The 72,089-nt window shown below is 45.3% G+C and overlaps 3 protein-coding genes and 1 pseudogene across 5 annotated transcripts in view; 3 read left to right on the forward strand and 1 right to left on the reverse strand.

The window, feature by feature from the left end:
* Positions 1–4,420, reverse strand: part of LOC308173833 (Golgi reassembly-stacking protein 2-like) — a 5,262-nt gene extending 842 nt beyond the window's left edge. Inside the window, exons 1-9 of one of the 2 annotated variants that reach the window (XM_080548894.1) lie at positions 4,275–4,420; positions 3,500–3,580; positions 2,884–3,087; positions 2,663–2,749; positions 2,355–2,485; positions 2,122–2,266; positions 1,864–1,981; positions 1,433–1,561; positions 1–982 (exon numbers count right to left, since the gene is read on the reverse strand). The exon at positions 1–982 is cut by the window's left edge and continues 842 nt beyond it. In XM_080548894.1, the coding sequence (XP_080405020.1) occupies positions 708–982; positions 1,433–1,561; positions 1,864–1,981; positions 2,122–2,266; positions 2,355–2,485; positions 2,663–2,749; positions 2,884–3,087; positions 3,500–3,580; positions 4,275–4,337 (1,233 nt within the window). In that variant the 5' untranslated portion in view covers positions 4,338–4,420 and the 3' untranslated portion in view covers positions 1–707. Of the gene's footprint in view, positions 986–1,432; positions 1,562–1,863; positions 1,982–2,121; positions 2,267–2,354; positions 2,486–2,662; positions 2,750–2,883; positions 3,088–3,499; positions 3,581–4,274 lie in introns of both variants that reach the window. The other variant, XM_080548893.1, reaches the window with a different exon arrangement.
* Positions 4,421–6,200: 1,780 nt separating this feature from the next.
* On the forward strand, positions 6,201–35,947 carry LOC308173868 (tetratricopeptide repeat protein 21A-like; annotated as a pseudogene). Its single transcript has 12 exons — positions 6,201–6,219; positions 6,483–6,640; positions 7,483–7,641; positions 8,377–8,615; positions 30,192–30,264; positions 30,365–30,475; positions 30,576–30,714; positions 30,850–30,950; positions 34,017–34,241; positions 34,424–34,544; positions 35,676–35,762; positions 35,870–35,947. The product of its transcript is annotated as a tetratricopeptide repeat protein 21A-like (transcript).
* Positions 31,087–32,865, forward strand: LOC308173818 (tetratricopeptide repeat protein 21A-like). The gene is made up of 3 exons (XM_080548877.1): positions 31,087–31,546; positions 32,227–32,337; positions 32,754–32,865. Exons 1-3 carry the CDS (start codon positions 31,415–31,417, stop codon positions 32,769–32,771), a joined length of 261 nt encoding a protein of 86 aa, XP_080405003.1. The 5' UTR covers positions 31,087–31,414; the 3' UTR covers positions 32,772–32,865.
* A 21,148-nt stretch (positions 35,948–57,095) lies between the features above and the next one.
* LOC308174096 (elastase-1-like) lies at positions 57,096–62,612 on the forward strand. Its single transcript, XM_080549150.1, has 8 exons — positions 57,096–57,132; positions 57,242–57,351; positions 57,897–58,003; positions 61,007–61,135; positions 61,303–61,439; positions 61,648–61,793; positions 61,994–62,143; positions 62,559–62,612. The coding sequence occupies exons 1-8, from the start codon at positions 57,099–57,101 to the stop codon at positions 62,574–62,576; spliced, it is 831 nt and encodes a 276-aa protein (XP_080405276.1). The 5' UTR covers positions 57,096–57,098; the 3' UTR covers positions 62,577–62,612.
* The last annotated feature ends 9,477 nt before the right edge of the window (positions 62,613–72,089 follow it).

The raw sequence follows: 72,089 nt of genomic DNA on the forward strand, positions 1-72,089 counted from the left end.
ACACATATCGTGGGAACACAAACCACTCAGTACACATTTTCCTCACCATTGGTAGATCAGAAAGAATTTGTAATCACAAAAAAATAAGCAATACAAGACCTTCATATTCAAACTACACATCCACATTAAATGGTTTGATATCCTCTCACAATACTTAATAAAAAAATAGAAAAAAGAGTGAACACCAATTGAAAATCAGCACAACATTTTCCTGGTAAGAATATCCATTAATGCTGTTAATAATGTTAAGATACCTAGCCTAAATTAACTAGAATGATGGCAACTGATAGACGATCATATGTGTTTTTTTGTGGGCATATATTAAATGCCTATTTTGCAGCAATCTGGTATGAGTGTGAAAGTAAATGCTACTGTTGGGCAATAGGTTGGTACTGTGTAGGTATACACATAACATTCATAACATTCATATTGCATTACCCCATATATCCACAATCAAACCAAACAATCGAATAATGGATCATCACCCTGTGGAGGGGTCTTACCCTGTTGCAAAGACGTGAAACATAGCATGAATCAATGTTAAGACTAATACCAGATTAAAATAATACCAGATACAACTACTCTACTAATAAAATAACATTTCTATAGCTCTAAACCTAAGACTTCAGCCTGCCTCCTCTCTAACAAGCTAAATCTCAATGTTTCTGAGAAGGAGAGAGACTGGTAGAGACACAACCAGCAGGCTCTCATTCCTCTGGTGCAGATTGTTCCAAGGCCTTCCCTTCCTTGTGCTCTGGGCTGGGAGGCGCCAGGTCCATACCTTGCTCATGGAAGGAAACAGTGTCAGACAGGCCCTCCTTGGTGATATCTGGACTGGCCATGCCATCTGTGGGTACACCACTGCAGGGAAGGGTGGCAGGGTCCACAAGGCCACCCATCTCAAGCTCCTGGACGCCTGACTCCACCTCGCTCTGTGGTAACGAGGCCGTCACCTGACTCACCGGCGACTCCTCAGGCGATTCTTCTGGAAGAATATTAATATGTACATGAAATGATATTCTAGGCAAGGCAAGGCAAGTTTATTTGTATAGCACATTTCATACAACAGGGGCAATTCAAAGGGCTTTACATACATTATTTAAAAATACAGCAAGAGGAGCATAGTAAGAAAATAACAATTACAATTAATAAAAGCAAATATAAGGAGTGAATAGATAAAACGTTTAATAAGACAATAGTTAATGGAAAAAAGGCCGATTGAAGTGTTTGTGTTTAATCACAACTGCTGCAAAACATGAAGGTTTTTAGCTTAGATTTAAATATTTTAAGGGTTTGGGCCTATTTGATTTCTTCAGGGAGTTTGTTCCAGGAGCATGCGGCAGCGTGACTGAACGCTGCTGCACCGTGTTTTGCTTGAAAGGGCTAGCGACACATTAAAAGTTCTGCTCTGACCATTTACTGAACCACTTACCCATGGTGAGCTGGTCTTCCCGGCAGGACATATCGCCATCATTAGCGAACGTGGACATGTAGGTCACATCAACGGAGGAGAGCTTCTCTGAGAGGTCTAGGGTCATAGCCTCAGAGGTACTGGAGATATCTGACATTCAAACACAGATATCGCCCTTGAGTGGATAAAAAAAGCTCTCCCTCCTCTATGAAACAGTAATGATCTCACAACAGATCTCTTTAGGCTGGCTGCATGGACCCAGCTTAAGAACACTATAGAAATAGGCTTAATCTGAGCACCCTCAACTACTATACAGTACAGTATGTATTCCGTTTTTTTGAGGAATAGCACAAGGGCAGATACATTGGAAAACACCACAAACAGTTCCCATAGTTAAGCAGTTCCCAAAGATTGCACACTATGACCATGATCACACCAAGGTAATACATTACCTGGGTCCATAGTTCTCTGGATAGAAGAGAGTAGAGACGGGTCTTGGCTGGGCTGCCCACTGTGATCCATGCTCCCCTCGCCTTGGACACGCTGACCAGAAGTAGCCATTAAAGGCACCTACAGTAATGAAAAGTACATTTGTATGTACCTGTACACATCCAAATCCTCAGATTCTGTGATATACTCATATATTCAATGATATACTTGGAATCTAGTCAAACTACTAAACAAACAACCACGCTGCCTTAATCAAGTACCTCAGTGTAGTCACTTGAAGGCATCTCTTGGGTACCATAGTCTTCAGGCACACTTGAGGTAGGTGCACTTTCCACTTGGGTATCAAAGACGACTGGCCGAGTTGGTATTCGGTGCAAGTAGCCGTATCCTATGCCACAGCCTAAGCTGGAAAGAAAATAGACAAGAACCATTCAAGCGAAAGGGATGTTTATTATTGCAGAGGGCCTTCCCCTGCAACCGCAAGCCCCTTTACCTTCCCTCTCCTCCCCAGGCTCCATTGGGTGTGACCACCACCTCTCTGCACTGGTCGTTCTTGGTGTTATATACCAGGAGCTTCAGAGGCTTGCCCTCATTGGTCTCAATCAGGGAAAAGAAGTCCTCAGACTGCAGGGGTGACACAATCTTGACAATCAGGAGCATGTTAACAATCAGTGTTAGCTCTGAAAAACAGGTTTCGTTCAGCAACCCTCTTACGGTGAATGTGTATCCGAAAAAAAGGTTTCAATTCGGTCAACGGCATTTATCGTGCAATCCTCTACACAACACTAAAAGCGATCTTACATCTTGCAACACTTGGTCTGCTCCGACAATGAAGTCTTGGTGTGCCTGCAAGCCTGCCAACGCCGCTGGTGAATTAGATTCGACATCCTAAAAATTATGAAAAGGAGTGTTATTGATCAACAATAACAAACCAGGTGAATGAATAGAATATTAGGCCTATGATCAGTAAAAAAAAGCCGCTACAAAGCAACACCGAAGTCCTCAGCGAGTGCTTGACTCACCAGAACATGCCAAACGTTTTCGTTAGCACCTTGGAAACTGCAGAAGCGGACACTGGCACCTAACAGGCCCTGGCCCCCCCACATGTTGCTGGGGACCACCTCCAACTCTCTGACCCGTTGGGCTTTGGTGCTGTACACCTCCAGCTTCACCGGCTTCTCCACGTTGGCCTTCAGTAGGTCTTTCAGCAAGTCATTTTCTTTGTTCTGCAGAGACAAAGAGTCAATACACCTGTCGATACTGTAGGAGTAAATAAATACACCTGTTCATACAACCTTAGAGAGGCTATCATAATTACTCCTGTTTTAGACCAAGTTGATTTTGTCCAATGTCCAATGTTCCTTCAATTATGAGGAAATAAATTTCATAAATGACATCATTTTCCTGGAAGCACAGTGTACAGAATTTTTACCCTTGCCTGCTTGTGTGTTCTGTCATCATGTGAAGCGCATTGAATCACATTTTGTGAGAAATGCGCTATACAAATAAAACTTGATTTGATTTGATTTGATCATCATGTAGATCTACTTCATGACAGTGGATGGAATAAGTTAAAAGTCCAATAAAAAAAACTATAAACCTTATCCTGGCCCCTCCCCCTAGAAATAGTTTACTCACCAGTCTGGTGTTTCCTATAGATAGGATGAAATCAAAAAAGGGCTCCAAACCAGCAGCATGCGCAGGTGAGTTGTCTTGAATCTGAAATTAAAACACACCTATTATTATTATTATTATTATTATTCCACCTTACAAACACATTTGATCAGTTCTATTTTCTGTTGCCTGCTGGTCAGTCAGTGTTGTGGTCGCCATCATGTGATGAGATGGGGGATGGCACTGTGCAGATGTCAGTCTGATAACAAGCTATCTATCTGTCTCATAAAGGTTCTTTCTGAAAGACACTGATCCTGTGTGTTAAGGCACAGACTGAGTAACAATGGCAACTGCATGGACAATGCTGCTGTCAGCTCACCCGTAACCCTGGTTACTTTATTCCAGTTACTTACTATCTTCTTGCAGCCAGAGTAGCCTAGCTACTAAAAGCACTGCATTGTTTGGTGAACAAGCAGAACAAACTAAACAAGTAGACGGCTGACAGCTACTACTAGACACGCTAGCTAGAGATCTGTCTGCCAGCTGTCATATGGACATGGTGAGGTCTGTCTGTCTATCTGTCTGTCTGCCAGCTGCCACATCATCATCATCACAGATCAGAAAGCAGAAACCCATGTTACGACACATATGACACACATATGAACAAACTGACAAACTAGTTAGCTAACAAGTACAGACAGCTTGCTAGCTGGCTCCCCGTCATAGAGGCTATTGGACATGTAGATCTATCCAACCTTCAGCTATGCTAGCTAGCTAGCTTCCCCCGGTGACCACCTACCCCATGGACGTGATATCCACTGGTTCCCCCGTCTGATAAAATGGAGCTTTGCGTTAAACCCATCGCAACCCACAGCTAACGTGAACTAACCAGCTATGTTATGTTACAGTAATAGTACAGCTGTCAGTAAAGCGCTGTCATGTTCAGCTAGCCGGCCACGTCGCACGGGACTACACCTCTGGACAGGCAAAAGTAATAAATAGAGATGCCAGAGTAAAATCGAGTGATGTTTCACGTGTTCTCTCTCTCTCTCTCTCTCTCTCTCTCTCTCTCTCTCTCTCTCTCTCTCTCTCTCTCTCTCTCTCTCTCTCTCTCTCTCTCTCTCTCTCTCTCTCTCTCTCTCATGCGCGCGCGCGCGCACGCACACACACACACACACACACACACACACACACGCACACAAAACCACTGATAACATAAATAATACAGACACTAAAGTAATAATAATAATAATTCATTATATTTATATAGCGCTTTTCTGAGGCTCAAAGACGCTGAAAAAGTATGATGACAACGAATACAGTAAACTGTGTTCGATTAGCTATCCTTAAACGGTAGTCTCATCGGTTGTTTAGCAACAGTGGACGCCCCAACCGACAACCAACCGACGCCCAACCGCCACCAGTGCGCTGCTGGGCGTGTTCTTTGAATCTGGATCCATACTTTGCTCCCATAGTGAATGAGAAACATTACTACAAAGAAAACCAGCACAGTATAAACTGAGCATATTCTCAAGAAGTTAATCATTGGAACGAAAACATGTCTGAAACAGATCCAACTTGTTTAGTAAGTTTGTTTATACAAGAAGTAGCTAACTCGAATGTGATTGCTTTTTCAAAGCTGATGATGTGATAAAATGGTGTGATGAAATTGTAATCTATTGGCGCTTTTCCACTACCGGGCTTTTCCACTACCTAGGCTTGTATCCTAACCGTGCCGTACTTTCAGAAACGCTTCTCCATTATACACAACAGACCCGGAGCGACCCGGGACTGTAGGAGGAGTTACGTGTCATAAGAGCACTTCACTGTCATAAGTACAATAAATATAAGTAAATATACAGCTGAACAGGGGGAAATGTGATAAGAATTATGTCAAAATGCAGTACTATCATGCACAGATCAGCATTAAAACACGTTAAGTGCCTGTTACTTGCCGCTTTCAGTTCGTCACATCAACGGGGGAAATGCAAGATGAACTCTGCGCGTAGCTAGGTAGCTTTTTACCTAGAAAGTAGAAGCATAGCAAGTCAGTTTCTCTGTTCTGTTCAGCTAGCTAGATCAACTGCTCTGGAAAATAAATGTTCACTATCTATGTACAGTAGACACTGGAACTATTACTAAAGAGTATATATAATATATACTAATATAAATCTATAATAAGGGACTTTCAAAAAAATGCTGGTCGCGAGAGGACGCTCGCGCTGCTTGTCTTCGCCGCTTCTCTGCCCTAAATCTAGATATACTTGATATATTGGTTAGATACTTGCAGTAGATATGCAGAGTAGATTTTCCAACAATATTAGACACTTAGATTTAGATTTAGTAATCAAAAAATGTATTAGACCCTATACTACTAGCTAGTCGGTCGAGAGAGGAGGTTGGCGTATGAAGATAGATATGGGACTATATGACCTCAATATTGATTGTGTGTATGAGGGTGTGTGTACATCATGATGTACAGTCTCCAGTTGACTGGGATTTTGCGCTGCTGTGTCTAGAGACAGACGACAGTTAGGCGACAAATCCAGTTGGTTAAAATACTGTGATCTGACGCTACCAGATTGACGAGAAAGAGGTGATTGTACGTTGTCAGAAGGTTTGAGTAAGTGCAAAAGAAAGAAACTGTGATGTTGATAGTGGCTTTTTGGTGCAAGGTCAGCCATGTTTGAACTTGAAGTACAGAAAGACTGTGTAAGGTAGGGAGATGAAATGGATAGGGAAAGGTATTCTGCTGATGAGAAGATGGATAGCGGCTACTAAGCGTTAAGGCAGTTGTACATTGTTTCCCTTTTTAAAAAATTGTTTTATTGTATTTTATCTTGACCTTTTCTTTTTACTGTTTTCCCCTGCTTTTATATTCATTCTATGCTTGTATATGTTTTTACTATTCACTTTATGTTCTTATTCCTGTTGTAAAGCACTTTGAGCATTCTTGTATGAAAGGTGCTGTATAAATAAAGCTTTACTTCCTGACTTCCATTGGAAGGTGACAGCCCGTCGGCTCAGAGGTTCCTAGAGGCATGTTTGGAGAGGCAGCCTACCCTAGCGGAGATTCACCTGCTGCAGGCCAAGCTGCTCCTGCATGAAAAGGACTATAAGAAATGCTTACAGTCCTTGGAGACCGGTTTCAGTCACAACTTTCAGGTAAAGATTATTTTTCCTTTAAAGGGATGTACCACCTTTTTAAAACAAAACACACGTTCCTGGTCTGGCCCTGACCGTGGTTGTAGTTGATTAGCCCAGACAGGTTTTCCTTACATGTTTTGCTTCCTTAGATGCTGAGTAGTCATATTTTGATTTTATTCATTTTGAAAATATGACCAAAATACCTTCGGACACTCCATACCAACTAATATTATGACAGAATCCCCCTCTGCATTACATTTCTGAAAAGTCGGCTTACTTCAGGCCGAAGGTAGTGGCAAAAAAGGGAGTCCACACATGTATTTAAATTATACAACTTAAGTTTTATTAGAGTAAATAAGCAAAATAAACTAACTGACATATGTATATGAATATGGATAAGAATCAGTGGTGTATGCCATGAGTGAATGGGTGTAGAATGTATGTTGTATGTGTAAGGGATGTATGTATGTAGGGTCAAACTAAGAGGCCCCAAAACTAAGGTACCCCGAGACCTCACCAAGAACCCTAAATGAACCCAAGACCTCACCAAGAACCCTAAATGAACCCAAGACCTCACCAAGAACCCTAAATGAACCCAAGCCCGTGGAAGAGAGAGTGAGCTGAGGACACACCCACACTATATATCCTCAGCTCAACCCAGGTGACACTGTTTAGCCTGACGACCTTCCCACTCTGCCAAGGTTCCCAAAGGAACCAGCAACAACCAATAGGCAGGCAGAGTGGGAGGCGTCACATACTATATTGTAATTCACGTAAGCATTTTTGTCACCATGACAACGATGACCATCTCACTCTATCAGGTGCGGGAGCTTCCCCAGTACCACCTGATCAAGGCGTAGGCGCTGAAGCGTACAGGGAACCTGACAGGGGCCGTCCAAGCTCTCAAGATGGCGATGGCTCTGCCAGGGGTGAAGGGGAGGGCGTCCACCGCCAGCAACAGCCAACGCGTGACTGTGTATCTGGAGCTGGCTGAGGCTCTACGGCTCAATGGAGAACAGGTATCCCTGTCACTCTAGCCTTCCAGCCTATCACAGTCACTCTAGCCTTCCAGCCTATCACAGTCACTCTAGCCTTCCACCCTATCACAGTCACTCTAGCCTTCCAGCCTATCACAGTCACTCTAGCCTTCCAGCCTATCACAGTCACTCTAGCCTTCCACCCTATCACAGTCACTCTAGCCTTCCAGCCTATCACAGTCACTCTAGCCTTCCAGCCTATCACAGTGTTTTGGATGTGTGTCACTAGCTTTCATCTGCTTCCTTTGTGATATGTACAGTGCATGCTGGGTTCCCACGGGTCCTTGAAATCCTTGAAAGTTAATGAATTAGAGAAAAAAAATCAAGGTCTTAAAAGTTTATGAAAAAAGACACGAGTTATTGAAAGTGCTTGAATTCTCCTCTCTCTCTCTCTCTCTCTCTCTCTCTCTCTCTCTCTCTAAATAAGTAAATAAGTCTCTGTATTGCTTAACTTTACACATATTTCACAATATATTGTTTTGCTGTGCTGTGGTAGAGAAGGCAAGAGACCATCTAGTGTTCACACATTCAAGCCTCTCTTTTTAATTGTTGTCTGTGAGGAGATAGTTCCTATTATATAAATTCTCATCTAGATCTGTCTCAAACTATGGGTCCTTGAATTTGAGGGAATTGAGTCTTTAAAGTCCTTGAAAGGTGCTTGAATTGGATGTTTCAGAAAGTGTGGGAATGTAATGATGTAATTTCCCTTGTCATTAGCACGAGGCCACCATGGTGATGCAGGAGGCCGTCCTGAACATCAGCGACACCTCAGAAGAGATCCGTGTCACCCTGGCCAACATGGACCTGGCCCTGGCTAAAGACCAGGTGGACACAGCCCTCAGTGTCCTGCGAGGCGTCACACCTGACCAGCCACACTACACCGCCGCCAGGGAGAAGATGGCCCGCATCTACCTGCAGAGACACAGAGACAAGAGACTTTATATGGCATGCTATAGGTCAGAAAGGAATCTATGACTGGAGGTTATTGAAACATTCGACCAATTCACTGGTGACGTTGGCGGCATATCCTACGCCTTGAGCGAAAACCGTTCATTCCAGCTGTCAGATCTCTCCAGTATGTTCAGTACTGTTCAGTACTGTTCAGTTTAGTTCAGTATGCTATATCTGGATGACTGATACCTTGTATCCAGCACTCGAGTTCAGGGGGGATGAAGGGGGATGGCATCCCCCCTGAACTAAAATCTGTCAAAATCGTCCCCCTTCTAAAACTGCCATCCCCCCCTTTCCATCCCTTATGTCATTTTGAATGAATGAATGAATGAATGAATGAATGGACTTTATTGTCATTGCTACAGTACAGGTACCAAACAACGAAATTTAGGAGGGGTGGCTCCCCTGGTGTTAGGAAAGGAAAAAAAAAAACTTTTAGAAAAATAAAAAATCACAATAAGGTAAGGAGCTGGTTTACATAAATAAAGGCTATGTACACAATCCACTGTACTATACTGCACAGATAGTCAACTAGGGTTATCATATTGCACAATAGTATTTTTTCACGTTATTTAAAGTGTCACAGTTTGCAGGCTTGAAATGTACATGTTTGTGCCTCAGCACTACACCTGATTTTTTCAGTCCAGCAGCTGCCATACAATCCGTCCAGACTGTCCAGGGCCCAGAACTTAGGTCTTTGCTGTGTTCAGGGCCTGGATGGCCCTGTGGTAGAAGCAGTTCTTCAGTCTGTTTGTCAATCTTATCAATGAACGTGGTATTACTGCTATTTCAACATTTAGTTTTGCGCATATTGAGTAAAATACTGAGGGCGAGGGAGGGGGCACGCACACGCATGTATAACAACTCCCCCTCCTACTTATGGGAAACGGCTGTGTTATCACAAAAAAGGTATAAACAGAACAACCACAAAGGGTCTTCAAGTACTGTTAATGTATGTACAATATACAAAAAGGCAAGACAGACCCCGTAACTTCAATGTAAATAATATCTGTATTAGACCATCTTTAGGGTTTCAACCACACAATAAACAACAAATGAAATTCAGAGGAATAATAAATTCACTTCACTCCTTAAGCAATAATAATAAACTGAATTTCTCAATACGTATAAAGTAGGGCCTTCAAAATGATTACAGGTTTTGATAATGTTTCTTTTTTCTTTCCACAGCCAATTAATTAAACACAAAAAATGTCCCAACCAAAGTCCAAAGAACACTCATAAATTGTTCAAGTCCGTATCTTGAATCTCCCGAGGCAAAAATTATAATCCTTCAAGTCATAGTAAATTGATTGAGAAATACGCTCGTCAGCGCTCTCAAACAAACACCCAAAGGATTCTCTCACCCGTTGGACGTGGTCTCTCCTCAGCGGCGCGGTAGGTTCGAACAAAAATATATTCCTTAGGCAAAAGTAGGCTATGCTGCTCTCTTCTCCAACGCAAAATCCCCAAACACATAAGTTTTACCGACATTTGTATCTGGCTGTTTAGAACAACAACCTCCCAAAAAAACCTCCTCCCTCATCAGTGGCGTAGCGGACGGGCCCGCAAGCGACGCACCGCGGGGGGGCCCCAGCCACTAGGGGGCCCCCTAACATTGGATACAAACTTTTTTTTTGGGGGGGGGGGGGGGGGGGAACTTCGAAAAATGTAATCTTTTCTTTTACCCAATGCAGCTTATAATGCTATAATAAAATATAATTTAACACTTCATTGTTAGACGTTAGACGCATGCGCACAATTGCTATATCCATGTCAGAGTTGACTTGTCTCCTCTCGTTTCTTGGGCTGCGTTCGTAATTTTGCTCTGAGAGTGCCGGAACGCACACTAGGTGCAACGTCATAAAGGGACCAAGTAATTTGATTGGATAAGAGGCATTCCATGAGTGGTGATCAGATTTCCAGAGCGTTTTTTACGAACACAGCCTCGATTATCGCTGTTTTGAAATGATCGCTGGTAGCTTTGCGCCGCTCTTTTCCCATTGACATCATGGTGTCAAGTAATGTATAAATAAATGTGCTGAATTTAGATGCCCTTTTGTGTTTTCATGCAGGGATGTTCAAAGTATTTTACTTTCAACCAGGTATCTGATTCTGACCACTTGTAGTCACTTACTTAATGTAGAAACTACTTAATTATTGTTGCACTGAAGCAGGTGGTTGATTGACAGTGTATAGCTTTGTCTAAATTTAAGGGGTATCCTATGGTTGTCTAGTGGTGATGTTAGGATTGACTGTGTGTACAGTCTAAATGTAAGGGGTCTCCTATGGTTGTCTAGTGGTGATGTTAGGATTGACTGTGTGTACAGTCTAAATGTAAGAGGTCTCCTATGGTTGTCTAGTGGTGATGTTAGGATTGACTGTGTGTACAGTCTAAATTTAAGGGGTATCCTTTTTTTTCCCCAAGTATTTTTATTCAAAGATAACACAATACAATATGATTAAACATGTTGATTTTCATTTTTTTTTTACACAGTCCTGCCCACCCCCCCACCCAACCCCAAACATTTCCTGCAGGGCCCTAAAGTTACATTGGCATAGTAATAACATTAAAAAAGGAAAAAGAAACTAGATTAAACTAAATGTTCACACTGGACAATAATAATGTTGTTGTATCACAGCTGCAACCAGGTAACTACCAAGACAGTACATATAGGATCTACAGAGACATAGACAGGTCATCGCAACATTACATGGACCAACACTAGAGAGGTGACAGAAGCCTGCATCCCTCAGGTTGGAACTTCAGGGAGAGTCTTAAGACCATCAAAATATGCCAACACACTTTATGTAGAATAAAATGTGCTTGTGGAACCTCTAATTGTGTATTTAATTTTTTCTAATTTAAGATATAGCATTAGGTCTCTCAGCCATGCTGAGACTGTGGGCGGTTTCGGTGATTTCCAATCAAGCAGTATTCTCCTCCGAGCCAATAGGGAAGCAAAAGACACGCTATTCTTTTGGATGTTAGTCAGTCGGTCGCTCTCTGAAACCCCGAAGATGGCAGTCAAGGCATTCGGTCGTACATCAATACCCAGTGCCTCGGACATAATTTTAAAGAAATTTGACCAATATCCAGTCAGTTGAGGACAGGTCCAAAACATATGGGTAAGGTCTGCTGGGGCATTGTGACACCGATCACAAATATCGTTAAGCTCAGGGAATATTTTGGACAGTCTGTGTTTACTGAAATGGACACGATGAAGAACTTTAAATTGTATAAGTCCAAGTCTGGCACAAGAGGTGCTCCTATTCACTCTGTCTAATGCATTGTTCCATGTTTCATCCGCTATTTGTTGACCAAGTTCTTCCTCCCAGCTTGTTCTAATCTTATGAATTGACTCTCCTTTAAGGGACATTATGATGTCGTAGAGTCTCGATATATGACCTTTTTGACCGGTGGGAGTATCGAGGATTGTGTCAAGTACAGATAATGGAGGCATGTTAGGGAAGGACGGGCATTGACTTTGGATGAAATGACGGATCTGGAAATAGCGAAAGAGGTTCGAGTTAGGTAGATGGACTTTATTTGAGAGGTCACGAAAATTAGCAAATATGCCATCTATGTATAGGTCTCCAAATTTTACAAGGCCCACCTGTTGCCAAAGAGAAAAAGTTACATCTTGCTTTGCTGGAATAAAGAGGTGGTTGTGACATATTGGACTCTGGATTGAAAAGCCTTGAAGTTTGAAATGTGCTCTAAACTGGGACCATATTCGGAGAGTAGAGACAACAACTGCACTGTTGGTGTATTTAGAGGGAGATAATGGCATCTTAGATGTGACCAGGGCGTGAAGAGAGGACGAGGAACAAGACTTTGCCTCCATCAGGCACCAGCCCGCGTCTGAAGAGTGAGTCCAGTGGACGACTTTCTGTATGTTAGCGGCCCAATAATAGAAAAGAAGGTTTGGAAGAGCTAGGCCCCCCATCTGTCTATGCCTCTGAAGTAGTTCTTTGCGGACCCTCGGAGATTTACCACCCCAAATAAAAGATGATATAAGCCTGTCTATAGAATTAAAGAAGGATTTTGGAAGGAACACGGGTAGACATTGGAATAAATATAAGAATCTGGGTAGGGCAATCATTTTGACCGAATTTACTCTGCCTGCCAAGGACAAGTGGAGAGCATCCCATCTCTGAAGGTCAGATTTAAGTTTGTTTACGAGAGGTTCGAAATTATGTTTGTAGAGGCCTGTGAAGTCACAGGTAATATTAACTCCTAAGTATTTAAAACCAACTTTGGATGTTTGAAAGGGCAAGCTACTCTGGGGAATCTGAAGCGCCAAGGCGTTTAACAGGAAGCATTCGCTTTTAGAGAAGTTCAGCTTATATCAAGAGAAGAGGCCAAAACTGGAGAGTAGCTTCGTGATGTCAGGCATACATGACACAGGGTCAGACACATATAATAACAGGTCATCCGCATATAAAGATAGCTTGTGTTCCGAACCCCATCTCTGTATCCCAGGCATAAAGGCTGCAGATTTGAGTGCTATTGAGAGGGGTTCAAGTGCCAAGACAAATAACAAAGGGCTCAACGGACAACCTTGCCGTGTTCCCCTTGACAAGGGAAAGTACTGAGAGCGGGTCCCATTTGTGACCACCGATGCCCTAGGGGAGGAGTAAAGCAACTTAATCCAGGAGATATATTTGGGCCCAAAACCAAATCTTTGTAAAACTTCAAACAGATATGTCCACTCGACCCTGTCGAATGCCTTCTCAGCATCCAGTGAGACAACTACTTCTGGAACTACAAAAAAGTAGTATCCCAGGTGAAAGCACAGGTGGGTATACCTGCTGGGCATTGCTGCCTGTCGCACCTCCGACGGTGCCAGTGGGCTGACTGCAGGGTCGTCAGCCGGGAGCCACCCTTCACTGATGTTTCGCTCCTTTAATCCCGGAACATCTCAAGGTGGTGGAGCAGTGACAGGGACGTCTCCCTGCCACTCCCTGCAGCCAGCCCTAGGATCCTCCTTTCCCCCACGCCTTGTCCTTTCTTCTGAGCCAGAGCCAGAAGCTCCCTTGTTCAGCCTCCTCCGCCAGGTCTTTGAGCGCCTTTCTCAGCTTGGATCCTGTGATCCCCAGCGACCTCAGGAGCCGCTGTGTAGATGTTCCTGTATAGCCTCTGCACCCAACTTCCACAGGATAGGTGACTGCCCTCCACCCTGCTTGCGAGCACGCAGCTGCCAAGTCTGTGTACTTTTCCTTCTTTCTCTCGAAGGCAGCCTCCATCCCCTCTTCCCATGGAACGGTCAGCTCCACCATGATGACTGTCCTCATCGGGGTAGACCAGAGTACGACATCTGGCCGAAGGGAGGTTGATGTGATCTCGTGTGGGAACTTCAGCTGTTGAGGCTGGCATAAAGGCTGCAGATTTGAGTGCTATTGAGAGGGGTTCAAGTGCCAAGACAAATAACAAAGGGCTCAACGGACAACCTTGCCGTGTTCCCCTTGACAAGGGAAAGTACTGAGAGCGGGTCCCATTTGTGACCACCGATGCCCTAGGGGAGGAGTAAAGCAACTTAATCCAGGAGATATATTTGGGCCCAAAACCAAATCTTTGTAAAACTTCAAACAGATATGTCCACTCGACCCTGTCGAATGCCTTCTCAGCATCCAGTGAGACAACTACTTCTGGTATAGTATCAGACGCAGGGGAGTGTATCACGCCTAAGAGGCGACGAATATTCGAATAGGAGTGGCGGCCTTTGATAAAACCAGATTGGTCTGTCGATATTATATCAGGTAGGATGGGGTCTAAGCGGGTAGCCAGAGCCTTCGCTAGTATCTTGGCATCCACATTCAAAAGTGAGATAGGCCTGTAGGAACCACAGTTAGAAGCAACCTTTCCTGGTTTAAGCAGAAGTGTAATAGATGCCTCTGTAAGTGTTTGTGGTAAGGTTCCTCTGTCCATGGAGTCCTTGTACATGTCTAGAAGCAAAGGGGCCAATTTAGTGGTGAATTTTTTGTAGAATTCGATTGGATAGCCATCCGGGCCTGGAGCTTTCCCACTCTGCATTCCCCTAATTGATTCAATTATTTCCTGCATTTCCACGGGTCTATCTGAAATTTCTTTTTGAGAGCGATTCATTTGGGGAATATTTAATTTATCAAAAAACTTTAGCATAGGTGAACTGTCAGAAGGTGTTTCAGAGGTATATAACTTTGAGTAAAAAGTTTTGAAAGTGTCATTAATTGCAGTTGGATTAACTATGTGTTCGTTTGAAGTATTTATAATCTCTGATATAAATTGAGTGGCAGACCTGCATTTGAGTTGATGAGCCAGAAGTCGTCCTGCCTTTTCTCCATGTTCGAATACTAAACCTCGTGAACGAAGTAATAGTCTCTCAGCCTGATCAGTAGAAGACAAATTATACTGTGTTTGAAGACCCAATCTTTCTTTGTATATCTCTGGTGAAGGGGATATAGAATATTGTCTGTCCAGTTCAGATATGGAGTTCAGGAGGTTAATCTGTTCATTTTGTTTTGCCTTCTTTAACTGGGCCGAGTATGCTATGATCTCACCTCTAATGACAGCTTTTAGTGTTTCCCATAATAAAGATGGGGAAGTTGAATCATTTTTGTTTGTTTCAAGAAAATTGTCAATTGTCACAGACACTGTCGAACAGAAATATTTGTCTGCAAGTAAGGCTGTATTTAATCTCCATGGTGGGCGTTCTCTTCGGTTAAGAGAGAAGGAGAGATCCATCAAGACAGGAGAGTGATCGGATTCAACTATGGTTGAATATTTAATTTTCCTTATTGAGGGGAGAAGTGATTTGTCTATAAAAAAATAATCGATCCTAGAGTATGTGTGGTGTACATGTGAGAAAAATGAAAACTCTTTGCTTTGAGGAAAGCTGTATCGCCAGGGGTCCACACATCCTATCTGGGATATAAAAGTGTTCAAAGCTGCAGCCATTTTTGAAGGGGACCTAGATTTAGGGTGGGACCTGTCTAAGCTTGGGTTGATGGCACAATTAAAGTCACCTCCCAGGATTAATGTTTGTGACTGTACATTAGGCATGGACGAAATAAGCCTTTTGATAAAATGTTCATCATCCCAATTTGGAGCATATACATTCGCAAGCAAAACTCGTGTGTGAAAGAGGGAGCCAGAAACCATAATAAATCGACCTTGTGGATCAGAAATGATATCTGTTGGAGTGAATTGTATTTTTTTGTTAATTAAGATTGCTACTCCTCTCGCCTTAGCACTAAAATTAGAATGAAATACTTGCCCCACCCAATATTTCCTAAGTCTATTGTGATCCTTGACTACCAGGTGTGTTTCTTGCAAAAAAGCTATATCAATTTTATGATGCTTAAGATGATTGAAAATTCTAGCTCTTTTAACTGGTCCATTAAGGCCTTTTACGTTCCAGGAAGTAAAGCTCACTGGTGATCCAATATCCTTCACTGTGCTATTTGGTATATTAGCCATTTAGAATACTTGGTACCGTATACAGGACTTGGAAGGATATAGGCTGTATACCGCATTGAAGGTAAAAGTGCAAAAGTTATGAGAAATAATAAACGTTAACCAATGATAACCCCAGAGGACCCTGCACCCCCTACCCACTGAACTAAATCCCGATGACCCCCCTCCCACCCCCACCCCTCCCATCCCGAAAAACACCCATGTTCCTATGCTCGCCTTCTGAACACTGACGAGCTGCAGGACCTTAAACTTCTCTCGCCTCTCCCGGTAGGACATCCTACCTACAAAAACCTCCCTCTTCTAAGAGGTTCCCGACATTAGTATATCAATTAAAACATGTAGGCTAGTAACTTATATGAAGTGTAACAATACACAGCAATTAAACACACAGTTTAACCTAAACAAAGCATAAACATAATTGTGTATTATTAACAAGACCAACTTGGCAAAGAGCATTGTTAACTATGGTTACATAGTAAGACCGTGGACAATAAAACAAAAAACAAATCAAATCACATCACCGTACTCCTCCGTGTGTGCTTTGCTGCCCTCTGGTGTTGAGCAGCTGAACGTCAGTACAAAGTCTGTAATTCGACTCCTCCGTGTGTGCTTTGCTGCCCTCTGGTGTTGAGCAGCTGAACGTCAGTACAAAGTCTGTAATTCGACTCCTCCGTGTGTGCTTTGCTGCCCTCTGGTGTTGAGCAGCTGAACGTCAGTACAAAGTCTGTAATTCGACTCCTCCGTGTATGCTTTGCTGCCTTCTGGTGTTGCGCAACTGAATGTCAGTACACATTCTAATTAGTGCTTAATACGTACCAGCTTGTAACAACAGTTCTTGACATTAAACTTTAAACTAGTCTTCTGCAGCTGTTGCAGTGTTGATGCGACGATCATAGAACTCTTTAGCCTCTTCGGGTGTCTGGAACTCGAATGTCTTGTTCTGAAATGTGACGCGGAGTCTGGCCGGGTGGAGCAGACTGAACTGGATCTTCTTGTGGTAGAGAGCTGATTTGATGTCGTTAAATGCTGCTCGTTTCTGCGCTCAAGTCTGGGTAACATCTGATGACCCTGTTGTGGTAGCGCAATTCATGCTGCCTGGCCCAACGCAGCGCGCGTTCCTTCTCCTGATAGCGAAGAAAGCACACCACGAACGGCCGTGGGGGAGCGCCCTCCCTGGGCTTGGGACGCAGGGAGCGGTGTGCCCTCTCCAGCTCCGGTGGTCTCTCAAACACTTCCCTGCCCATGACGTCCACCAACATCTCAGATATGAATTGGATCGGGTCCTGGCCATGTTCGCTGCCCTCAGGTATGTTAACAATGCGTAGATTAACCCGGCGAGATCTATTCTCAAGGTCCTCAATTTTATCCAAAAGGGACGCGTTGGCTGCAGGCCCGTCACTATGGGCGGGCCTCAGGGGGCCAGGCCCCCCCACAGACGTGCTGGTGCCCCCCCAACTGGCAGCCAGATATTTAAAAAAAAAAAAAAAAAAAAAATAATATATTATTCATATTTTATGTTAAATGAAGACATTAAAATTGAGAAACAATAGAGTGTTTTTCATTTTGTTGGACGGGATTCTAGTGACAACCAATCATTTGAAAGTTGAAAGTTGAAAGTTGCACGTTACGCACGCTGCTGCTCCCGCCATTTCAGTTGTGTGAGGCGAGCACTGAGCAGTTGAGTGAAATCTGCGCTTTTTGATGGATAAAGCTTTTTGAATAAAGATGGATATAAGAAAGTGGATTACCGGTAAATCCTCGAAAGGTGCAGCTGCACCCAACCCCGATGGACATACGTAGCACCAGCATTAGCGACTGTGGGCAGCCTGACACTAGCACCCCGACGGCTACCACTAGTGATGTAACCAGGGAGTAGCTGAAAAGGACTGTATAATTTAGGAAGGGGCTGGTTATCTAACTAATGGAGCTAAATAGGCAGTATAGGAGGATACAGGCAGGGGGCGCCAGCAAACCGTTAGACTAGCAGTTAATGTCGTTAGCATTAGCAAGGGAACTAGCATTAGCATTAGCCTTCAACAACTAGCATTAGCATTGGAGCTACAAACAACTAGCATTAGCATTGGAGCTACAAACAACTAGCATTAGCATTGGAGCTACAAACAACTAACACACGGTATTACATATGAACAACACATTTATTACACAAATGATGTATCCATCCCCCAAATACACATTCCCTCCCGGCCGGCCACACACACTCTCAATCACTCACTGATAGTCTCTGGCCTGAACAGGCTTATAGTCCAGTGGCGTGGTGCGCGTTGAGGCCTGGTCGAATGGCATGTGCGTCGATGAAGTGGTCCGCGTCGAAGCTCCGCGGGAGTCTGTGTTCGCTCGTGGAGACGACGATTAATGTCCAGCTGGCGTCCCGCTTGGTCCAACGTTGAACAGCCGGCTGCTGGCAAGGCGGTCCAACGGGAACACAACTAAACAGGCTACCGTGGTACACTCGATAATCGCTTTCCTGGCGTCTTCAGTTGCTGCACGGTGTGCGCGCTGCTGAATCCGCCATCTTAGCTCGGCTTTTCGTTACTATCTCTCGTTCTGCTTCTCTCTCGTTCTGCTGCTCACCACACACTCTCCTCGCGGACTACTTCCGTCTCTTATATAGGCACCACCGAACGTAACATCCGGGTCACAGACACACCCCGGATATACTACGTCATCAACATATACATAAACAGTACAATAATAATACATACACTTCACAAACGTATATGAATTGTATAGAAAATAATAAAGAAATACCAGGGGCAAAATCGGGCTGGTTTGGGGAAACTAAACTGGCTCTAAAACTGTGGGCCTTCACAACAGCCGCCCCATGAAACCCTCGGTTTCAGTTAACTAAGAAGGCACACTGGCTAGGCTGCTCTAGCAGCGTGAGGTAGGAGGTGATAGTGTCGACCACTCTGCCTGTCTGCCAGGCGGCGCGCGGAAGGGACTGGTCCATCCCCAGTACCACGGCACCTTCGGACATCTTGTCTCTCTCCCTCAGCAGAATCTTCTGCTTCTCCTCCTTCTCCAGGGCGCGGATGTGCTCCTCGAAGCAGATCAGAGCGTCTTCCTGGTCCATGTTCTCCAGCGCCTCGTACTCAACGAAGGTGGGGTTGTCCAGCAGGTACTGCTGGGCCTCGGACCAGGTGGTGCAGTGGGTGACGTTGGCCATGTTGTCCAGAATGCTCGTCAGCGCCTCACAGTTCCTCTTCCTGAGCTGCTTGGCTTGTTCCTTCTCCTTCTTAGCCTGGTAGGCCTTAAACGCTTGCTTCTTCTCACTCAGCTTGGGCAGGGCGCTGTAGCGTGGGTCGTTGATGATCATTCTCATGGTTTGCTCCCATGACGCGTCGGATGAACCACCATCCTCCTCCAGAAGCTCTTTGAAGGCCTGCTTGGCCTCCTCTTTTGGGTTCCACTTTACTCTCTTCTTCGCCAACTCCGGCCTTTCCTCCTTGGAGGCGTCTACAATACTGGCTGAGACTTTCATGGCTGACGTGTACTCGACGGAGTTGACGGGTGCGTCAATGCTGACCTCGGCCACGTAAGGGTGCATGGCCACCTGCAGGTGTTCCTCGGCAACAGCTGTTGCCGCCATGGCACGGTAGCGCCACCACCGGGACTCCTTAGTCTGGGAGTTGTAGTAGTAAGGCTTTCCCGTGTCAGACTTATGCTCTGTCCACAGAGACTTCTTCTTTGGTTGGTCATCCTGTGGTGAACCATTTGTGGTACTAACTGTTCCAGGTGCACTGGCAGCAATAGATTCCACTCCAGGCGGTCCGGTTGGTTGGTTTGCTTCTTCGGTTCGGACATGGAGGGATGACGTAGCTCTCCCGTCCCTCTCTCTCCACTCGGTAGCGCCTTGGAGGGCCCACCCAAGCGCAGTCTTAACAGCCATCGGGCAGCCTCGTGGTCCTCTCAGCGGAGGACGGAGCGACACGATCAGTTCAGCGTTGTCCGAGCCGATGAGAAGGGTTGGCTCCGCTCCTTCTATCGGATGTAGGTCTACTCCCCGTAGGTGGGGATATCTTGCGCGTAACCTCTCCAGGGGGTAGTCGTAGCGGGAGAGCGCTAGCTGGTCGGCGGTGAAGACATTCTGAAGCCGATGTCTATCCGACGGCCGCCCCGCCGGGGAGATAGAGAAGTTGATTCTCGCCCCGGTGACCTCTTTAAGGTCGCGACGTATCGTGCGCAGAGTCAGCTTCTCCGCAGTCCCTTGGAGCCCCAACTGGCGCACTGCCCCCTGGAGAAGGATGGTCCGTTCCGACCCGTCGTCTAGAACGGCGTACGTGTCGTACACAGCGTTGTTGTGGTGAAGTCGGACCTTCACCACCTTCAGTAGAACCTTGGAGCCGCTGCTCTGTGGCGAGTCTAGGTAGTAGACAGGGGTTTCCTCTTCCGGTGCGCGACCGGACCTAGGGCTTCTGTTGCCCTCCGTGGACCTGGCGAGGGAGACCTCGTGTAGGATGTGGAGGTGGACCTCCTCACAGCGGTTGCACTTCCTCTTCAAGGTGCAGTTCTTCGCCAGATGGTCGCGCCCACAGTTCCAGCACCTCTTGTGCTCCTCGAGCCACCTCTGCTTGGCCTCGGTACTCAGGTTGTTGAAGTCACTGCACTCATTGAACCAGTGCTCGCTGGGGCAGTACGGACATGGCGGTGGACCTCTCCGTCCCTTTGGAGGGGGTTGAGAGGAATCCTTTCCCTCAGGTCGGGTGGTCCTCTCTCTCCGAGGCTCCTCCTCCGTGTGCAGCACTCCTACTGGGCGTCCTCTGTTCGAGCTCGGCCCGTCCCAGCGGTCTCCCTTCTCCCTCTCCTTCTTCGGCTCAGCGTAACCCATGGCGTCTACGTTGGTGTCATGCACCTCCTCCAGTAGGAACTCCGCGAAGGCAGCCATGCTCAGACCCAACTTCCCGGGGTTACGAACGCGCTGTTGTCGCCGGAACCTCTCCTGCCGGAAGCGTGGGATCTTGCGGAGCAGCCGCTCTACGTTGGAGGTGCTGTTGATCTCGCTGGCGCCAGCTGGGCCCTGCGTCTTCAGCATTCCAACCAAGGTGTGCACGCGGAGCGCGAAGTCATCCAGCGCCCGGTCATCCTTGATGGGGGCCTGCTGTTCGAGGGCTTGCAGTTCAGCAAGGGCGTGGTTCCAGGGACGACCGTAGCGGGCATCCAAGTCAGCGAGCGCTCTGGTGTAAGGTGTCGGTGCGGAGGCATGGGCCAGTACCATGTTGTGGGCTCTGGGGTTCCTCACATGCTGAAGGAGAATCGCATATTTGTAGGACTCTGAGCAGGAGTTGTCCAAGAGCGTGTCTAGGCAGATGCGTAGCTCCACATACTGGCTCCTGTCCTCGTCCTTGAAGAAGGGGAACTTGGGTCCCTCCACCTGGGGGAACATCCTGTAGTGGATCATCGGTGCTGGAGTGACGGTCTGGGTGTCCGGCCTGCATGCATTTTGGTGCACTGGAGGACCTAGGGGTGTGCTACGCTCTTGGGGGATGGCTCCCCTCCCGGGCAGCGACGCTGGCTCCCTCTGGGCCGCATAGCGGTCGGGTCCCTGTTCCTCTTCCTTCCAGGTGGTCAGCTGGGCCTGCAGTTGGACAGTCATGGCGGGGGTCATGGAGCCATCGGCGGGGGGTTCAGGAGATGGCACTCGAGAGGGCCGTGCGGATGATGCTCTGGAGCTACAGGCCGACGGAGTTCTGCTGATGCACACGTCGCGCATGGTCTGCATCATTTCCTCCATCTTCTCTGCGTGCAGTTGCTCTCTCGCCATCTGCCTCTCCGCCGCGCGTTCCGCCCCCTCCATCTGGAGGCGCTCGCGCTCGTACTGGATGCGTTCCCTCTCTGACGCCTCCTGGCGCTGTCTCTCCGCCGCACGTTCCGCTCCGTTCATCTGGAGGCGTTCGCGTTCGCGTTCACGCTCGTACTGGAGTCGTTCCCGCTCTAACGCCGTCTCGGCCTGTTGGCGCTCCCGCTCTAACGCCATCTCGGCCTGTTGGCGCATACATTCGGACAGCGCGGCACTACTCCCTCTGGAGTGCAGGCTATCCGCCCCAGAGGCAGAACTGCCCACGGAAGCCCTGGACCGGTAGGAAGCCACTGAGCGGCAGGAGCTAGGTCTCGAGCGCGCCGTACTGGGAGGCAGATCGTTAAGGCTGAGGCCCTCCCTCTTCCGCCCGCAGGCGCTGTCGGACCGGGCCTCTCCTTCCTGTTCTTCCGTTTCCACGGCAAAACCCTGCGGTTCTGCCATCTCATCCTCAGGCTGGTGCTCTTTGAGGGCTGTCTCAGTGCTAGCCACCCGCGCGCCGGCGGACACCTCGGCCTCTCCGACCACTGTATCCCGTGGAGTGCGCTCCTCGCTACCACTCAGTGAGCTTTCGAGCTCAAGCTCATACTCCTGTAACCTCGGAGGCAACCGCGGGACTCTCTGTGGTCGTGGCTCTGGCTCAGGGGGCGGAGAAGGGGGGGTAACTGTCTGGTCTGGTTGGCTGCGCTCAGCCATGCTATCACTACACTACCAATCCGGCTCGAAGGACCAATTGTAACCAGGGAGTAGCTGAAAAGGACTGTATAATTTAGGAAGGGGCTGGTTATCTAACTAATGGAGCTAAATAGGCAGTATAGGAGGATACAGGCAGGGGGCGCCAGCAAACCGTTAGACTAGCAGTTAATGTCGTTAGCATTAGCAAGGGAACTAGCATTAGCATTAGCCTTCAACAACTAGCATTAGCATTGGAGCTACAAACAACTAGCATTAGCATTGGAGCTACAAACAACTAGCATTAGCATTGGAGCTACAAACAACTAACACACGGTATTACATATGAACAACACATTTATTACACAAATGATGTATCCATCCCCCAAATACACATTCCCTCCCGGCCGGCCACACACACTCTCAATCACTCACTGATAGTCTCTGGCCTGAACAGGCTTATAGTCCAGTGGCGTGGTGCGCGTTGAGGCCTGGTCGAATGGCATGTGCGTCGATGAAGTGGTCCGCGTCGAAGCTCCGCGGGAGTCTGTGTTCGCTCGTGGAGACGACGATTAATGTCCAGCTGGCGTCCCGCTTGGTCCAACGTTGAACAGCCGGCTGCTGGCAAGGCGGTCCAACGGGAACACAACTAAACAGGCTACCGTGGTACACTCGATAATCGCTTTCCTGGCGTCTTCAGTTGCTGCACGGTGTGCGCGCTGCTGAATCCGCCATCTTAGCTCGGCTTTTCGTTACTATCTCTCGTTCTGCTTCTCTCTCGTTCTGCTGCTCACCACACACTCTCCTCGCGGACTACTTCCGTCTCTTATATAGGCACCACCGAACGTAACATCCGGGTCACAGACACACCCCGGATATACTACGTCATCAACATATACATAAACAGTACAATAATAATACATACACTTCACAAACGTATATGAATTGTATAGAAAATAATAAAGAAATACCAGGGGCAAAATCGGGCTGGTTTGGGGAAACTAAACTGGCTCTAAAACTGTGGGCCTTCACAACAAGTGAGGTAAGTCCTACTAGCCCAACTGTTAGGGCTAGGGCTACTACTAGCCTTGCTAGCCCCCTGATGAAAGTTTTGTTACTTTTCGAGCCACCAAACAGACTGCTACAAAGCGAGAACATGGACCTGTTCACTGCGGTTACTCTTGTGAACAGTGCATCTGAATGCATAAAATCACTGCGCACAGAGGATGAGTTTACTGCGCTCTGGGACCTCTGCTCTCCTCCAGCCTCAGCCACTGACGAGGCTGGTCCCAGCTGTCCAACTAAGAGAAGACGCACAATTAACAAGAGCTTTGGTGCATTTGTAGTTGAAGGAACGGTTGGACAGTCACAGAGGGACACTGGCGAAAAGACAGAGTTCCTGAGAGTGTTTTACAGTGTTATTGATGCTGTGCAAGGAGAGATGGATGCGCGTTTTGGAGAGCGCAGCTGCAAGCTCATTGGTGCGCTGGCTGCTTTAAACCCAGAGGCCGAGGATTTCATGGATCCATCGAAGGTCACTCCTCTCCTAAGATTAGCTCGAACTGAAGTGGTTGAATCTGAATATGCTGTGGCTCGTGGTGGGTTCCTGGTAAAGAAGATGGAGGACACCTCGTTTCCCCCCAAAGATGGACAATGGACAATAGCCAATATTCTCAGTATACATTCCACTCAGCACTCCAGGCCATGCCAACTGTCATCCAAGCTTATACACTCGCCCTAACTTTGGGAGCGTCTACCGCGACTTGTGAAAACTATTTTTCAACACTTAAAAATGTTTTCTCTGAGCATCGGCGCAGCATGTTGCACAAGCGCAAGGCTCAACTGATTCAGCTTGCCTTCGAAAAGGACCTCACCCACAAGTTCAAGGATGAGTGGAAGGACTTACTGATGAGGAGATTCAGCACTGAAAAACGCCGCCTCCTTCTTTTCTGAGCCGGGTGTGTGTGTGTGTGTGTCCGTGTGAGCACACGCCGTGGTGATGTTTTGCTAGTTGTATTCTCGACAGCTTTTTCAACTGGAGAGATGAGCTGTTTGCACGGTTATGCTATATTTAATGTGCTTTGTGTATAACGTGTTCAATGATGAGGATCTGGCTGATCCTATTTGCTGTAGATGGGTGGTTTTAATGTGATGATCACACGATCGGTCGGTCATACTGTATCCCTTTTGGAAGTGCACTGATTGCGTGCCAGTCTCCTAATTTTAGTTACGTAGGCTATCCCTGGCATTTATTTAATTCTTGTTCTTGTAAGTGTGCCGGGTTGGTGCCAATTATTGACCTGTGCGCATTGTAATGCACAACTTGGCCTCTCCACGCTATAAAGTAACTTGCATTCAAATAATTTTAGCTTAGGCCTACTCGGGTCGACAAGGCCTTGTAATAAACCAGCTTCGCCTGTGTTTATTGTTATGTTATTTGCTGCATTCTGATAATTTTAGGTCTAGTCTTCATCGGTAGGCTACGTGTCCAATTTAGCCTCTGCAACCTACTATGCATGTCAGTGTTGCATGACGAATACCATAGCATATCGGATTATATAAAATAGTTAATAATAATTGTGCCCCCCCATGCAGTTAATTGGCCCACCCTAAGACTGGGCCCTGGTGACGGGTCTGGTTGGCTGTTTGTAGTGACTCCACTGTTTTCTCCGTGGCATTGACTCGTTCGAAGTTTTCACCTGTTATGGTTTCCATCGAGACCAAGCGGCTTTGGAATGAGTTGACAGTGGTTCGCAGGGAATCGACAGAGTCTTGTAATGGTTTCACAGAGTCTCTGATCAGAGTGGACATATCTTCTTTGAGGCTGACACGTTGTTTTGCCAATTCCGAAATTAACTTTGTCATAGAGAGCGTGTCTTCACCATTGTCATCCTCCGACGGGCTAGCATTGGTGGTGGAGGCTGCGGCCATTGATGCTAGCTTGCTGCTCAGAGATCTAGTTTTTGTCGCTGTATCTGGTTGTTTTCCTTTATAGATCGGCATTTCTTGTTTAAAACTGAACTATATCTTTATGCCCACAATTTGGGAGTGCTTCGTAAGATATTAGCTACATGTAAAAGGTAGAATATAAGTGAAATGTCGGGAGCTCCTCTTTTAGCCGTCTTCCTCCTACATAGCCAAACCGGAACATTTAAGGGGTATCCTATGGTTGTCTAGTGGTGTTGTTAGGATTGACTGTGTGTCCCCTTGTCTAAATGTAAGGGGTATCCTATGGTTGTCTAGTGGTGATGTTAGGATTGACTGTGTGTACAGTCTAAATGTAAGGGGTATGGTTTGTGGATGGTGGGGGGGGGGGGGGGGAGAGGATGACCCGGGGGTGCGCAGGAGGGATATCCCTTATTTTCCCTTATTTTTGGGAAAATATCCCTTATTTTCAAATCCCAATGTTGACAGGTATGTTGTCTGTCCCTGTGTCATTCACTTTCAACATGGATACAAGTACAATAAGCATTCTTTAGGTGGTGGTAGATTCTCTATTCGGACATTATAGCCGCTATATGTGGGACTGTCGGTCCGATATTGTAAAAAAAAAAAAGTTTACGGAAGTAAACATGTGTCTCAAGTATTATCTCGGCGGTTAGTCGAGTGAAAGAAAAACAACATACAGATGATAATTCACACAATATAATACCACGAAAGCGTACAGCACTAAACAATAACATTTATTTGGGCAGCATCATACTCAAACTCAGGCAGAAGGGCAGGGTCCGGCCAGGTTCACAGTCACAGACTGCCAGTCAGTGCAGCATACAGGTACATCATTCAGCATGGTTATAGCTGTTTCTTTTTCTATTCTACTATTCTATTCTACTTCTGCTGTCTGCGTCTCCCTGGGTATTCCTAGACCAGATGGCAAACAGTAAAGAAATGCCACAATATACCAGGACTTAAGAAACGAGATGTCCAACAAAGGATTTGACAAACCCTGGCCAATTTTGCGCAACAAGTACACTCTGATGCAGCGGAGACAGGGTTGCCAGATGGGCTGGTTTTTGGTGGATTTAGACGTTTTTAGATTGGTTAGGTTGGAAATTCTCAATCCCATCTGGCAACCCTTAGCGGAGAGTCTACAGATTGTATGTTTACAGATATCGCACTGCTGTGCACACACCACACTTTGTTAAAAGAAATAAAGCTTGTACTTTTCTACTTATAATACTACTTATATTCTACTGATGTGGTCTACCATTTGGTTTTAGTCATAGGCTATTGCTCTCACTTGTTTGTACCTTTTGTTAAGTCAAGCATTTAGAATGTAGAGTGCATATTGCGAAATTTCACAACGTCAATAACGCATCGGACTCTAAAAAACTCACTTTTTTTTAACCTCCGTTGCGAAAAAGGCCCCCGCCGCCACCTTGCGGGGGGGCCTCGGGATTTTGCGGTACGCCACTGTCCCTCATTAACCCCCAAGTCTCTTCACCCCGTGCCAGAGCCCTTTGACAGGTCATTTAAAGAGACAGTCCCCCAAAACAAGAAGACATTATTGTCTAGTGCTGCTAGGATCCTGATGAGGGTGCGCAAATATGATCACATCACCCCCATCCTCAAATCACTTCACTGGCTCCCCGTCTCCCTCAGAATCGAATTCAAGGTCTCCCTCCTCACCCACCAGTGCATCCATGGAACTGCCCCCCCCTACCTCAAGGAACTCCTCCATGCCCTTCAGACCTCCTCACGCACCCTCCGTTCTACTGCCACCAACCTCCTCAAGACCCCCAGGACCAAGCTCCGCACCATGGGAGATCGGGCCTTCTGCTCGGCTGCTCCCAGGCTGTGGAATGCTCTCCCTGACCACCTAAGGGCACCACAGTCTGCGGATGCTTTTAAACTAGGCCTTAAAACCCACCTTTTTAATAGAGCCTTTTTTTAGCCTTTTAATTGAAAATGTTTATTGCTTTATCTTCCTGTGTTTAATTGTAGCACTCTGAGATTTCCTATGTAAAGTGCTTTTTATAAATAAAATGTATTATTATTATTATTACCCCAACACTAGGAAAATAATAACAGAAAAACACTTCATGGCTTATATTCGCAGCATACTATTACTGATATACTAATAAACATTTAGGGTAGAAGGCTATTAGTGTACAACACAGTGGTCACCTCCACCTCCCTGCTGTCCCCTGGAGGCTATTAGTGTACATCAATGTGGCTTTGTCACACATGCAATGACATTTTTACCACCAAGAAGTCACTGACACTGAAGTCGCTGACACTGAAGTCACTGACACTGAAGTCACTGACACTGAAGTCACTGACACTGAAGTCACTGACGCTGAAGTCACTGACGCTGAAGTCACTGACACTGAAGTCACTGACACTGAAGTCACTGACACTGAAGTCACTGACACTGAAGTCACTGACACTGAAGTCACTGACACTGAAGTCACTGACACTGAAGTCACTGACACTGAAGTCACTGACACTGAAGTCACTGACACTGAAGTCACTGACACTGAAGTCACTGACACTGAAGTCACTGACGCTGAAGTCACTGACGCTGAAGTCACTGACACTGAAGTCACTGACACTGAAGTCACTGACACTGAAGTCACTGACACTGAAGTCACTGACGCTGAAGTCACTGACACTGAAGTCACTGACACTGAAGTCACTGAAGTCACTGACGCTGAAGTCACTGACACTGAAGTCACTGACACTGAAGTCACTGACGCTGAAGTCACTGACACTGAAGTCACTGACACTGAAGTCACTGACACTGAAGTCACTGACACTGAAGTCACTGACACTGAAGTCACTGACACTGAAGTCACTGACGCTGAAGTCACTGACGCTGAAGTCACTGACGCTGAAGTCACTGACGCTGAAGTCACTGACGCTGAAGTCACTGACGCTGAAGTCACTGACGCTGAAGTCACTGACACTGAAGTCACTGACACTGAAGTCACTGACACTGAAGTCACTGACACTGAAGTCACTGACACTGAAGTCACTGACGCTGAAGTCACTGACAATGAAGTCACTGACACTGAAGTCACTGACGCTGAAGTCACTGACGCTGAAGTCACTGACGCTGAAGTCGCTGACACTGAAGTCGCTGACGCTGAAGTCGCTGACGCTGAAGTCGCTGACGCTGAAGTCGCTGACGCTGAAGTCGCTGACGCTGAAGTCGCTGACGCTGAAGTCACTGACGCTGAAGTCACTGACGCTGAAGTCACTGACGCTGAAGTCACTGACGCTGAAGTCACTGACACTGAAGTCACTGACACTGAAGTCACTGACACTGAAGTCACTGACACTGAAGTCACTGACACTGAAGCACTGACGCTGAAGTCACTGACGCTGAAGTCACTGACGCTGAAGTCACTGACGCTGAAGTCACTGACGCTGAAGTCACTGACGCTGAAGTCACTGACGCTGAAGTCACTGACGCTGAAGTCACTGACGCTGAAGTCACTGACGCTGAAGTCACTGACGCTGAAGTCACTGACCCTGAAGTCACTGACACTGAAGTCACTGACGCTGAAGTCACTGACGCTGAAGTCACTGACGCTGAAGTCACTGACGCTGAAGTCACTGACGCTGAAGTCACTGACGCTGAAGTCACTGACGCTGAAGTCACTGACGCTGAAGTCACTGACGCTGAAGTCACTGACGCTGAAGTCACTGACCCTGAAGTCACTGACGCTGAAGTCACTGACGCTGAAGTCACTGACGCTGAAGTCACTGACGCTGAAGTCACTGACGCTGAAGTCACTGACGCTGAAGTCACTGACGCTGAAGTCACTGACACTGAAGTCACTGACACTGAAGTCACTGACACTGAAGTCACTGACGCTGAAGTCACTGACGCTGAAGTCACTGACGCTGAAGTCACTGACGCTGAAGTCACTGACGCTGAAGTCACTGACGCTGAAGTCACTGACGCTGAAGTCACTGACGCTGAAGTCACTGACACTGAAGTCACTGACACTGAAGTCACTGACACTGAAGTCACTGACACTGAAGTCACTGACACTGAAGTCACTGACACTGAAGTCACTGACACTGAAGTCACTGACGCTGAAGTCACTGACGCTGAAGTCACTGACACTGAAGTCACTGACGCTGAAGTCACTGACGCTGAAGTCACTGACGCTGAAGTCACTGACGCTGAAGTCACTGACGCTGAAGTCACTGACGCTGAAGTCACTGACACTGAAGTCACTGACACTGAAGTCACTGACACTGAAGTCACTGACACTGAAGTCACTGACGCTGAAGTCACTGACGCTGAAGTCACTGACGCTGAAGTCACTGACGCTGAAGTCACTGACGCTGAAGTCACTGACGCTGAAGTCACTGACACTGAAGTCACTGACACTGAAGTCACTGACGCTGAAGTCACTGACGCTGAAGTCACTGACGCTGAAGTCACTGACGCTGAAGTCACTGACGCTGAAGTCACTGACGCTGAAGTCACTGACGCTGAAGTCACTGACGCTGAAGTCACTGACGCTGAAGTCACTGACACTGAAGTCACTGACACTGAAGTCACTGACGCTGTGGGGATGAAGTCACTGACGCTGTGGGGATGCTACAACTGTCCCCATATGATCAAATCCACCATCCCCCTGATTTTCTTTTACAACTTGAGTACTGCTTGTATCACAGGGAGATCAGAGATGAAATGCCTGGGCCTCAGTCGTGTGTCCTCCTTGGGGACGCCTACATGAACATACAAGAGGTATTACTGTCAAAACACTGAGATATTGTATTCATATGCCTGTCAAATGGATTGATGGATTGAAACAGTAGTAGGACATGTCACATTATGTATCCTAAAGCCAGAGAGAGCCATTGAGGTCTATCAAGAGGCCATGAGCAAGACAGTCAAGGATGCAACCTTGTCCAAAAAGATGGGGCAGGCTTATGTGAAGACCCATCAGTACGACCAGGTACAGCTATTTTCGTTGGACATGGATTGCTCCTCTCATCGCTATGCTTTCCTTCCTCGTTCCGTGCTCGTCTCTAACATGATTGGTTGATGTCTGCCAGGCTGTCAGCCACTATGAGAGTGCTCTGAAGCAGGGTGGGCAAGAGTCGCTGGTCATGGACCTGGCTGAGCTCCTCCTCAGGCTGGGGCGGGATGAGAAGGCCGAGAGGATCCTACTCTCAGCTCTGCAGAGTGAAGATGGTAAACTGTCATTACATCCTACCTGACCTATGATATCAGTGATTTGGGTAAATAGTGGATGTAGTTTCACTGGTCTCAATAGAATTGTGTCTCTGACTGCTGAATAACATGTGTTCTTTTTTTTTCTTCTGTCAGGAGCAAGTTTATCAGCCCTAATCAGCAATGTCAAGTGCCTGATGATGTTGGTGAAAGCTTACCACACTGATGGAGGAGCAGTCCAGGACACACTGTATAAAGTAGGGTCCAAAACCAACATTCTGTGACCACTCTCTGGCTAACATGTTTTGATGACTTATTTGACTTCTAGGGACCTTTTAAGAGGTATTTACAGGTATTTTTGGATTTGGCCCTCTGGCAAAAAAAAACGGGAGAGTGGTCACAGAATTCTGGTTTTGGACCCTACTAATAAGGTCTCACAATGACTGCTTTTCACTGTGGACATCAGGCCGATATTTGGCAGTGATTTGTGTGTCATCAACAAGCTTAGAACTGTCTCTTTATGAACGATGAACATGTCCTTGACTATGTCTGGTGTATCCATTATGACTGAGCTGTAGGGAGAGCAGAGGCTATAGCAGTTTATATCCAGTAGGTCTATCTTCTTTGTGAGGCCTTACGTAGTGATTTTAGTATACTGTGTTGAGATGTTACTTCCTCTCAGGCTCACGGTGTCCAGGAGAAGATCCTGAAGCGTGTCCAAATGGAGCAACCTGAGATCTCCAACCAGCAGAGAGAGGTTATGGCCTCCATCTGCTGTGACCTGGCCCGAGTCTACCGCCGCGGGAAGGACTTTGAGAAGGCAAAGAAGTACTACAACACGGGGAATGACCAGGTTAGTCTCATCAGCATCATGCTCAGGTGGAAGGGTTCCAGTCAATGGTGGAAGAGATCAAACTGTTTAGATTAGATTAGATTAGATTAGATTAGATTAGATTCACTTTATTGTCATTACATCGTACAAGACAATGCAACGAAATGATTGTGCGTCTAACCAGAAGTGCAACAAATAGCAATTATATTGCAGTGATAAGTAGCAGTATTTACAGCATCTGTACAGTAAAGTGCAAAAGGTAGCGTGATGTGCAATGTCATACCATGTCATACCATGTCATACAATGGTGACTGGATGTGCAGTGGTTATATATGTTGAGATTAAATACAATGTGCAATTATACAGGTTATGATACATATGATAAATATATCATATATAGTGATAGTATACCAAAAAAAATAATACAGGCTGTGGGCTATGATACACAGGGACTGTTGTGACAGTCAGGGAGGATTAACATCAGTAGCTCCACTCATAGAGCTGGATACAGGTAGTGATCAAACCAATATACTGGCAAAATATTATGTTGGATGAGTTTCTCCATCAGGTATTACTCACTAGGCTGAGTGTGAGCCTATCACCTCAATAGAACATGACACACCCTAACAGTGGGATTTCAGGGGGGGGCAGAGAGCTGGGAGTTTGTCTTTGACATGCCTCTAAGATCTTGTTGTTATCAGATCAGAGTGGAGTTATCACAGCTTTACCTGGAGAAGGGGAAGATTGACGATGCTGAACGGCAGTGTCACGAAGTGCTACGAGAGGACATCAACCATCCTGAGGCCACACTGGTACCAGTCTCACTCCTCTATACACTCACTAGGTCACACCATGGTAACACTATGGTCACATTCAACTATCACCTTCTCTTAGCCTGATATAGAAATGGTGAAGGTGTTGAATACACTTGATAATTGGTATTCATCTGTTGATGAGTGTTCGTTTCGTTGTTTTTTGGACACCTATAGGTGTTTACCGAAGTTTTATTCATGAAAGAAGACTTTAGTTTTGCCTCTGACGTGTTCTTTACTTTAGTGGATGACCACCCAGGTACTGCCTTGTGGGGCATTTTCTTTTCATTAACAGACTTATTTTGATCAACTTCCTGATACCAACCTGTTTGTTTATATACCATCCCCTTACTACTAACACAATATGAAATAAACCAGCACATTGTCCTCATTGAAGTTGTTTTTCTGTTTCCCAGATAACTATGTTTACCTAGCTAAGTATATCCAGTGTCTCAGACGAACGGGGAAGATCAGTGAAGCCCTAGAGTTCATTGAGGAAGCTGGGCATCACCACCCCAACCAGACCACTGACCCTGGATACAACTATTGCAAAGGTCTTTACTACTGGTGAGAGGCAATCACAAGGGTTGCATTCAAGTAGCCTAACATTCAAGTAACATGCTGCCCTGTCACAATGTCCTCCAACTCTAACATAGGAGAGTTAGTTGATGCTGGGCCTTTTTGTGTCTTCCCATTTACAAGCGGCCAACTAGTGGTCGTTGTGTGTAAATAGCAGCTTGAGCATTGTAAAGAAGCGAGGCGGCTCTTTTAGTAGGTTAAAAAGGCACGGCTGTTCTAGTATTAAATACTCCTTTTTTGAGTTTCTAACTAGTAAGACACCCCTGTACAATAAATGTACTGTACATTATATACTGTACTGTTGAGAGGGTTTTACCTCACAGCATTTTTGTATATTCATATTAAATGCGATCAGGAGAGGTGAGAGAAAGTAGCTGAATGACAGATGAATGCACCGCCAAACAGTATAGAAACCACCTGGATATTAGCACTAGCCAGCTAGTAAACTAAAAGTTTGATGTCATACCTAGGATTGACCAAATTGGATGTTGTTCATCATCCTCACATACAAAGCCCTCCATAACCTGGCCCCCCCCTTACCTGACTGACCTCCTTCTCCCCCACCGCCATACCCGCATCCTCCAATCCTCGAGTGTTCCCCTCACTGTCCCACCCTCAAAACTCAAAGGCTTCGGAAACCGTGCCTTTTCACGAGCTGCACCCCGCCTCTGGAACTCTCTCCCCCAGCCACTCAGAGACTCACCCTCACTCTCCACTTTTAAATCCCACCTCAAAACCTACCTGTTCTCCCATGCGTACAACCTCCCCTACCCCTAACCATCTACCCTAACCCTGCCACCCCCACTCCCCCCCTGGACATTGCTTCGTTACTGTGTTCCCTGTTTGTTAACTCTGTGTTCTATGTGCTCATGTTATCTGTTGCTTGTTGTTTCTGTGTTTTCTGTTTTTCGCACATTGTCAGCGTCTTTGAGCCTCGGAAAAGCGCTATATAAATTCAATTAATTATTATTATTATTATTATTATTATCCTTACCCATTTGTCTCCAGAATCCATGAACCTAGAAATACTTCCTAGAAAGGTCATAGAGATCTTCAAAGATCCCCTCCCTCTGAGTTGGTGTTGCTAACCTGCCTCTCAGGTGGACAACGTGGCCTACCTTCTGGCCCTGGGCCAGGCCTTCATGCAGCTGAAGCAAATCCCACGGGCCAGGAACCAGCTGAAGAGGCTGAGCAAGGTGCAGTGGAGCTTGGTGCTGGCCGACGACCTGGAGACGGCCTGGCTGCTCCTCTCTGACATCTACATCAAGTCTGGCAAATACGACATTGCCTCTGAGTTGCTCCGCCGCTGCATCAAACACAACAAGGTCAGCTGGGCTGCGGTTAGATGAATACCTAGAGATGAACGCTACCCGTGGAATGTTCTCATCATGCACCTAATGATTTGGAGTCAAATGAATCAAAGTTATCAAAGTGAATTTCAAATCTTACTTGATATACGAAACATCAACTGTCTACATTTTGATCTGAGTTTGGGTCTTGTTTTCAGTCGTGCAGTAAAGCATACGAGTACCTGGGCTTCATAAGTGAGAACGAGAGGAGTTGTCAAGACGCCTCAGAGTTATACGAGCAGGCCTGGACACACAGCAACAGGCTCAGCCCCAGCATGGGTGAGTGTCTATGGCAAATAAAGGATGGACAACACTTGGGGAGAAAATTCCGTAAATGAGGACATGTACAAATCTAATAACAATGATTAATAATATGTTTAATACAAGCTTGCAGGAGTGCATTAGTGTCTTTCTCTCAGAGATAACCAGAGTAAGTCCAAAAACTAAAGGGCACAGTACTTATAGCAGAGACACATTCCATTCCATGGCCAGACGACTCTTTCTTGGACTGTTCTCCAGTTCCTCAACATTCTGACCGCATGACTTAACTGGGGGTACCCACTACCCAGAGGTCCCCTTACCCCTCCCAGCACCCAACCACTCAGGAATGACTCCCAGACTACCCTTGATTGTACATACATATTGCTCTGCGTTGTGTTCTTTAATATATGCAACTGTGGTTATGCAAAATGATTAATACATGCAATTATAGTTTTACAAAATGATTTGCCTTACACACACACTCCATTAAGTTTTAAATCATACTTTTAATGCACATTTCTTGATTTGAAGATTATGGACAGCACTGCAATTGATAAGCTTTAAATTATAATTTTAATGCACATTTCATGATTTCAATTGGAGTGCTGTCCATACTCTCTACTTGCTATCATGATTCAGCACCCGAACAGTAACAGTACTTTTGAATAGTACTTTTGAACAAGATTTGTGTGAGCACATTGTTTCTATTGTTGTCAGACTGAGATACTTAAGCAATATCACACGAGAGGGAGTGCTGTTATACTGAATATCAGCACGGCTGTGATTCGGTCGTAGGTACGAGGCCGCAGGCAACTGAACTTCAACTGGACTGTTGCCTAGTAACCTGAACACAAGCATGTAGTCTAATTCACAGTCATTTAGTAGAACACCTGTGCGGCGGAGTGATACATAGTTAAAAGTCCCAGTGCTGTTTTACTGTATATCGGCACTCATGGAATGCCTCTTGTCCAATCAGATTACTTAGTCAGAACTAACTGTTGTATAAAATCCAGTAGGGGCTGTACTACTGAGGATGTAGTTGAAGTTAATGAGGTATTGGGCCATTATGGCTCCTGGGACCTGGATGGCACAAGGCTTCCAGTACTTAATGATTGGTGTTGTTGTTTTTCTTCCTTTTTTCATTTGAAGGCTTCAGGCTTGCTTTCAACTTCCTGATACACAGAGATACTCAGAGATACTCAGAGATACACAGAGGCCATTGATGTCGCAAGGTTTGTGCTGAGTGTACCATCACTATGCTACAGTACAGTTTGAAAAAGATGAGCTGAAATGTTTTGTGAGAATATCAGTGTAGTTGGAGGTGCTGCTGTCTGCTCCCCCAGGTCCTGGCAGAGCACCCTGCCTACCCCCTGATCCAGACACAGATCCTGGAGCGCGCTCAGGCCGCCCTGAGACCCTAAACCATCAGGCTGCAGGTCAGCTGACTACCTGGCAGTCCAAACATACCACAAGGTTCACTGCTCATGCACAATAAGTTCCAAAACAACATAACAAGTGCTTTGTTTTTGCACTATTTATACAATTTGTTATATATTAACTGTTACATTGATGAAGATTGTTTTTTGTTTCCTTTCTATATTGCTCTGTTAACATTTGTCTAATATTGAGATATTCATACACTTGTCTTCCACTTAACATACACTGTATATTCATTGTGTTGTAGACAGAGGACTACTTTGCATTAATATCAAAATAGGATTTGAAATAAAGAAATAATACAATTTTAAAACTCTCTGGGTGTTGTCTGTGAAACATTTGTATGCTCACTTTTATCTCCTGCTTATCTGTACTTTTGAATGTCAGACACCTGTAAACATCCACACAAAAGCTCTTGAATGCTTCCCCCCACCACTGTGATGTTTGCTTAGCCAGAAATACAGTGTTCTTTGATATTAACATTTGTATTGGCACATCAAAGGTGTTGCATCATACCTTTTCTGATGACCATCACACGTACATCGGTATAAATGGGAACTGGCAGCTGCTTCTGATCACTTTACTGGTGAACATGTTTCAGCTTGTGGCTCTCTTGTCTTGTGTTGGTAAGAAACCCCCAGTTAGTTAAACCCCCAAAATAGCTACTTCCTTTCCATAATATCTTTACTCTTGATAATACCATTTTCTTACAGATCACCAGGCCCCAGTGGAACACCCAATTGATATGACAAAACATGGTTGTCAGTTCTTTCTAACCCTAACTTCATATCTCATTATCAGAAGACCTGGGGGGTATTCCATCAACGTTGCTAAAGGAAAATCCAGCCTTATTCTGATAAGTCTCACTTTTCTTTATAAATCTCGTGGGATTTATCAAAATAAGCCTGGATTGTCCTTTTAGCCACATTGATGGAATACCCCCCTGATATGAAAACTAAGATGTGTCTCTGTGTATGTTAATAATAATAATACATTTTATTTATATGGCGCCTTTCATGGCACTCAAGGTCGCCGTACAACAACAAATCTAAAAACAGCCACAAAATTCAAAACACAAAATACATAGAAACATACAGTATAAAACATAGCCAGCAGCAGAGCAGCACGGGAAAAGCAAATCAACAGGGATACGCCTGCGTAAACAGGTGGGTTTTGAGGTGGGTTTTAAATGAGATGATAGAGTCAATGTTCCTGATGTCGGGGGGGAGGGAGTTCCAGAGGCGAGGGGCGGAGCGGCTGAAGGCTCTAAACCCCATGGTGGACAGACGGGCTGGGGGGACAGTCAGGTTGATGGAGGAGGCAGACCTGAGGGACCGGGTGGGAATGTTGATGTGGAGGAGGTCGGACAGGTATGGAGGGGCGAGGTTATGGATGGCCTTGAAAGTGTGGAGAAGGATTTTGTAGTCGATGCGGTGTTTGATGGGGAGCCAGTGGAGTTGGTGTAGAATGGGGGTGATGTGACTGATGACAGGGGTTCTGGTGACAATACGGGCAGCAGCGTTCTGGACCAGTTGGATCTTGTGGGGGAGACCAAAGAGAAGGGAGTTACAGTAATCTAGGCGGGAAGTGACGAGGGAGTGGACCAGGATTGCGGCGCTGTTGGGAGTGAGTGAAGGGCGGAGGCGGTTGATATTACGTAGATGGAAGTAAGCAGACCGGATGGTGTTGTTAACGTGGGAGTGGAATGAAAGGGTGCTGTCGAGGACGACACCCAGACTCTTAACCTGGGGGGAGGGGGAAACCAAGGAGTTGTCTATGTTGAGGGTGAAACTGGGGTGCTTGGTGAGTGTGAATTTGGAGCCAATGAGAATTACCTCTGTTTTATTGCTGTTTAGTTTGAGGAGATTTGAAGTGAACCAGGATTTAAGTTCCTGTAGGCAGGCACAGAGGGAGGAGGGAGGGAGGGTGGAAGTGGGTTTGGAGGAAACGTAGAGCTGGGTGTCGTCCGCATAACAGTGGAAATGAATGTTGTATTTACGGAAAATCAGACCAAGTGGGAGGAGGTAGATGATGAAGAGGATAGGGCCAAGGACAGAGCCCTGGGGAACACCAGAGGAGAGGGGGGTCGGATGGGATGTGAATGATTTTAACTGTATAAACTGAGTGCGGCCAGAGAGATAGGAATGGAACCAGTGTAGAGGGGTGTCAGATATACCAATGGAGGCTAAACGGTTAAGGAGGGTGGAGTGCGATATAGTGTCGAAAGCGGCGCTCAGATCGAGTAGGATGAGGATGGATAAGAGTCCGGAGTCAGCTGCCATCAGGAGGTCATTTGTGATTTTGAGGAGGGCTGTTTCTGTGCTATGAAGGGGGCGGAAGCCAGACTGGAACTGTTCGTAGAGGTTATTGTTAGAGAGATGAGTATGAATCTGTAAAGCCACCACTTTTTCCAAGATTTTTGAAAGAAATGGCAGGTTGGAGATGGGACGGAGGTTATTGAAGATGTTGGGGTCTGAACCAGGTTTCTTCAGAATTGGTGTTACAGCTGCGGATTTGAGAGATGATGGGACAGAACCAGAGGTGAGGGAGGAATGGATGATTGTAGTTATCAGGGGCAGGAGAGAGGGGAGGGAGGCTATGACCAGGGAGGAGGGCAGGGGGTCAAGTTGGCAGGTGGATGGCTTGGATTTCCGGATGAGTTTAGATAAATCGGCAGCAGAGGGGAGATGGAAGCAGGAGAGGTACAGAGAGGGGGGGATGGGGAGATAGGGGAGATGGACAACAGGAGGGGTCAGTTGCTGGTGGATGTTGGCTATTTTGAAAAATGACATCAGGGAGTTAGTTATGTTATGGGTATGATTATTGTTGCACTTCTTTTTACAACCAAACGGTGGAGGCATTTCCAAAATGTTTGAAATCTAGAACATGCACTCTTCACAGTCGACTTGTCTCCTAAAGACACTGGAAACATTCCTGGCATTCTCTACCTCCTTCTAGAATCCCAGTCATTCTCTACCTCCTTCTAGAATCCCAGTCATTCTCTGTCTCCTTCTAGAATCCCAGTCATTTCACACTGAATCTGTTGAGTGTTTGTGCCTCTATCACATCCTCCTCGTGTCAACAAAGGCAGGTCTCAGCCAAAGGAGCCGGCAGAGAGAAACAGAGTGCTTAGCCCTTAGGGGTTGTACAGACACAAGCCCAGCCCCCTGCCCTTCTGACCTCTCAGGCTCCACTCTGAAAATGTTGTTGAAATGCTGGGCTCAGATCATCGTCATAGTAACCATGCCTGTTTGACACTACATGAGTTGAGCTACAAGGGAAGGGCCGTATTAATGTTTTCCAATGTGGAGATTCTACAGATATTCTTGCCACAACTACCAATACAAATGGCACACAATATGTGCTTTTCAAAAGTTCTACAGTAACTGAGAGTAAGAGGAAAGAGTGTTCCAAGATGCTGAGCCAAATGCCAGGGCCATAGATCCAGACGTTTCTTATGTTTGTTGTGGTTGCCAAGTGACTACAGGATGACATCACCTTAAGTGAATCTTTAGGTTTTTCACTCCCACCTACCATAATAATAATAATAATAATAATAATAATAATAATAATAATAATAATAATAATAATACATTAGACTTATATAGCGCTTTTCTAGACACTCAAAGACACTTTACAAACTGAAAAGATCGAGTAGTAATAATAAAAAGACACAAAAAGGTTAAGGTGGTGCTGGGGACACATAGGAAGGGGAGGGGGAGAGGGTTAACTGGTGAAGGCAAGCTTGAAGAGGTGGGTTTTGAGGGCCTGTTTAAATGTTGGGAGGGTGTTGGCCTGTCTGATGTGGTTGGGGAGGGCGTTCCAGAGGGACGGGGCTGCGGCTGAAAAGCCCCTATCACCCCAGGTCCGGAGCTTGGACCTGGTGGTCTTAAGGGTGGTTTGGTCGTCAGACCTGTGGCAATGGGAGGGGGTGTGGAGGGGGACGAGGTCGGCAAGGTAGGAGGGGGCCAGATTGTTGATGGCTTTGTAAGTGGTGAGTAGGATTTTGAATTGGATCCTGAATTTGATCGGGAGCCAGTGTAGGTTTTGGAGGACAGGGGTGATGTGGTCACGGCGGCGAGTAGAGGTGAGCAGACGGGCAGCAGAGTTCTGGACATATTGGAATTTGTTTAGGATGTTATTAGGCAAACCGTAGAGGATGCTGTTGCAGTAGTCGAGTCGGGAAGTTATGCATCAGCACCGGAAAAGGACAAGGAGGGTCGGATGCGGGCAATGTTCCAAAGGTCATTTCAACATGGATGTCAGACCACCATCTCAAGCTCAACCTTAACAAGACTTCTTCATCCCCGGGAAAGCTTGCCCTCTCCAAGACTTCTCTATCACAGTGGAGAACTCCACTGTAACCCCCTCCCTGACAGTGGAGAACTCTACTGTAACCCCCTCCCTGACTGCCAAGAACCTTGGAGTGATCCTGGACAGCCGACTATCCTGAACATTGCAGTGACAGCACGCTCCTGCAGATTCTTTCTCTACAACATCAGAAGGATACGACCATTCCTCACCAAAGATGCAGCGCAACTCTTGATTCAGTCACTGGTCATCTCCCGCCTTGATTACTGCAATATACTGCAATCAGTCCCTGTCCCAGGCCACCATCCCACCCTGCCTGAAAACCTCAACTATCATCCCAGTCCCGAAGAAAAGCACGGTGAGCTGCCTAAACGACTACCGCCCGGTGGCACTCACACCAATCATCATGAAGTGCTTTGAGAAACTAGTCCGGGCCCACATAGTCACACGCCTCCCGCCCAACCTGGATCCATACCAGTTCGCCTACAGAGCCCACAGGTCCACAGAGGACGCCATCGCGACGACTCTCCACCCCACTCTATCCCACCTGGAGAGGGGAAACAGCTACGCGAGACTGCTCTTTGTGGACTTCAGCTCTGCCTTCAACACCATCCTTCCAGACAGGCTAGTGACCAAACTACTAGACCTGGGACTATCACACTCTATATGTGCATGGATCAAGGACTTCCTGTCCGACCGCCCCCAGAGGGTGCGGGTGGGCTCCCACACCTCCACAGCCCTCAGACTCAGCACTAGGTCCCCCCAGGGCTGCGTGCTAGGCCCCATCCTCTACAACCTCTACACCTACGACTTCACCCCCGTCCACCCCAGCAACTCCATCGTAAAGTTTGCAGACGACACCACCGTGATGGGCTGCATCTCGGGGGGGGGCGAGGCGGCGTACAGGGATGAGGTAGAGCAGCTGAGCAAGCTGTGCAAGGTTAACAACCTGCTGCTGAACCAGTCAAAGACCCAGGAAATCATCGTGGACTTCAGGAGGAAAAAATCTGAGGTCCAGCCCCTGCTCATCGACGGAGGGAGCGTGGAGAGAGTCTCAACCCTCCGATTCCTGGGGGTGCACATACAGGATGACCTGTCCTGGAAGAACAACACAGCAGCCATCATCAAGAAGGCACAACAGCGGCTCTTCTTCCTGAGAGTCCTCAGGAAAGACCACATCGGACAGGAGATGCTGGTGGCCTTCTACCGCTGCGCAGTGGAGAGCATCCTCACCTACTGCATCTGCAACTGGTTCTCCGGCTGCACAGACGCAGAGAGGAATGCGCTACAGAGAGTCGTGAGAACGGCCCAGAAGATCACCGGCGCCCCCCTCCCCTCTCTGGAAGAGCTGTACAACACACGCTGCCTCAGGAAGGCCTCCAAGATCTCCAGAGACCCATCCCACCCTGGGTACGAACACTTTGCTCGGCTGCCCTCGAACAGGCGGTACAGGACCATGTTCGCAAGGACAAACAGACTGAAGCTCAGCTTCTACCCCAGGGCCATCCAGGCCCTGAACACAGCAAAGACCTAGGTTCTGGGCCCTGGACAGTCTGGACGGATAGATGGCAGCTGCTGGATTGAAAATCAGGTGTAGTGCTGAGGCACAAATGTGTACATTTCAAGCCTGCAAACTGCGACACTTTAAATGAATGTGCAATAACACTATGTGCAATATGACAACCCTAGGGTACATAAGGTTGCAGAGAATAGGAAATGTTAGAATAGGTATAGCATAGCATAGAGTACAGCACAGTGTTTTATTTGTACAGTATAGTATAGTGGATAGTGTACATAGCCTTTATTTATGTAAACCAGCTCCTTTCCCTTGTTTTTTTTTCTTGTTTTTTCTTTCCTAGCACCAGGGGAGCCCCCCCTCCCAAATGTCGTTGTTTGGTACCTGTACTATATCAATGACAATAAAGACCATTCATTCATTCATTCACTTCTGGCTGGGCTCCCCGCCTCCGCCATCAGACCTCTGCAGCTCATTCAGAACGCTGCTGCCCGTCTGGTGTTCAACCTCCCCAAATTCTCCCATGTCACCCCTCTCCTTCGCACCCTGCACTGGCTCCCGATAGCAGCTCGCATCAGATTCAAGACCCTGGTGCTTGCATACCAGGCAGCTAAAGGGACAGCCCCTGCCTACCTGCAGGAAATGGTCACCCCCCAAACTCCAGCCCGTTCACTCCGCTCCTCCACCTCTGCTGGTCGACTGGCCCCACCACCTCTACACCAACACGGCAGTCATGCTGCCCGATCACGTCTCTTCACGACACTGGCTCAGGGGGGATGCCATCCCCCGTCAACTTGAGTGCTGATGACAACTAACCAGGCAAATGAATAACGAAATCCTCTCAGATGCAAATTGATTTGATGTTTACAAACAGACCTGAGAGAATAACTAAGTCCTATAACCTGCTAACTGGCTTGTCCGACCATAATGTTACTCTATTGGTACGGAAACTCACCAGAAACCGTTTTAAAAATACAATAAAAACAAAACTTTACCACGAGAGAATTCCTAAAAATTAAACAAATAACCGGTTGGACTAATCTCTTGTCTAGTGATGCCATTGAGAATAGCTGCAAAACCTTCTTGACAACTATCAATACAATAATATCCTCCTTCACAAGGAAGGTGCTAAACAAACCTAGACAGAAGAAGAACTTACCATGGCTCAATGACGCCCTTTGGCCACAAATGAAAGAGCGAGATTTTGCGCTCAAAAGAGCACTCAAATCTGGTCCCAGCAGTGATAGGGACACTTTCACATCCCTTCCAAATAAGGTAATAAGGAATATAAGGAAGGCTAAAGCAAAACATTTTATTAAAGTAATTAATGATGCAAAGGGAAACGGGAAACTGATATGGGAAAATCGTAATAAATTAGCTGGAAAAAATACCAATCAGAGAATGTTGATGTGATAGCAAGCACCTTTAACAATTTTTTTATAAACTCAGTCAAGGAGCTGGCCCAAAGCTTCTCCTCCAGAACCATAGTGTGCACCCCCATTAATCATGACAAACCCATTTTTAGAATAAGAGAAATCTCTGAGTCAGTAGTGGTAGACATCATTAGTTCACTAAGAAACTCAAAAGCAAAGGATATTTATGATTTAGATACTACCTTTTTGAGTCTTATAAGGAGGCCTTTGTCTGCCCCATCCCCCACTTAATTAATTTATCAATCCAACAACAGATTTTCCCAAGCTCCTGGAAGTCGGCTTCTGTGACACCCATTTTTAAGTTTGGCGACCAAACAACTGTGGGAAACTACAGACCCATCAGTATTTTACCGGTGGTTTCAAAGGTGGCCGAGAAATGGGTGGCAAAGCAGCTGACTGAACACCTAAACATTTCCATATACAAAGTAGCTGACTGAACACCTATCCATTTCCCTCTGCACCCAATGCAGTTTGGCTTTCGGAATAACCACTCTACCGAAACAGCCAACTGCTATTTTCTTGAAGGTGTAAAAGCAAAACTTGATGGAGGTGGTGTGGTAGGTGCAGTCTTCCTGGACTTAAAAAAGGCTTTTGATACTGTAAATCATGATCTACTTCTGTCAAAACTATCACTTTAAATTTTTCTACTAATGCTATTAAATTGATAAATTCCTATTTAACAAACAGGCAGCAATGTGTGCGCATTGGAAACACTCAGTCATCTTACCTTACCTGTAACACCGGTGTCCCTCAAGGATCAATACTGGGCCCTATTTTTTTTGCCTGTATATCAATGACCTGCCCTCGATCTGTCCATCGGTCAGCATAACACAGTCCTTTATATACATGCTAAAAACAAACAACAAGCTGCACACAAATTAACTGCAGCCATGGTCCATGTATCCCACTGGTTAGAAAATTCATGCCTACACCTCAATACAAGTAAAACTGTCTGTATGTTTTTATCATGTAAACCTATAGTGACTCACCAACCCGATGTTTTTGTTAAGGGAGTAAAGCTCAATGTGGTCTCAGAGTTCAAATACCTCGGAATCATTCAACATTCAAAAAGCACATTAAAAAAGTGATAAATACTGTCAAATGTAACCTGGTTAATTTCAGACACATACGACCATATTTAACAATAGAGGCAGCCAAGCTCTTCATGCATGCCATGATCTTCTCGCATATATCATACTGTTTTACAAGCTGGTCACAAGCGAATGCAGTAACTCTGAGGCCACTTGAATCCCTTTACAAAAAAACGTTAAAGACACTCGACCGAAAGGCCAATAGCTACCACCATTGCCATATAGTACAAAAGTACAATTTATTTAATTTTGTTAGTTTTAAACGTTTTGCAGATGCTTGCCTAATTTTTAAGGTTCTACATGGGCTTGCACCTCCTCCACTGAGTCAGTTTATAACTCAGAAGGATAGTAATAGCAGGGCAACAAGGGCAACTACTAGAGGAGACTGTGATGTACCATTTAGACGTAGTAAGTTTGGGCAAACAGTCTTCTCAGTCAGAGCCATCCATTACTGGAATACCCTTCCTACTGATCTAAGACAGTGCAATAGCTTTCTAACGTTTAAACTTAAACTTAAGGGGTGGCTTAAACTAAACCAAATTTGTGATCATGAGTAATCATACTCATTTCAGGCACTCCTCGTAAACACTGTTTTTAATTATATTTGTCACTTTGTAACCCCCGGAGAATCAAAGTTATTGACCTGCAAAGGGTGCCTCCTTGACCGGCTTTTCCCGTGAATAACACCGGTTATGGAGGTGGTACAAACATAAGACTATTCTTGCTAAATTCACCATCAGTATACGGTCATTTTGAGCCCTTAACCACCGCGCTGACACCCCGAGAAGATATACTTTTAATATGAAACTCGATCAACCGGGCGTTCACCGGCTGCTGGACGAAACTCCCAACTCCCGCTGTCGGCGAGGGAATATTTATATCCGGGAATTCGCTCCTTGCTGTGTCCACGGTGATAGGAGTGGAGGATCGACTCCATTCAAATAGTGTTGGGTTCCCTGTCTTCTACTCTATCCGGACACGTTGGAATTATTTTCCTAACCCCCGGAGAATCAAAGTTATTGACCTGCAAAGGGTGCCTCCTTGACCGGCTTTTCCCGTGAATAACACCGGTTATGGAGGTGGTACAAACATAAGACTATTATTGCTAAATTCACCATCAGTATACGGTCATTTTGAGCCCTTAACCACCGCGCTGACACCCCGAGAAGATATACTTTTAATATGAAACTCGATCAACCGGGCGTTCACCGGCTGCTGGACGAAACTCCCAACTCCCGCTGTCAGCGAGGCGAGGGAATATTTATATCCGGGAATTCGCTCCTTGCTGTGTCCACGGTGATAGGAGTGGAGGATCGACTCCATTCAAATAGTGTTGGGTTCCCTGTCTTCTACTCTATCCGGACACGTTGGAATTATTTTCCTAACCCCCGGAGAATCAAAGTTATTGACCTGCAAAGGGTGCCTCCTTGACCGCCTTTTCCCGTGAATAACACCGGTTATGGAGGTGGTACAAACATAAGACTATTATTGCTAAATTCACCATCAGTATACGGTCATTTTGAGCCCTTAACCACCGCGCTGACACCCCGAGAAGATATACTTTTAATATGAAACTCGATCAACCGGGCGTTCACCGGCTGCTGGACGAAACTCCCAACTCCCGCTGTCAGCGAGGCGAGGGAATATTTATATCCGGGAATTCGCTCCTTGCTGTGTCCACGGTGATAGGAGTGGAGGATCGACTCCATTCAAATAGTGTTGGATTCCCTGTCTTCTACTCTATCCGGACACGTTGGAATTATTTTCCTAACCCACGGGAAATCAAAGTTATTAACCCGCAAAAAGTGGGTTTTGCCCGTGGGTTTTGCCCGCAAAAAGTGCCTTTTGCCCGTCAGGTGGGCGTTTCCACTATGCTGTGACGTCACATGAAAGCTATGAATTGTCATGTAGTGTATTGTCTGTTGTGTCGCTTTGTTGTGCTTGCTGATGTTTTTAATGACACTACACCATTCATTTTGTAATAGCCTGCTCAGGGACTACAGATGGAAATTAGCTCATGAGCTAACTCTGGCGCATTTACATTGATGTGGAAACTGATTTGTTGATTAATGTGCACTGTCCCTGGTAAATAAATACATTAAAAAAAATGCTTATACTGTAATAATATAATAGTCTTATTCTTATCAGGTGACATTGAAGACATGGCTGCTCAGTCCCTTTGCAAACCCCCAGACACCGGAGGAAAATCCAGTATAATTTAGCGCATGGCCGGACGGCATGTTGAAGGGGAGATGGCGTTGCCTTGACAGCTCCGGAGGAATATAAAGGAAGACTGAAATACAATCATAAACATCAGTTCCCTTTCAATCTTGAATTAAACAAATGTTCTCGGCTGATAACAACATCGTTAATTTTATTAAGAGTCACGTTCACTTTGCATGAATTACAGTATACGCAGTGCCGGTGCGGCTCACATGCCTGTAATAACTCCTCATAATCAGTAGGTAATGTGCGTACGTAAAGTCAATGCCTGACGTAGAGCTACGATCGTTTCCACGGTCAAATCGACTCACGTTGAAATTGTATAATCACTACTTTGACATGGTTTTCTACGTACGACACGGGTAAGATCAAAATTGATCCAAAGTACTTTCTTTAAATGAGGCAGTTCCATTGTGTCCCTCATCTGTCCATACTCAGGGGGCAGTTCAAGAAATATTTAAATTTTCCATTTTGAAATGTTTAGTTTTTAATTGTATTTAACCTTTATTTAACCAGGCAAACATGTAAGAACACATTCTTATTTGCAAATGCAGCCTGACCAAAAAGCAATGGCTTGGGGGGGAGGGGGGGGGATGGGAAGCTAGAAATAAAGGTTAAGTAATACAATAAACAATAAACCAATAAAACACTGGCAAATACAGATGCATTAAAATACTAACAGTCAGAGAGAGGGGAGAGAGACGGAGGAGGTAGGGGTGAGGAAGAGCGGAGGTGAGGGATAGCGGGGGTAGTGGAGCAGGGGTACTTAAAATGAGGCAGTGATGGGTTATGGGACGGGTGAGAGACGGTGATCAACAGGTGCAATTGATCGACTAAGGTTCGCTGCAGGATTTGTTTGAAAGCAGTGAGTGAGGTGAGGTGAGGGCGGTGAGTTTGAGGGTGTTTTGTAAGGTGTTCCAGTCGTGTGCTGCAGCGAACCGGAAAGCGCTGCGTCCGACTACGGTACGGGCTTTGGGGATGGTGAGTCGGACAATATATATATATTTTTTTATTTTTTTTTTGGGATTGAGAATGTTTATTTTGCTCCCCTATACAATTCACAGTACAGATATAAAAAATGTACACAGTCACAATTATAACACCAGGACCAAAAAGGTGTAGGCTGAAGCCGTGGCTTATTGCGCCTACCCTTGTTACATGTATGCATGTCCCCCCATGAATGCATAATCAAAACATTGACATTTTTATAAACAAAATTTCACTTACGCATGTCAACAAAAAGTTCAAAAAAATACCAAACAAAAACTATATTTAAACCTCTGTTTTATACTTTTTAAACATAATTTTTAAAATCCTTTTAGTGTACTACACATTTTCATTTCCTTTTCAAAAGTATTCCATAAATTAACTCCTTTAACTGTTATACATCTTTGTTTTGCATTTGTTCTAATCTTTGTTTTCATAAACATACATATTCCTCTGAGTTCATAATTACTCTGTCTAACTTGAAATAGTCTCTGGATACAGTCTGGAAGCATCTTATTTTTTACTTTATACATTACTTGTGCCATTTTGAAGTCCACCAATTCTTTAAATTTGAGATCATAGGTGTTTATGAATAATTTGTTAGTTGGTTCTTGATAGGCAGCCCTGTTTATAATTCGTATAGCTCTTTTCTGTAGTAAATACATTGGATTTGTGATAGTTTTGTATGTGTTTCCCCACACTTCCACACAGTAAGTTATGTATGGAACTATTAGAGAACGGTGCAATATGTGTAATGAATTTGGATGTCTTTCGTTTTATGCAGTATTGCAATAGACTTTGATATTTTAGTCTTTAAGTAGTTTATGTGTGTTTTCCAACATAGTTTGTGGTCTATAACAACTCCCAAAAATTTGTTTTCATAAACTCTTTCAATTTCAACATTATCTATCTTGATTTGTACTTGACTATTAATTTTTCGATTTCCAAATATCATAGGTTTAGTTTTTTCTAAGTTCAATGACAACTTGTTTGTGTCAAACCATCGTTTTATAGTTTTTAGTTCCGTTTCCACTGTATCCAGAAGCTGCTCCAAATCTTTGCCAGAACAAAATACATTTGTATCATCTGCAAACAAAACAAAATTTAACAACTTGGACACATTGCAAATATCATTGATGTACAAAATAAACAGCTTTGGACCCAGCACTGAACCTTGTGGGACCCCACATGTGACCCTTAAGGGCTCTGCACACAGCGTGCGATTTCTGTTGCGCGTCAACATTCCATTTTGAAGTTTGAATGGAAGTCTATGAGAACATCGCATTTCAACACACACGGCCCCGATTTTAATCGCACGGCGAACATTCGATTCCATTCATTTTGAATGGACAAAGCACACGGCGTGCGAGTTTTGTCGCACTGTCAAATTTGTGCTTTTTCCCATTCAAAATGAATGGAATCGAATGTTCGCCGTGCGATTAAAATCGGGGCCGTGTGTGTTGAAATGCGATGTTCTCATAGACTTCCATTCAAACTTCAAAATGGAATGTTGACGCGCAACAGAAATCGCACGCTGTGTGCAGAGCCCTTTAGCAGTTCAGATTTATCATTGTTTATTTGTACATACTGGTGTCTATTATCAAGATAGTTTCTAATCCATAAATTTGCTCACTGGATCTTAGAACGATGACGGGGCGGTGAGAGAGGTGCAGAAGGGATGAGAGGTAGAAAGGTGTTTTGCAAAGTATGGATTTGTAGATAATATGAAGCCAGTGACAGAGCCGTCTGCTGTGAAGAGATGTCCAGTCTACAAGGGTGTACAGAACACAGTGGTGAGTTGTGAAAGGCGCACTAGTGGCAAAACGAATGGCGGAGTGATGGAGTGTGTCGAGTTTCCTGAGGGCAGACTGAGATGCCATCCTATAGATGGTATCGCCATAGTCAAATATGGGCAGGATGGTCATCTTGACAAGGGTATGTTTGGCTGCACGGGTGAAGGAGGCCTTGTTCCGGTATAAAAAGCTTAGGCGAGCTTTGACTTTTGTCTGCAGGTGCTTTATGTGGGTGGTGAAGGAAACTTCTGGTCAAAATAACAAAAGGAGATGCAGTATTGTCAGACCACAAATAATGCAAAGAAAACAAGTTCATATACATATCAAGAACACAATACTGTAGCAACCCTGTTCATTAATGTTCATTAATACTTGAGTTCATGTTCATGTTCGCACTGTTACTGCATGTGTTGTGTGCCAATGCACCTCTGTGATTGGTGGAGGTCACGGGGGGGGGGGGTGCTGTGTGTGTTGTTAGGACCGTAAAGAGAGGAGAGCTCCGGTGAACTAAGAAAGTTGTGTATGCGACAGTTTACAATTAAACGCACAGATTACATGAGAGAAGCTGTCTGTTGTTATTCCACCACTGTCCAAGTCAGGACGCTACATTGGTGTCAGAAGAAAAAAAAGAAAAACGACCGTTCGTCACCCTTCGTTGGTCAGTGTACAGTTTAGCTAGCTAACATAATGGCCATGCAGCGGGACGGGACCGGGAGGAGAAGTATGGAGAGAAGGAGGAGACGTATGGAGAGAAGGAGGAGAAGTATGGAGAGAAGGAGGAGAAGTATGGAGAGAAGGAGGAGAAGTATGGAGAGAAGGAGGGAGGTGATTATGCTTCGGAGCTGGCGGTGGAAGGTGGGAGTGCTTCAGCACACAAGGCTCACTTGAGGGACACAGCCAGGAGATTAGCTGCCGATGCAGGACTGGGCTTGTCCGGCATAAAGGGAAACAGGCTGACTCCTCCTCCAGCGCAGCGATGCACAGCAGAGACTATGTACACAGAGTTGGCGGCCCCCGCGGGAATCATGTCCCTGTTAAAACACCAAAATACTCTGGTAAGGCAGACTGGGAGGCTTTCCATGCCCAATTTGAACTATTAGCGCGGGCAGCGGGCTGGTCTGAGGACAATAAAGCTCTACAGCTGGCCCTATGCCTCACAGATGAAGCATTAGCATGCTTGCTCCTACTTAGCCCAGATGAGAGAGGGGACTATTGGGCTTTAGTTGGCGCTCTGCAGAGGCGTTTTGGACAATGTGAACAGCCTGGTGTCCTGCGCTCTGAACTGTGTAGCAGGCGCAGGCAGCCCGGGGAGCCACTCCGGGCGTTAGTCAATGACATTGAGACCCTGTCAAGGAGAGCCTATGCCCACATGCCCCCCGGGGTGCAGAGTGAGCTCGCCAGAGACCAGTTTATCCAGGCTATAAATCCAAGGGAGCTGCGCATCCAGGCACACCCCCGCACGCTACAAGAGGCACTCGAGCTGGCGTTGGAAAGAGAGATCGTGGGAGCTGGGACAGCAGGGAGCAGTCTGGGGGACGGCAGCCCTGTTGTGAGAACCGCAGTTGACAACAGCCTAACCCAAGAGAGGCCTGCGTGGGCGACAGAGCTGACAGAACTGATCCGGGCTGTGTCGCTGTAATCATCACGCAGTGACACACGCCCACGCAATCGAAATGACTGGGGCGACATGCGGCCTCGCCAGGGCCCCTTCGTCTGTTGGGAGTGTGGCCAAGCTGGCCATATCCGCAGGCGGTGCCCCAAGCTTGCTGGTGACCAGGGAAACGCCCCGGGGTCTGTATAGATGGGACGATACAGACCCCTGGCGCCGCATCCCATGCTGCTTCACCTCTGACAGGAGCCCAACAGCCCAGACGGGGGTCCCCCCAGAAGCGAATGACACCGCGGAGTCCGCGAGGCTGGTAGGGTGGACTCATGCTGGGGATTTTTGTCCTTCACCCATCCCCTCGATGCTTGGTAGCCCATCAGTTGAGCCCCACACCCCCACTGGTGGACAGCCTCCATCTCCGGCAACACTTCCCTCTACAGGTTTCCACTGCCCCGCATCGACGAGTCACTGGACTTGGTGTCCGGCTCATCCTGGTTCTCCTCACTAGACCTGCGCAGTGGCTATTGGCAGGTGCCCCTTAGCCCCGAGGCCAGGCCAAAGACCGCCTTCTGTACTGGCAGGGGGTTGTGGCAGTTCTGTGTCCTCAGCTTTGGCCTGTGCAATACCCCTGCCACGTTCGAAAGGCTGATGGAAGAGGTGCTGCTTGGCATCCCCCGCCAAGAATGCCTGGTCTACCTGGATGACATTCTGGCTCATGGGAGCTCCTTCCAGGCGACCTTGGGGACCCTGAGGCAGATACTGCAGAGGATAGCAGCAGCGGGTCTGAAGCTCCACCCTGACAAATGTTGCTTCATGAGGAGAGAAGTGGAGTTTTTGGGGCACAAGCTGGGGGCAGAAGGCATCAGCACAACGGATGAGAAGGTGCATGCACAGGTGAACACAGGCGTGAACAGGCCTTCAACTCTCTCAAGAAGGCGTTGACAGAGTCCCCCACTCTCACTCCCCCGAATCCCAACCTGCCATTTGTCCTGGACACGGACACCAGCGACGTTGGCACAGGTGAGGTGCTGAGTCAGGTGGGGCCGGAGGGGGAAAGAGTTGTGGCGTATTTCAGCAAAACCTTCAACAAGGCAGAGCGCCGCTACTGCGTCACGCGTCACTACGGTTGTTAGGACCGTAGAGAGAGGAGAGCTCTGGTGAACTAAGAAAGTTGTGTATGGGACAGTTTACAATTAAACGCACAGATTACATGAGAGACGCTGTCTGTTGTTATTCCACCACTGTCCAAGTCAGGACGCTACAATACTAATGTTTTAACTTAGAAAAAGTTTATAAAAATCCATATTTGGTGGATAACCCTGATTTTTAATCACAGCTTTCATGCGTCTTGGCATGCTCTCCATCAGCCTTTCACATTGCTGTTGGGTGACTTTATGCCACTCCTGGTGCAAAAATTATATTTGTTTCATGGCTTGTGACCATCTTCCTCTTGATCACATTCCAGAGGTTTTCAATGGGTTCAGGTCTGGAGATTGGGCTGGCCATGACAGGGTTTTGATCTGGTGGTCCTCTATCCACACCATGATTGACCTGGCTGTGTGGCATGGAGCATTGTCCTGCTGGAAAAACCAGTCCTCAGAGTTGGGGAACATTGTCAGAGCAGAAGGAGGCTAATTTTCGTCCATCACAACCTTGTTGTCCCCAATGTCTGCTGCTTGACCTTGTTCTTATCAAACTCTGTCTTTGACATGTTAAGGATGAAAGTAAGACACTCACTCTATCCATCTGCCAGGAAAGCCAGAATCTAACCCTTCTTTTCCTCATTTTTCTTTTCAACTCTTTGGGTCAAAGGGTGAAGGTAAACAACTTTACATCACGCCCTCTTGCCCTCAGCACAGGAGCCCCACAGGGCTGTGTTCTCTCCCCCTGGCTCTTCTCACTATACACAACCCATTTCACATCCACAGACAGTTCTGTTAAAATAATCAAGTATGCGGACGACACAACCATCATAGGCCTCATCTCCAAACATTATGAAACCCAGTACCGCTCTGAGGTGACCCAAGCTATCACTTGGTGCAACGACCTCATACTGAATACAGCCAAAACCCAGGAACTCATCATTGACTTCCGACGCAGGCCAAATCCCAAACTTCCCATACAAATAAATGGTGACCCCCCAGCAACAATCTGAAATCTGGAAAAAAACACAGGACACGTCATTGCAAAAGCTCAACAACGTCTCTATTTTCTTAGGCAGCTTGATGTTGGTTTGCACTGTCTTGTCCTGTCTTGCACCTGTCCTGCTGTAAACCGTGCTCCACTGTCCCAAACCAAATTCCTAACATGTTTACATGTCATGACAATAAAGTCTTCTGATTCTGATTCTGATTCTGAGCTTAAAAAATTCTTTGTCAAACAACAACTTCTCATCCTGTTTTACTCAGCCATCATCGAGTCCATCATCACATCCTCTATTACAGTATGGTACGGTCCATCATCACATCCTCTATTACAGTATGGTACGGTCCATCATCACATCCTCTATTACAGTATGGTACGGTCCATCATCACATCCTCTATTACAGTATGGTACGGTCCATCATCACATCCTCTATTACAGTATGGTACGGTCCATCATCACATCCTCTATTACAGTATGGTACGGTCCATCATCACATCCTCTATTACAGTATGGTACGGTCCATCATCACATCCTCTATTACAGTATGGTACGGTCCATCACCACATCCTCTATTACAGTATGGTACGGTCCATCATCACATCCTCTATTACAGTATGGTACGGTCCATCATCACATCCTCTATTACAGTATGGTACGGTCCATCATCACATCCTCTATTACAGTATGGTACGGCAGCATAGACAGTCAAACTCGGATCAAACTACAGCGGATTGTTAAAATCATAGGCAAACCACTCCCCTCAGTTGAATCTCTGCACACCCACAGAACTGAAAAACAAAGAAGATCATCTCTGACCCCTCACATCCTGCTCATCACCTCTTCCAGCTCCTCCCCTCACGGAGGCGCTACAAGTCATTGTCCACAAAGACTAAACACTTCACTAACAGCTTTTCCCCCACAGCCATCAGGACTCTGAACGCCTCCCTCTAGCCCCCTCCCCACTGTCATGACCGACATGCATACCACGATTGTCTGTTGTTCTTTTTTCTTTTTATGGCTATGCTCTTTGTGGACTTCAGCTCTGCCTTCAACACTATCCTTCCAGACAGGCTAGTGACCAAACTACTAGACCTGGGACTATCACACTCTATCTGTGCATGGATCAAGGACTTCCTGTCTGACCGCCCCCAGAGGGTGCGGGTGGGCTCCCACACCTCCACAGCCCTCAGACTCAGCACTGGGTCCCCCCAGGGCTGCGTGCTAAGCCCCATCCTCTACAACCTCTACACCTACGACTTCACCCCCGTCCACCCCAGCAACTCCATCGTAAAGTTTGCAGACGACACCACCGTGGTGGGCTGCATCTCGGGGGGGGGACGAGGTGGCGTACAGGGATGAGGTGGAGCAGCTGGGCAAGCTGTGCAAGGTTAACAACCTGCTGCTGAACCAGTCAAAGACCCAGGAAATCATCGTGGACTTCAGGAGGAAAAAATCTGAGGTCCAGCCCCTGCTCGTCGATGGAGGGAGCGTGGAGAGAGTCTCAACCCTCCGATTCCTGGGGGTGCACATACAGGATGACCTGTCCTGGAGGACCAACACAGCAGCCATCATCAAGAAGGCACAACAGCGGCTCTACTTCCTGAGAGTCCTCAGGAAATACCACCTCAGACAGGAGCTGCTTGTGACCTTCTACCGCTGCACAGTGGAGAGCATCCTCACCTACTGCATCTGCGTGTGGTTCTCCAGCTGCACAACCGCAGAGAGGAAAGCGCTACAGAGAGTCGTGAGATCGGCCCAGAAGATCATCGGCGCCCCCCTCCCCTCTCTGGAAGAGCTGTACAACACACGCTGCCTCAGGAAGGCCTCCAAGATCTCCAGAGACCCATCCCACCCTGGGAACGAACACTTTGCTCGGCTGCCCTCGGACAGGCGGTTCAGGACCATGTTCGCAAGGACAAATAGACTGAAGCTCAGCTTCTACCCCAGGGCCATTCAGGCCCTGAACACAGCAAAGACCTAGGTTCTAGGCCCTGGACAATCTAGACAATTTGATGGCAGCTACTAGATTGTAATCAAGTGCATTACTGAAACACAACTGTGAACATTTCAAACCTGCAAACTGCGACACTTTAAATGAATGTGCAATAACACTATGTGCAATATGACAACCCTCGGGTACATAAGGTTCAGAGATAGGAAATGTTAGAATAGGTATAGCATAGCATAGAGTACAGCACAGTGTTTTATTTGTATAGTATAGTATAGTGGATAGTGTACATAGCCTTTATTTATGTAAACCAGCTCTTTTCCCTTCTGTTTTTTCGGTTTTTTTTCCTAGCACCCGGGGAGCCCCCCCTCCCAAATTTCGTTGTATGGTACCTGTACTATATCAATGACAATAAAGACCATTCATTCATATCTATCTATCTATCTATCTATCTAGGTCCATTTAAAAAAAAAAAAAACACTTTCTTTCTCTCTCTCGACGTAGGCGGTCACATTTTCGCTCCCTCTCTACCCTCCCACCACCTTTGTCTTGTCTGCTTTCTGCCTCCGGAGTCTTTGCACTGTCTTTTCGAAACTACAAACATGGAATTGATAAGCTGGTTTCTTGACAATTGACAACAAAAATTCTACAAGAATCTCAGGATACGGGGAACCTGTTTGAAGAATTCTACCTATTTGGATTCATGTTAGCAGGACATCTGCTATTTGGCCTGAGCATTGTCCTGGTCTATCTGCTATTTGGCCTGAGCATTGTCCTGGTCTATCGGAAAATGTGAAAGACGGCAGCTGCATCCCTTAAGCTGGCCGTCATGTTAAACGAGGGCAGTGCAGTGAGTAATCAAACTGATATCTGAACTAAATCGCAAGACGGAAAACTTATTAGAGAAGCTCACTGCTTTGCAGGACGAAGTCAGGAGATCCAGCGCAGACTATAGACAACAATGACGTCTACCTATTTGGATTTATGATAGCAGGTCATCCAAACCTGCTCTGCTATCGCGAAAACTGCTAACCCAAATAACTCATCTCCATTCCGGCCCCCTCCTGCTCGGCCCGCTATGCCGTCCGCAGTAAACTCCCCCAGAAGATTCACATGCAAAGATGCCTTCTACACCCCCCCCTCCCCCATCCCTCATGGACACCTGTTGTTGACCCCCCACCCCTCCCATGCTGTGGTGTCTCGTCTCGTCCCCCCCCCCCCCTTTTTTTTTCCTTTCCTAGTCTTTGGTTGTATATGTTCTATTGTAAAGTGCTTTGAGTTGCATTTCATGCACGAAAGGAGCTTTATAAATAAAGCTTTACTTACTTCTTACTTACAATTACTTTTGAGGTACAACTAGCACTGTTTTTGCCATCCAGCTGGTCCTATTGCAAGAGATTAGTGATGACCACAGCAGTGATTTGATTTTTGATTTGATTTTGACCACAGCAGTGGTTTTTATACATTTCCTGGTTAAATAAGATTCCGTTCAGGTGGTCCCCTAGTCACTACCTCACTAAGTAGAATGATGTGTGCTTGTGTTGGGATTCAACAGACACTGGAATGGAATGGCTGTCATACGTAGAGGTGATGATTTAAGAAATATTTGGAGTGAACCCCCCAAAAATTCCAAAGCTGTATTTTTAGGGGTTTTGCATAATGAGCTAGAAATTGTATAATATATGTATTTTCTACCCACAAAACCTTTACATTGATTTTCAACATGTGATCTCAGTCACAACCACCCCAAAATGATGTCTACAATCAAATGAATCTTTAACTTACATGTATTGTATTGAATTCACTTACATGTTTTGTCTGTGAAACATTTAGTATACTCACTTTAACAAGCTCCTGCTTATCTGTACTTTTGAATGTCAGACACCTGTAAGAATCCCACACCCTTGAATGCTTCCCCCCACCACTGTGATGTTTGCTTAGCCAGAAATACAGTGTTCTTTGATATTAACATTTGTATTGGCACGTCAAAGGTGTTGCATCATACCTTTTCTGATGACCATCACACGTACATCGGTATAAATGGAAACTGGCAGCTGCATCTAATCACTCTACTGGTGAACATGTTTCAGCTTGTGGCTCTCTTGTCTTGCGTTGGTAAGAAAAAAATACAGTATTATACAATCCATTGTCCTGTGTGTGTTGATGCATTCACCCTGGAGCAGAAGCTGTTCACTGTTGCTGATCCGGTGGTTCTGTCTCATAGGGGTGATCTTCGCCAAGGCGGGTCCCCTCAACCTTGCTGTGCACAACGAGAGGCTGTCAGAGAAGATAGTAGGAGGCAATGATGCTCCTCGCAACGCCTGGCCATGGCAGGTAAATCAAATCAAATCAAATCAAATTTTATTTGTATAGCGCATTTCTTACAAGATGTAACTCAATGCGCTTCACACAATGAAAATGTTCAGTCAATCAGTCAATCAATCAATCAATACTGACAGAGCCGCGAGCAGGTAAAAGTAAAAAACCTGTATACTATGTAGCAAGGTAACACTCTCTCTGCCCCAATGTGCTTGAATGTGATTGCATGAAGCCTGTTCTTAAGTTATCTTGAATGTAATGAATTAGCCTCAACTTCGACAGTAGTTCAAACTGAGAGTATGTAATTCATCCGAACAAATATATAAAACATCCAAAATGCTGTCTCTCTCTCTCTCTCTCTTTCTCTCTCTTTCTCTCTCTTTCTCTCTCTCTCTCTCTCTCTCTCTCTCTCTCTCTCTCTCTCTCTCTCTCTCTCTCTCTCTCTTACACACACACACACACACACACGCACACTCTCTCTCTCACACACACACACACACACAAACACACACACACACACTCTCCTGTCATAATTAATCCTATCATCTCTCTCCTCCCAGGCCTCCCTCCAGTATGACTCGTACAACAGCGGTGATTTCTACCACATCTGTGGAGGCGTTGTCGTTGAGGCCCTTTACATCATGACAGCAGCACACTGCATCCTCAGGTTAGCAGTTATACTAAATACTATCTTGCAGCCATGGTTGATTGTTGTCTATATCATGCTTCTTCTTATTGATTGTTGTTTATATCCTGCTTATTCTATTATTAGTGTTCCTACTACTACGTAGTAGTAGGAACAGTATTGTTATTGGTGGTATACTTCTTATTCTAATTCTTTTCCTGGCTTTGGTCAAATAGCTCAAAACTCCCTGACCAAAAATGCTAGGAATCTGCATGCCACAACTAGAGAGCATCAGTAACTATGGCAGAAAGAATGACCATGATTAGACCATAGGTGGCGCTATAATAACCTAAAGTAAATAATTAACTTCAGAATGCTGGCATTTTCACTCCGTTGGATGAAAATGTATGAAACTTGGTACATATGTGTCTTTCCTCATGGGGAACATATTTGTCTCAAGAACCCATAAGGTCCGCCATGATGGATTTTTCTGCAGGTGCACATTTTGGCCAAACTTTACTTTACAAAATTTACTTAAAATCAACTGTAAGTCTGATTGGTCCAAAATTGCATATGAACATGCGTGGTGCACGTCTCTATATAGGGTGCTCAAGCATAAGAGATCCATTCCAAGATGGCGGAGAAAATTATATGAAAACTAAAAGTAATTGGGCCAGAATTTTCAATGCTCTGAGAATTTGCCCTGCAACGTCAATATTTATGGCAGTCGACAGGCTGATACAGGGCACTACTATGTGTTACTATGACGAAACATTTGAATACATTTCCAAAAACAAGGACATGTCAGATGTTTGAAATGTTCACTGTTTGAAACTTTAGAAAATGTTGACACCTCTGTGACATAATAATTTTAATTTTATAATTTTGCCATTTAGCAGACGCTTTTATCCAAAGCGACTTACAATTACGAATTACAGGGACATTCCCCCTGGAGTAACTGAGGGCTAAGTGCCTTACCCAAGGGCACACTAGTAGTGGTGTGGCTTCAGGCGGGATTTGAACTCACAACCTTCCGATCCCAAGTCCAACTCACTATCCACACATATCCACATAATGACGCTTCATTCTCCTCCCCTCCTCCATCTTTTATGAATACGAGAGGATAGATGTTACGGTAATGAAATGACGTGATTGTATATACATTTGTCCATTGTCCATTTAATGTTTCATAAATAACTGTCTAGACTGTCATGGAATGTTCATGTTCAAACAATAACACACGCAACGTATTTTGGTCGAAGGACCTATTTAGTGTTTAGGGTGGAAGCAGTGAGGTAAGGCCAGGTAATCTTTTTGCCTGCAGTGCAGTCTTTAAGCTGTGTTTACTTTATCATTTATACTACTTTCCTTTGCTCTTGATTTGTTGATAACAACAATATTTTTTAATGTGTGCAACTAGATTTATACTTCACTGCTTCATTTCCATCCCATTCCCAGTTATAACTTTGTGCACAAATTCCCTTCCTGTAGGCCTACTACTCATAACACATCCATGTACATAGAAAAACTTCAGCTTTGCACATTTATTAGCTTTTTACTGTGTAAAAAGTACTTTATACTTTATACTACTTACCTTTGCTCTTGATATGTTGAAAACATTTACTTTCTCGAATGCTCCTTGTTGTTTTTTCTCTTGCTGCTTTATTTCCTGCCCATGTTCATCACTACATTTTCCTTACTAAAAGCACATTTCCTCCTTTCTAGTGACTCTTTATTTGATGTTGCTTCACTCATTCACTAACCTTGTCATTGCCTCTATGCTGTATATTGATTCCATTCATATATCGTTCACAAATAGCCTACACAGACAACTTTACTCTGGTTCATATCACTTAACATACTATATAAATATATTGAAAACATATACCTCCCATGTCTGATTAACAATTCATCTTGGCACTACAATGTGTTACCATGTTGAAGCATTTCCAGATATCTAAAAAAACAGGCCTTTGAAATTTGACCATTTTGACTAAAAGCTAAAAGGCTAATGCTAATATAGCACTTTAAAACTCATCTTCTCATGACCGCTTTACCTGATTCAGTCAGATGGGGGTCGCATAGGGGGTGGCTTGCAGAATATAGTGTAAGCACATTATAAGTAGTGAAATGCTTGACATAAACTATACAACATGGTCATTAACTGGAGAAGGTTAATCCACAATGCATTTTCGTATTTACGCTTAGTGTATATTATCATCATAGCATAGTAGCCTATGTATATCAGGCCATAATTAGGTGACTGGTACCTTACAGGCCCGTGGTCCTAAGGTACTTCATAATATCATAGCTTAGTATATCATGAGTTCAACTTGGCCCATATTAGGTGAGTGGTCTACCCCCCTGTCTGTAGGTTTACCCCCTATCTGTCAATCTACAACCTGCCTGTAGATCTACCCCGTGTCTGTCAATCTCACCACATTTATCGTTATGGGGGCATATCTGTAGGAACACACCCCTTTGCCGCTTGCGGTTATATTTGATTTTTGATTTTGTATTTCTACTGCAATGCCAATGCCTATTTGAACCTGTACCCAAGAATTGTACTCCTTGTATACGTACATCGATGTAATAAAAGCAATTCTGATTCTGATTCTGATACTATCAAATAAACCAAAATAATATTTATATATTATATAATAGCGCTGACGGGTACTTCATGAATTGTGCACGCTGCATCTGAATGTAGCACTGTGGGCCGGTTCCACAGACAAGGCTTAAGCCTAGTCTTAGACTAAATCACACTAGCAATGTACAATCTCCATTGAAGACACTTTTTAGTCTAGGATTAGGTTCAAGCCTTGTCTGTGAAACCGGCCCTGTGTCTCAACCTGTTTCACCAGGGGTTCCTCAAACAAGAAGCTTTCATTTCAAGCCAAATCTTTTCACATTTCGTTCAGCCATCAAGTCCTCAGCAAAATGTTCACTGCAATGTAAATGTGAATATGATTGCAAGGCCTTTTATACTTCAAAATGATACAGAGTACATTAATGTAATTTGTTTTTCCTTTTAACTTTCCTCAGCATGTCCAGCAGCCAATTCCGTGTGGTTCTTGGGGAACACAACCTGTATGAGTATGACGGCAGTGAACAGATTGGTCTGGTGGAGAAAATCATTATTCATCCTGGCTGGACTGGTGACCTTGGCAACGGGTAAAGAGGGGGCAAGCAAGGCTGGGCCTCCCAATCAAAACAAATTAGTCACCAGTCGTAACAAATAGTCTGTCTCTTTGTACTGTGTTTTCACTTTGAGAGCAGTTAATGTTTTTCTTTGGAGGAGGTGAGCAGCTGAAAGTGTTTTGTTTTTTCCTGTCTGCTAGAAATGACATTGCTCTGCTGAGACTGTCTGAATCTATTTATGACAACGGATATGTGAAGATCGCTGATCTGCCCTACCCTGACGAAACGCTGCCTCACGACTTCGACTGCGTCATCAGTGGCTGGGGACTTCTGTACAGTGAGTGCACGCATGCACACACACACACACACACACACACACACACACACACACACACACACACACACACACACACACACACACACACACACTTGAAGTACCTTCAAAGCTTGAGTTATTTGTTGAAATTCTTTTGTGTTCAAGGGGATTATATCTTCCCCTGACTTTGTGTATACATGATTCATCTCATTATCATGCTTCCTCTCAGCTGGAGGCAGTGTGCCTGCCATCCTGCAGGAAGCGACCATCAATGTGGTAGAGCACTCTGTCTGCTCCAGTCCTGCCTGGTGGGGCAGCTATGCTAAGGAGACCATGGTGTGTGTTGGAGGAAGAGGCACTGAGGCTGGCTGTCAGGTACTTGTAACAGAGCTCTCTCAAACATGACTCTTCCCTGTCTTGATTCATCAAGGTGATGTTAAACTTTTCCCTGTCTTGATTCATCAAGGTGATGTTAAACTCTTCCCTGTCTTGATTCATCAAGGTGATGTTAAACTCGTCCCTGTCTTGATTCATCAAGGTGATGTTAAACTCTTTGCTGTCTTGGTTCATGACAGGGTGACTCTGGCGGACCAGTGAACTGTTACACAGATGGCGCCTGGCGGGTCCATGGCGTGGCCAGCTTCGTCTCAGCTTATTCCTGCAGCGAGGTGTACAAACCCACCGTCTACACCCGCGTGTCCTCCTTCATAGACTGGATACACTCTGTAAGTCTTCCCTCTCTTACTTCCCCATGAGAGTTACTGCCATATGTCACTTAAAGGGACAGTCTGGGATTCAAACAACAACAAAGAGGTCATCCTAATACGGCTGAGGGATGAGCTGGAGAAATGGAACCACATGCATAGACGGTGCTGTTGATGCAAGGACTGACCATCCAGGAGATCAACGTTTAACCATATCTATAAGTTGTACAGTGTTTGTTTATAATTACATTGTTTACAAACAAAGGAGTGAAACAAGCTTATATTTTGGGTTCTGATGGGTAATTAAGCTCATGAGGCATTTATCAGTTATATTCCTTAAGAACCAATGCCTATATATCATGAATTTAAAAGTCACAACATGCATATGCTATATAAAATATGCATCTTTATTCATGATAATCCCTTTTTCTTACAGGTCACCAGGGATCAGTAAAGCCATCTGAAATAAAAGGAAAATATGATATGACAAAACATGGTTGTCTGTTCTTTCTAATTTAACCTCATCTCTTATTGTCAGAAGACCTGGGGGGTATACCAGCAACGTCGCTAATGGAAAATCCAGGCTTTTTTCCCCGCGAGATTTATCAAAATAAGCCTGGATTGTCCTTTAGCGACATTGATGGAATACCCCCCTGATATGAAAAGTAAAGTGTGTCTCTGTGTATGTTATGGGTATGATTATTGTTCTCTTTAAAACCAAAGGGTAGGGGTATTTCTTCATGTTTGAAATCTACAGCATGCTCTCTTCATAGTCTACCCGTCTCTTATTTGAACAGTCTGTTAACACTAGAACAAACAAAAAAATCTATCTTTGCACTCAGGACCCTCCTTTCATGACTTTTCCTAGATATGTGCGTTCTACCACCCAGTATCCTTACATTTTCAAAATCACTTCAGAATAAAGCTGTTTTGCAGTTTTTCTGTCTAGGAGGCAGGCTAAAAAAAATAAGCGCCCTCTAGTGATCTCTGTGTGTAAATAGCAGATTTACATTCTAAAAAGGGGGTCTATTTGACCCCCAAGGCGGCTCTACTAGTAGGTAAAATAGGCACGGCTGTTGTAGTGTTAAAGAGTGAAAATGTAAAAAAATAAATGAAGTAGCTTTGTTTGCTCTGGTGTACCATTCAAACAGATATGGACAAATATGGACAACATAGAAGGCAAAAGTAAGAAATGTTCTTTTAAAAATGCCATGGTACATTACATGAATAAATAATTTATAATAATTAATTAAATAAATAACTATTGCCATTTGCGAGTGCAAGTGATGCACTCATACAAGAGAATCTACATTTGACTTGCTAAACTCTGTGCCCTTCTGTTGGCATATCTGATGGATTTCAAAGTAAGCAAATGAAGGCAAAAGCCAGTAATACATTTCCAATGTGCACTTTTCAAAGTATACAATAATCAGAATAACATACAAAAGGGACCTGCATGCATAACTCCAATCATCCATTGTTTTAACTGATGGCTGAACGACCTGTAGGTGTTCAGTTCTTTGATGTGGGTTGGAATTAAGTTCCACTCTCGTGACCCTATGACTGACCAGGCAGACTGACTAAATGCGACAGGGCATGGTTAAAAAAATAAAATAAAAGGTCCGCAAGTAGGGCAAAATCATTTTTTTTGTTTTTTCCAGATTATGATAGGCTAGATTGTAAGCTTTAAAATGATGTGTCATACATTGAAATGTGAAACAAGTTGAAGAAGTCATGGATATTTGAATGTTGATACCCTCCAAATGACCATTTTGAGGAAAACCAGGCTCAAAGTCTTCACAGAGTTTTTTGACAGAGGTAATGGGTGGAAACAATAGCTGGTTAACTCCACCCTAATCACTCCCTCAAGACAACCACTCCCCCATTACACTACCTGTCATTATCTACCTGTCATCTGTCAGTGGGGTTGTCAGCTAACCCTCAGGAAACAAAATGACAGGGCTGACATGTTTAAATGGCTAAATAATAATAATAATAATAATAATTCAAGATTCATGATTTTTTATTTATTGCCATGTGTGACAAAAGTTTATTACATCCCATTACACGTACAAGAGAGTAAAATGCATGGCAATGGAAACAATTAGGCAAGATACAATTGAGCAATACAATAATAGAAAAAATTGTAAAAAATAATAATGTTGTGTCTGTGTGTATGCATTTATCATTATAGCCCGTAAAGCATCTAGTGGGACTTCAGTGTAGTTCCTTCCCATCCCATTCCCATCTGGGCATCAAAGCTGTAGGCCTAATAAAAAAAGAAGACAGTACATTTAAAATGCCCACTGTTACCAACACACCACTTTTACGAAATACTACTATCTTCATAAAATAGAATTGCTTATACAATGACAATGACAAATACCTGAAGTGCTGGTGACTCATCAAGGTGTCAACTCTCAGATCCTCTCACCTCGTCATTCTGTAACACAGATGTCAGGTCAGAGGTGTGGACACTTCTATAGTGTAGGTTTTCCATAGACTCAGTGTACTGTACAACTGTAAGCAGTAGGCTAGTAAAATCATTTAAATCCACAGTATTATTCTACAGCAAATCTACATATAAATGAATTAATCATTATTATTGATTCCACACAAGATTTTTGTTCATTACAAAAGCATTTACTTTTTCTATAATCTATTATATCTCTAACAAAGCTAGCTAGCTAGCTAACAAGCTAACACTTGTTTGGCTAGCTGGTACACACAAACACACTAAAATGGTGCATGAAACATATTACAGTATGTTGCATGTTTAGTAGGTCTGCAACAAATGTATTTATTCATTATGTTTTATCTTTGACAACCTATTTCTACCTCCCACCATCTCCTATTAGTTTTGTAGAGGGGTGGCATGATTGTGGTGAGCAGTTTCAGTGGTTTGATAACTGATGCTAACAAAGGCGTTATCTACCTTACTCATAAAACAACAAATAACTGTTTGGCTATCCTAACTAAACAACACAAAATCCTAGTAAACAACACATGTAACTCACTAAAACTTACCCAAGAACACAGCAGAAGGTCTGTCTGCAGACGACTGTCCCATGAATAGTGAACTGATGTGGAGATCAATGTCTGAAATTCCATTGTCTTCTTCGTCATCGTCAGATTCGGAGTTCGGAGTTCCCATTATGTATAGTCCAATATTAAGGAGTTCATTAATTGCCCACTGTCAATATTTCTGCCTGCTTTTGAAATTCTGTTGATAGCATTAGCGACAGCTTCAGCATCCATCCACAAGCAGGTCCACACGCACATGGCTACTTATTTTATGGCCTTTTTCCATCAGCAGCCCAGCCCAGCCCAGCCCAGCTCGGGTCGGGTCACTTTAGCCCACTTTAGCCCGCTTTTGAACACTTCTGGTTTTCCATTATACACACAGACCCGGAGCTAGTAGGAGGAGTAGACGATAGTAGGCGGAGTTACGTGTCATAACAGCGCGAGATGGCTACTGCCTGATTGTCTGCATGTTTGAATCATTTCTATTGGATTTTGTTCTGCACATATGTTGTTCTACAGATAATCTCCAATCTCCGCGTTTATAGAGTGCTCCGGTGTCTTGCTGGTAGTCAAATATATGTATGTATATGTTGTGTGGGTGTATCGGACATATATCACACAGTAGTATAGGAACAAACAGGGTACTTTATTTCTCTTCTTTACTCAACACGGAACTACCTTCTTCTTCTGTTCATACATAGTACGTCTCACGTAACACAACAGCGCCCTCTAGGGTCATCCTATTATAACATATAGGCAAGTGCAGTGGCTATTGTATGGACACAACATCTTCCCCTTTGCAACAAAGGATACTTCTGGTACTCTAACATGAGTATTCAACATAACATAGAACATTCACATACTACACTCTGCATAATGTATGTAACCCAAAATAACAATTAAACTTCCACAGATTAAGCATATCTTTTCACTCACTTAGACATGACAAAGTCCCTAGTCCAACTAGGTGGATTTCTACTTCTGGTAGGTCTGAGTTGGGTACCTGTGTCAGAGTCCGGCGGTATGTCAGTCCCTTGCTCAGTACAGTCCAGTGCATTGTCAGAGTCAGTACCTGGGGTCAACTCTGGCAGTGCAGATAAGCGTGAGGCGTTCCAGACTCTTCCATCATCCAGCAGGTAACTGTTTGAGCTTCTCCTGGTCACAACAGTCTTTGGTCTGGTGAACTTCAGTTCTCCTTTCTTTACTTTCCATGGCTTCCTAACCCGTACTTGGTCACCAGGCTGGAAGTCTGTTGCTTTGGCATGGCGGTGAGCATCTGTGTATTGTTTGGATTTGACTTGTTTTTGTTTCACTCTTTCACGCACAGCATGTTCATCCAAGGAGGGTACAGGCATGTCTTTTATCACAAGCTTGGTTCTCATTCGTCGTCCGTGAAGCAGTTCTGAAGGGGATACTCCAGTGGTAGAATGAGGCGTTGCTCTGTAGTCCATCAGGAATGTTCTCAGAAACGGTTTCCACGGTTCTCCTTGGATCGATGCGGTCTGTAGGCAGTCTTTTATAACACGGTTAAATCTTTCAACTTCTCCGTTAGCTCTTGGATAGTAGACTGCTGATTTCAGGTGTGTAATCTCCCTCTTCTTTAGAAAGTCGGCAAACTCAGCGGAGACAAACTGAGGTCCATTATCACTGACCAGCTCCTTTGGATTCCCCTCTCGAGAGAAGATAGTGGTGAGGAACTGGATGACCGTAGCGGTGTCGGTGCGGGGAGCGAAGGCTACTTCAGGCCATTTGCTATAGTAGTCCACCAATGTTATGGCAAACCTACAGTCAGCAGGTGCTATCTCGAATGGACCTACGATGTCCACTGACACCTTCTCCCAGGCATCAGCAGGTAGAGGTACAGGATGAAGTGGAGCATCATGGGTAATGGTCGTTTTATCATTCTGTCGGCAGGTCGTACAGTTCTTCACGAGTGTCTCTATTTGAGAGTCCATTCTGTGCCACCAATACAGTTCTCTGAGGCGCTGTTTCGTCCTCACAATGCCTTGGTGGGTTTCATGAGCAATGTCAATGAGTCTCTTCTGCAATGACTCAGGCACAAGCAACCGATGAGTACCTCTGACGATGCAGTCCTCCATGACTGCAAGCTCATGTCGAATCAGGAAGTATGGTTGTAAGTCAGGATCAAGGGTGTTTTTCTTTGAGGGCCAGCCCTCCCTAATCTGTGCACGGAGCTTTGTGAGCACTGGACAGGTGCAGCTGGCAGACTGGAAGTCATCCTCGGAAATAGCACTCAGAGCAGAAATAATGGATGCAACAGACTCTACATTTTCTGCAAATGCAGCATCTGTTTCAGGAAGTGGGAGTCTAGATAGACAATCAGCAACATTATTCAGAGATCCTTTTCTGTATTCCACATCATAGTGAAACTCCATCAGGCGAGCAGACCACCTGGCGATCCGTAGGCCAGCACGGTTGTTCCCTTTTGTTGTCAGTAGTGTTGTTAGTGCTTGATGGTCAGCGCGCAAACGGAATTTCCTTCCCCACAGCCATGTACGCCATTTCTCAGCGGACCAGACGCAGGCGAGCGCTTCCTTCTCAACGATTGAGTACTTCCTCTCAGCATCCGACAGACTGCGAGAAGCGAAGGCGACAGTCTGTTCTTCACCCTTGTTGTCTAGTTGAGTCAAAACGGCTCCAAGCCCATAGTCTGAAGCGTCTGTGGACACAATGGTAGGTTTGGTGGGGTCGAAAAGAGCTAATGCAGGGCTGTTCACAATCAGCTGTTTGACTTGGTCAAATCATCCTTGTGCCACATCGTTCCATTGGAATGTACTGTTCTTTCGCAGTAGGGCTCTCAGGGGCTCCACAATAGCAGCGTAGTTCGGCACAAACTTATTGTACCAGGCTGTCAGACCCAGGAACGAGCGGAGTGTAGAAGGATCAGTAGGAGGCGGGGCCTTCAGGATTGCAGTTACATGAGAGTCATCTGGCAGGAGACCGTCCGGGCCAATCTTAGAGCCAAGAAAGGTCAAAGTAGTTTGACGGAACTTGCATTTATCAACATTGAGTTTCAGTCCTGCGGTGTCGATCTTGTGCAGCACAGCCTTGAGATTGTCGTCGTGCACAGCTTCTGAAGATCCATAGATGATTTCGTCATCGAGGTAGCATTGCACACCCTTGAGGCCACTGAGAATCGTCGACATCATCTTCTGGAACGCGGCAGGGGCGGAGCTAAGTCCGTAAGGTCCTCGGCGGTACCTGTACAGGCCTTCGTGCGTAATGAAAGCGGTGAGCCCTCTGATTTCTTCATGCAGCTTCAGTTGGTGATAGGCAGATTTAAGATCCAGTGTAGAGAAAATGATGGATCCACGTAGCTCAGACTATGTCCTCGATCAACGGCAAGGGATAGCCATCAACAACCACAGCTTTGTTAGGTTCCCTTAGATCAACGCACATGCGGATGCCACCAGTCTTTTTCTGGGTGACTACAATTGGGGATACCCATTCAGATGCATCGACTCTCTCAATGATTCCATTTTCCTCCAGGTTCTTCAGTTCACTTGTCACAGCGTCACGGACTGAAAGCGGTAAGCGTCTGAGCTTTTGCTGTACTGGCTTCACGTCTGGCTTTACCTTGACCTTATGTACAAAGTTTTTTGCACATCCAAACGCAGCTGGAGTTCCATCTTGCTGTTTGCAAGCCGTAGCGGAGGCTTTGGTTTGGTGGAGGGTTGCGCAGACAGTAGCTGTCTCGGTTATCAACTGTCCACCAACTCAAGAGCAGTCACAAGGTCCATACCTAGTATAGGAGTTCCCGTTTTTACTATGTAAAAGTCTGTAGTTGCACACTTGTCCTGGAAAGTAATGTCAGCAGTAAGACATCCTAGCACATCCAACTTCTCTTTAGAATAGGTAACAAGTTGCACCTTAGGTTCATTTAGCCTACTCGAACTAAAATGATCCCTGTATACATTTTCAGGCAGTATAGAAACACCAGACCCTGTATCAACAAGTAGCTCAATCGTAACAGTCTGTGCAGTAGGTGCAGTAATAGTAGTAGCACACATCAACTTATTCATGTCATAACCATTTCTCACAGATAAAACACGAATTTCAGGCACAACAACTTCATCATTATCATCTGTCACTTCATTTACAGACTTAGCAGAGGATTTGCATACTCTAGAAAAATGTCCCATTTTTCCACATGTTGTTACATTTGCATTCTTTTGCAGGGCAGGATTTATCATTGGCAAGATGGCTTTCTGACCCACAGCGGTAGCAGGTGGTGTGAGTCCCGTCCATTTTAGGCTTGCCGCGGTTTGGCTTGAAATTGCCTGCCTTCATTTTCACGTGAACGGCAGCCACATCCCTAGTGTCAGCAATGGCTTTGGCGTCAGCTATGGCAGCTTCAGTGCGCCTCGCTACATCCAGAGTTCTGTCCAATGTCAGAGTCTCTTCCATTAACAGTCTTTCACGTATGCGCGGATTGTTTGTCTTCTCTACAATCTGATCGCGCAGCAGTTCATCCTGCATGGCGCCAAACGCACATTGTTTAACGAGCTCGCGCAGGGCTGTGTTAGGGATTTGTATTAAATACTGTGTGTTCATTTAAATAATATGTGACTGGGATCAGTTGAAGTCTCACAGAGTCATGGAAGAGAGGCTCTGCTTTTGAGCGACGTGGGGGGAAGGGGCTCCTGACTGGGAGAGGGTGTGTGGTTCAAACCGCCTGTAGATTGCTTATTTTTTCCTATGTACTAACAACCATTTTGTACCTGCTGTTATGATATCCTATTTTCCTATACTCATTTTATACTATCATAACTAATGATTAATGATAAGTCTATTCTTCAATAGTGTATTTTAAACTTGTTAATCGAATCCCAAGTCATGGGAGACTGTGGGCCTGGCAACAGTGATGTTTACACAAGCGATCCTGATAAGGACATAGCACTTACAGACCTGAATGTGTGTGTGTCTAACGTCGTGCTAGGCTGTGCAAGTACCGTTGCAGACAGAATGTCCAAACAATCCCACCATGACAAACGACTGGGGGGTCAGAAGAAGAAGATAACACACTCGCACGGACATCGAACGCCACATTCAGACATAAAACAGACGTTTACCATAAAACCTACAGAGGGACAGCCCATCCCAAAATGTTAAAGAAGGATTGATATAGACTGTGGACCGAGGGAAAAGGTGGCTCTTCTCTGGTGAAGCTTCTGCAGCTAACCAGCTAATCCTGGCCTGTGGAGGTGAAGCTAGATAAAGACCCCTTTCCATGGAATGAAATGCTATTGTATGCTGATATTATTGTTTGCAGATGTGCTCGAATAAATATTCTCTTAAAGAACAGTTCAGTAGTGGTGCCGAATATTTGATTGGATCATTTTATCTTAGAAGTTATATCAAGGACGTCTCGTTGAGAATAAACGGACTCGCTTGTAAGTGACGACTCAATTAAATCAATTCTGGAGAAGTTGACCCCCTTACAGCTGCAACATAGTGATCCGTGGACTCACCGACAGCTTGTGCTCGTTGCCGAAAACGGTACCTTTCCGCGACAACATTCACTTTCGGAGAGAAGTATTTCCTCAAAGCACTCACAGTTCCAGTGTAGTCATCAGTAGCGAGTGGCAAGGTGCTGTAGATTCGTTGTCCTTCTGTTCCTAAGCAGTGAATGATCAGGGCTCTCTTCCTCTCGACGGCAAAGTCTTGCCCCCCGATAGCTAGCAAGTAGTTGTCAAACAACCGTATCCACGCATCAAATGCTATCTTCGGTTCACCTGGGCACTCCAGGAACGCGGCAGGAGGTTGCAAGGAAAGTAAAGCCATCTCCTCTTCTTCACTACTACTCTCGTCGCCACTTTGTTGTGTGGGTGTATCGGACATATATCACACAGTAGTATAGGAACAAACAGGGTACTTTATTTCTCTTCTTCACTCAACACGGAACTACCTTCTTCTTCTGTTCATACATAGTACGTCTCACGTAACGCAACAGCGCCCTCTAGGGTCATCCTATTATAACATATAGGCAAGTGCAGTGTAGGCCTATTGTATGGACACAACAGTATATATATACAGCATATGGATGTTACGTGCCTGTTACCTGCCGATTTCAGTTCAATGCTTCATTGAATGGAAAGTCCTATCTATTCCATTCAAAGTGTTTTAATAAAGTGGGTTAATAACTTCGGTTTACGTGTCCGGATAGGGGAGAAGACATGGAATCCAAAACCATTCGAATGGAGTCGATCCTACTCTCCTATCACCGTCGACACAGCGCGGAGCGAATTCCCTGGTAAAACGATTCTCTGTCAACGGGAGTTGCGGTGCTGCACTCTCTCTATATATTTCGGGCTAAACTGTGCAGTGTAGCCGGCGTCCTGGTTCCTCCAGCAACCGGACACTTCCATAAATAACAACAAATATGTAATATGTAAATATGTATAATACCATGTTCATTGATAAAATGATGAGGGAAATGCGATAAGAATTATGTCAAAATGCAGCACCATCATGCACAGATCAGCCTTAAAACATGTAACGTTAGATATATATCGTTATACAGGGAGCAATGTATTTCTACGGAAAGGCTGATAGATTGTAGAATCTTCTTGTCGGTAAAACGATGGAATCAATCTATTGAGGATTGTGATCTTAAATGCGTTGTCATCTCATGATAGATTAGGTGCACAGCAATGACAGCATACACGATTTGACAAGGAAATAGAATGTTCAACACGGGTTGGAATCTCTGTACTTGATTTATTAAGACAGTCAGCGAATGGTTCATCAGCACAGTACCACAGCATCGGCATTCAACGACATCATTATACAGACAGGCTGATAGATACGAGTGCAGCGCTGTCTTGCTGGTGCGGGGCTCCAATCTCCGCGTTTATAGATCGATATAAATAGATCAACTTAATGCAGCACTATCATGCACAGATCAGCCTTAAAACATGTA

Source organism: Nansenia antarctica (genome assembly GCF_963989245.1).
Source record: "Nansenia antarctica genome assembly, chromosome: 19".
Taxonomy (NCBI): domain Eukaryota; kingdom Metazoa; phylum Chordata; class Actinopteri; order Argentiniformes; family Microstomatidae; genus Nansenia; species Nansenia antarctica.

What these genes read in the sequence shown, in the direction of transcription:
- LOC308173818 (XM_080548877.1), top strand. Translation starts at nt 31,415, where the DNA reads ATGGAGCAACCTGAGATCTCCAACCAGCAGAGAGAGGTTATGGCCTCC. An exon ending in ACAACACGGGGAATGACCAG is followed by an intron (nt 31,547 to 32,226) that starts GTTAGTCTCATC and finishes TGTTGTTATCAG; the next exon opens with ATCAGAGTGGAGTTATCACA.
- LOC308174096 (XM_080549150.1), top strand. Translation starts at nt 57,099, where the DNA reads ATGTTTCAGCTTGTGGCTCTCTTGTCTTGCGTTG. An exon ending in GCAGCACACTGCATCCTCAG is followed by an intron (nt 58,004 to 61,006) that starts GTTAGCAGTTAT and finishes AACTTTCCTCAG; the next exon opens with CATGTCCAGCAGCCAATTCC. An exon ending in GCACTGAGGCTGGCTGTCAG is followed by an intron (nt 61,794 to 61,993) that starts GTACTTGTAACA and finishes GGTTCATGACAG; the next exon opens with GGTGACTCTGGCGGACCAGT.